This window comes from Rhyacophila brunnea, unplaced genomic scaffold (genome assembly GCF_057557595.1).
Source record: "Rhyacophila brunnea isolate RB1 unplaced genomic scaffold, BYU_Rbru_1.0 scaffold_9, whole genome shotgun sequence".
Lineage (NCBI taxonomy): Eukaryota > Metazoa > Arthropoda > Insecta > Trichoptera > Rhyacophilidae > Rhyacophila > Rhyacophila brunnea.
Genome location: NW_028233361.1, coordinates 1,765,155 through 1,837,243, shown reverse-complemented (window position 1 = coordinate 1,837,243; position 72,089 = coordinate 1,765,155). Strand labels below are relative to the sequence as shown.

At 32.7% G+C, this 72,089-nt stretch overlaps 1 pseudogene; it reads right to left on the bottom strand.

Moving 5' to 3' along the window:
* Positions 1–64,056: 64,056 nt before the first annotated feature.
* Positions 64,057–64,988, bottom strand: LOC147063161 (uncharacterized; annotated as a pseudogene).
* Positions 64,989–72,089: the final 7,101 nt, after the last annotated feature.

The window sequence follows — 72,089 nt, the reverse complement described above, 5'->3', positions numbered from 1 at the left end:
TACAATTTTCAAAAAGATTGGGAAGAGAAATATGTACTTATTTATTTTAAGAACAAATGTATTTGTTTTAAAAAAGTGCAACTTAGAACGACATTTTACAACGGTTCATAAAAATACTGAATATCTAATTAGCAGCAGTTTGTAGTAGATTAGTAGCAGTAATAAACAGTAGTAGTGTTATATTATTGTATTTTTTACCTATTGTGCTGATTTTTTCAAAAAAAGGTCATCGTCATATGTGTGGCTCGCCTAAAATTTTTAAATTCTTAATTTGCTCAAGATATACTAAAGGTTGGGCACCACTGACCTAGGCATTGCCATATTTTATAAACAGTCTAATGCCTTGTTCGGACTGTGCCAGTAATTTAGTAAAGTAGCGAGTGATTTGGTAAAAAACCGTGTCTGAACAGACAAATTTAGTCGAGTAGTTTAGTAAAATGGTCAGTCAATCCGATCCATAAGGCTAAGCCTGTTTTTCGAAATTTACTTTGCGGTTTATACTAGCATCGTAATTTGAATACAATCTTCAACCGACTTCTACTCATAGATCACACTTACACCAAGTTATAAATAGAGCGTCGAGAACAACCCAATTATTATTTATTTATTATTATTATTTACAAACCTTCACAAATTATCGACATTCTTATTTTCTTTACAGGATCCAGAGGAAATTCATGAAATGTCTACATATGAAGAAAGGGAAACTAGCGGAAACACAATTAGAAACGAAATTGATTATGAAGAGGAAACGGCAGGAGAATTTCCGTGTTCAACGATCATCATAATAGTCTTATCGGTTGTAGGACTTAGTATATTAATTTCAGTAACTGGAGGAATTTTATTGAGAAAATCCATCAAATAGGTATATTAAAATATTATAATATTACCTATTTATGTTTATATACATGTTTCATAATATTATTACAAATATTAATTTGAAGTGAGCATTTTGAATATGACAAAAGAAAAATGGAAATAATTTCATTGTGAAAATACTTTTTATTGAACACGTAATGATTTGTTAATAAAAGCACCAATAAGTATAACAAATAGTGTGCAAATTAAACTATTGCTGTAATAACTGTTTACACGTAAAACTGCAGACTGTCCCGCCAATCTCATTCTTCAAGCGAAAGCGAGTCGCGTTCTTGGCATTGTATGGTGCTATTTTACTAGTCGTGAAAACTGGTAAACGTCAAGTTGTTCTGAGAGGCCTAGTTTGTTTTATTCCGGTATGTTTGCCATTATCGTTCACCTGAGCAGGTGGAGATATCGCACAAATTGCAAGTGTCGTGTAAAAATTCAGAAACTGCTGAACCTTTGTGATCAATGCATGTAATCTTGCATGATAATATGTGTTTACACGTGCATTTTATTGCTTTGGCTGGGATAATACGTACTGTCAGCAGTTAACAAGCAACAATGCACGTGTAAACGGGGTATAACGTCGCAATATTAGCGCAAGTCTGTAAAGCACATTTCTTATTATTGTGCCAATGTGTACGGTTGGATCGATCAATCAATGTACGTGGGTAGAACCACCCACCACCACCGGAGCTTTTTCTATTATGTCCAAAAATACATGTTTAAAAACTAAATGATGGCAACTTGAATGATTGTTATTAATGATTTCGATGATCAAAACAGATTAAATTTTATATCACGTGACACGTCATAGTACCTAGTGTTTATGCGAATTGTTATTAAAATTTAAAGTGATGTGCACTTTGCAACAGTCCATTGAATTTAAACTCATAAATTTAATGTAATATTATGCTAGGTGTGATTCCCATCATTTCTAAAGTACAATGGATTGCAGTTTTGTAACTGGCACAAAAAATATTTACATAACAGATACGTACAGCCATAATACCCAAAATGTCATCGTGACCACACCGAAGCTAGATTTCATATTATCAATGCCAACAGATACAGAACAACAATCAAATATTTTGGAACGATCGATGTTTTTTTTTTAAATTGAAAATACATAACACTAAAACTATAATCTATTCAAAAATCTATAAGTATGAATAACAAAAATAACCATAACATATGATGTAATAATAAAAATCGTGTTCAAGTACTTAGGTTTATCTTTGAATTTAATAATATTTTTTTTTTATTTTGATGTTTCGTGAGATAAGTATATTAAAATAAAAATGTAACCTTTTTATAAACCTTATTATTAATATTGAATCAAGTTTCTGTAGATTTTTTCTAATAGTTATATATTTTCTCAGAAGTGTTTTCAAAATTTTGTATGTTTTTAAAATCATTTTCATATAACAAATTTAATCATAAAGGTTATGACGTGCGATGCGTAATATGAATATTCATTAAAACCTAGTTTTTAACGTTTAAGTTTTCCATACGTAAAATCCTAATTTGGGCTTTTAACTAGAATTTATAAATTTTATTGCAAATAAGCTTGTAAATCGTACTTAGATAATACAGTAATGAAATATTAGAAGCTCTGTTTTCTTTGGTTTTAGAAAAATACACACACTATAAACATTTCTCGCGGAAAATTTTATTGACAAGAGACTTCAACATGAAATATTGTATCGGAAATATATACATACAAACTACTACAATTTATATATATTTTGAAAAATTACAACTGGAAGGATTCACCCAACTCCACTCCGATGATCTTAGAACATAGCATTAAATTTTCGATCAGACCCATTCTAGGAGCGTGTCCGGAAATTTGTACGTATGCAGTTCACACGTATCATACTTCAACGTGAATTGTTATATCGGAAATATATGGCCGTATATTAAACACCGTCCAACCTCTTTGGGTCGTCAAGTACTGACATCAAATTCATGTCTAAATAAAACACGGTTCCTGTCGGTTAACACTTTACAAGAAGCCAACAACAGCAAACAAATTTTGAAAATAACCAATATACTGGATTATTTGTTATGTTAGGTTAGGTTAGGTTTTCATTCTAGAATTCATGAATTTTGCCAAAATCAGCTATGAAAATTGAATTATGTTTATATTGAATCTAATAAAATTTGAGAGCGTATAGTATGCGATCATCTCTTTTCGATAAGAAAGCTCACGGTGAACTGTGTCACGGTGAAATGTTTTACGTACAATTTATACGTAGGTAACCAATTATTCTCAATAAAATAAATGCAAAATTTCTCTACATAAAAATACATACCTACAATAAAATGAAATACCTAATATTTAATTATCAGTTTAATATACTAAGAAGAAAAAATATCTTTTTACTTTACAGTTGTCATGCTTACTTCATAGTTGAAGTGAGTATTTAAAAATGTCTTTGATATCTCCTAGGTAACTTATTTAACTACATATTATTTTAATGACAAACATATTCTTGAATATCTCTTTTACGAATGCACATAAATAATTGATAACGGTTATTTTTATTTAATTTGACGTTTATCTTCGAATTAAAAATATATTTTTACCAATACATAAGTACATAAACGTTTTTTCATATTGATGTTTTGAGCGCCTTTTTTTTAAAGAGGCACCTAGCGGAAAAATACGAAGCTTGATATTTGAGACATTTTTTTTGATAATTTACAATTTCAACTGCATTAATTATAAATAAATAATATGTATTTGAAAACATAAAAAAGACTTTATTTTTATTCTAAGTCAAAGATAAACCTACAATTTAAGAAAAATGTTATAAAATGTGAATTTTGTTTACTTCCCCATCTTATTATAACATTTGTTATATTATTATAACATAAGATTTGATGTAACTATCAACTGTCAACTATCGCGCAGTAGTACTGCGTTTTGTTTAATCCGATAGCTTCGATTATAATAATTAATGCATAATAATACCTCATAGAAAAATTAATTGGACTTAAATAACTCCGTCATATTATTTTTCCCTATTCAACTATAATACTTAGGTACCTACTATGTAATATAATATAATATAATATAAGGAATATTCATTTATATTAATAACTGCCATACGTTGTAGGTACAGAAATGCAAAACGACCACTTTACGTTGATAGAGACAGAGGAATCCAAATATCGGGTGTTGTCGTATCGCTAATAATGATGAATAGGTAATTGACAGTTTTGCCACATTACAAGTTATTCCAATTATTATAAGAGTATGTAAAGTAGAGTACCTAACCACTAACAGCAACTCTACTGACCATAGTGGAACAGCGGCGCACTCCGGATTTAATATTGGGGAGAGCCCAAGGAGGAGAATTTAAATTAGTCCCATAGGCTCTTTTTCTTCTTCACATATTATTTTTACATATTTTCACAATATACGGCGGTATATTTGTACAGTTTCTCCTAGTTTTTATTAAATTGGAGGCATGGTGGCGGTAGCCGTTGAGCGTGTCATCAGCGACTGGCTGATTGGAAGTGACTAACAGCGACCATGCTGGACATGTGCGCCTAGTATGCTAAAACATTACTCAAATAATATCGGCTGTGCTACACGCTTGGTCTAGAGAGCTACAATATTTATGCCGAATTCCACTGAAAAAAATGTTCTTTTGATTTACACCACCACCGACTGTAATGGGTGTAGTCGTTCTTTTCGCCGAATGTTTATCGTCGATTTTTGGTTTTTTAATGTTGAGGTTTCAAAATATAATTGAAAATGGACAAAAAAAGTATTATTGCATTTAACTTATACCTACACAAACCTACTCAACACAACACAGCATAATTTCTCGTTTATCGGTCTTTTATCTATTGCACTCAGTGTACCTATACCATGGCCCCCACATCCTGAAACGGGCCCTCAGGCTAGGATATTTCGCGGGCCTCCTACCTACCGCTAAGAATAAAGGCAGTGTGAAACACTACATTAAAGTTTTTATAATTGTGTCTTAGTTCAAATTAAGGGTACTTATACAGTGAATCATCGGTGATTTTTAATACACCCACTTTAATAATGGAGCTGTCGTCTGTCGAGCTGAGTATCGACACATTATAATCAGAAAATATATTGCACAATTATATAATTTAAAATGTTCATGGCGATGAAGTATAATAGCGCTGCAGGCGACTTTTATTACTATTAAAGCTAATTTATGATGTGTGTTTATCTCACTTATCTGGTCAACCCGACACACCGGTCCCCCCATAGCCCGGGCATCAATGCTAGAGACCTGTCAGCCCTCCCCAGCCATGACCTACACCACCACTCCGGAATTCGGGTGGACACCAGGAATTTTTTGACAGTTCCATTAGGGATTGGGAAAAAAAACCCGACATTAGTGTTTCGAAATTTTTGTGTTAGAAATCAAAATCTTAGAATTTTTTCTTAAAAGGGTGCTGGATAATTACAAATCATTTTTTTGACGTGTATTTATTTGTCTAAGCCAGGTATAGTTTATTGGCTTTCAATTTCAATGTTTAAAATCATTCTGATAATTTTCATGTTTTGGGGTGCCAAGGCCCCTTGCCACCCCCCCCCCCCCCTGGGTGCGCCACTGTAGTGGAATATCCATAACGAGTACCGTCTCTTCAATTGGTCACACTCAATCTCTATGTATGTCTCTTACCGTTATTCACAACCGATACTAATTATTAACGGTTTAGCATAATCAGAGATTAAATCGATCTTTCGGTTTTCGACTTACGCCCAATCAAACTGTGAGTACCTTCTACCTCACTTCAACACCAATTTGGAATAGATTGGGTACTTGTCAGGTTTGTTAAAACTTCCGAGTATCTTCTCTTCTGGCACAATATGTGCCTGAAAGTTCTCATTATACTTACAATATTTACGTAGGTTTAAGCAACGAAGACATCGGATCGGTCTATTTTGACCTATTATCTCCATTACATGTTTTAGCGATTATGTGATACTGATTTTAATTAACGCGTTTTATTTGTTTTTATTTAGGTACACTATTTAGTGTCCACCTCTATTTTATGGTCTTTTCAGAAAATGTTGTCTGGAGGTCTTTTTAATAACTAATTATCCATTTTAAATTAAAAGTCACAGTTGATGATACATAAGATAATGTTAGTCTATCTAACAACAAGTAAGTACGTGAGCAATGTAAATATAAATATGTCAGTAGGTATCTACTTAATAAAATAATTTTAATTTTATGCATGTAAAACTTAAATTAGAGGAATTCTATAAAATATAACTGTTAAATTATTTTAACATTGGCATTGATTATATTGGCCTCGCTCTGACATATGACAATACAGTACCTATTCATAGTTGAAATACGCCATTTCTATTGGCATTTCCCAGTGTTTAAGCTATAACATACGGCCGTAGCCATAAATTGACAAACTATATAATAACTGAAGTAGGGAGTAAGATCATATTAACGCGCGTGTTTGAACATGTACCTAACCGAAAAAAAACCTTTTTAAAAAATACTACCTTATTCTTAGTTCAATAATTATTATAAAACAATCATTATTCGTAAGATGTTTATCACACTTGAATAGCCAAAGACATAGCTTATCTAATCACTATCTTTAGAATTATCTTCAAATGTGTTAATCTTGCCCATTTTTTTAATAATAAAATGCCTGATTCTTGTCAAATTTGGGATCACAAAGATTATGAATATAATTTTTTATCGTAAATATTTCGCTATAATAATGTCAACATAAATTTTACTAGTGGTTTTATTTTTTTCGTTTAAAAATTAATAAATGTAAAAAATCTTAACACCACTGCACATGGATGTACTGAAATATGACTATATTCTAAAACATTAGATCGAGAGGTTTAAAAGAATACTATTGTATGCAATAAAAATACTTAATGCAGTCATTAAATGTTTAAAATAAATATAAAAGATAATAAGGCTTCAAAATTATATAAATAGATTATCTATAACGTTTAAGGAATGTCTAGGATCACGCTTTGAAAACACCATAAAAGCTCCACTTTGACCTACGCGGAGCACGTGGGCCCTTAGAAATCTAGCAACATGATATGATGTATATACTTTACTGATAAATTATATTTTATATTTTTTGACTCAAAGATAAACCTATTATGAAAATCGCGTTTATAAAACAATTTCCATGTAGGTACTTATTATTAGATAGGATTTTATGAATATTGTTATAAGATGTATCGTTCGTCGAAGTTCGTTCGAATGTGTGAAAGGGATTCTTTACTAAATTCTAGTTTTAATATATTTTACATTTAATTTATAAAACATTTATTATTGATGTGAGGGCCGGGCCAGTGGTGTTGTGATGACGAGAGATGAGAAGTCGTTGTCGTGATTACGGAAGAGTTAGAGTTTATTTAATTTGCGTAAGTCCATGGCTACAATTATTATTGTTATAACGATGTGAATCAACTGACAGCACAGGGCGATGTGATTCTGTTGAAAACTTATAATCGAATAATTCTCTTTCAATCAATCCTGATGTACTAATTATAATTTTATTAACTTATAATTGAAGACCTGAGAATGAAAACTGGACAAAGACGAAGACCAAAAAGTCTAAAAACGGTTTTTCGGTAATTTCATATTAAATAAAAACCTCTATCGATGAGTTTGAGATTGAGATATAAGATGTTGAGATATTGATCCCCAAATGAAAAAACATGAAAAATATGTTTGATACTATCATATTTTGTACATTTTTGCTTACAAGTAATAAAAAAACATTTATGACAATAAATAAGCCAAAAACGGAAATAGGATTCATTTATTAGTATTTAAAAATAAAACTGACATTGAAAGCAGGACAAAGACCAAACACAATTTAATTGATAAAATAATAATAAGTATCTGCAAATATTTAGTTATTTTGATTATAACATGTCCAAAACCGCGTTAACTATCATGTTACATTCACTTTTTAAATGATAAAATTACACAATATATTTTTTAAATCATCAGACAAACTATAATTAAAGTAGGGAGTAAAATTATGTTAACGCGCGTGTTTGAACATGTACCTAACCGAATTTTTTTTTATTTTTTTTTAAACGGTACATGTTCAAACACGCGCGTTAATATCATTTTACGCCCTACTTCAATTATAGTTTCTCAATTTATGGCTACGGCCGTATGTTGTAGCTTAACCACTGGGGAATGCCAAAAGAAATGGCGTATTTCAAAAAAACACTACCCTATTCTTAGGTCAATAATTATTATAAAGCAATCATTATTCGTAAGATGTTTATCACATTTGAATGGTCAAAGACATAGCTTATAATAAATATCTTTAGAATCATCTTCAAATGTGTTAATCTTGCCGATTTTTTGAATAATAAAATGCCTAATTCTTGTCAAATTTGGGATCACAGAGATTATCAATATATTTTTTTATCGTGAATATTTTACAAAAATTATCTCGTAATTAATTATACTAATGGTTTTATAAATGCGTTTAAAAATTAATAAATGTAAAAAATCTTAACACCACTGCACAGTTATGTACCGAAATATGACTATATTCTAAAACATTAGAGCGAGAGGTTTAAAAGAATACTATTTTATGTAACAAAAATACTTTATGCAGTCATCAAATGTTTAAAATAACTATAAAGGATAATAAGGCTTCAAAATTATATAAATAGATTATCTACAACGTTTAAGGAGTGTCCAGGATCATGGTTTGAAAATACAATAAAAACTCAATTTTGACCTACGACGAGCACGTGGGCCGTTAAATTCGAGTTTTGAGATAATCGCAAAAAACACCAGAGCACTGTTTTTTGTAATTAGAAGAAACGTATTGAATATTAATGAATGAGTCGATTTACACTGAGAAATATAGATCCCTAATTTTATTGGTTAGACAGAACTCACATTATTCATTGATTATTTATGAGTTCCCTGGTTATGAGTGACTACAGGCGACTCAAATAATATATATATATATAGAGAGAGAGAGAGAGAGAGAGAGAGAGAGAGAGAGAGACATAAATAGGCGTCGTATCATTATTTGTAAGAATTGTTATGATTTTATGTTGTATAAAATATGTAACTCGTAAATATCAAATCAAATAAAATTTATTTATTTTACATATAAAGAACATAACAAATCATAAATTCAAAGCGTTTTCGACATGACATAAAATAAGTGTTAATAATAAAAAAAAATACCGAGAAGTGTGAGTTAATAATACAATAGGTAATAAAATAAGAAATAAAATAAGAAAAGAAATAAAATAAAATAACAAAGTAAAAGTAGATGGAAGCACACAGAGTGAACTTTGATAGACCCTATCTTAAAAACTTATAAAACAACGTCCACCTTAATTCACCCTCACGTAAGTGGGATATATCAATATCTGAAGCAGTTTCATTAAATATGGTTATTGCCCTCCCAATTGGCATTACTAATGGCAGGTTAGTTCTGCACCGTGGGAGAACAAACAACGGATGCCCTCGATTCCTAAGGTAATTATCAGAGACACACAAGCCAATACCACCAAGAAAAAATATGTAGCTAAATAAAGATCCCTTCAAAATTTTTAGCTACAGTATGTAAACATCCCTAAGAGAAAATCAGTCGGATAGAGCCACGTATAATATCCATACAGCCGAAAGTAAAGAAATCTCAAAAATTTCTTTTGGACTCTCTCCACCATAAGGCCGTACTACAACTGATGCGCGGCCCAAACGATAGATTCACTCTCAAGTCTGCTTCTAACTAATGAGTTATAGAGAATTTTTAGTACCGTAACATCCGAAAAGACCCGGGAAGTACGCAAGACAAAGCCCAACATCTTTAGCGCCTTTTTACAAATGGTATCTATATGACCACTAAACGTCAGTTTACTGTCAAACGTAATTCCAAGATCTCTTACAGATGATATTCGCGAGAGAACTCTGCCATGCATCGAATACTGGAAAAACAATGCTCGTGAGGCTTTAGTAAACGATAAAACATTGCATTCATCAATATTGAAGTCCAGTTTGTTACGCCTGCCCCAATCTAATATATTATTTATATCAAGTTGGAGTTGACTACAATCGTCCAAGGTGACAACATCCATGAAGAGTTTCAAGTCATCAGCAAACAAAAAAAACATAGCATTTTGAATTACCAATGCTATGTCATTTATAAAAATCGTGAACCGTAATGGCCCCAAGTTTGAGCCCTGAGGCATACCAGAAAATTTTTCAAATGTCTGTGACTGATAAAAGCCGTACGATACGTATTGTTGACGATTCTTAAAATAACTCCCGAATAACCTGAGAAATCGATCAGACAATCCAATAAGTTGGAGTTTTTCCATTAGAATTTCGTGCTCGACTCTGTCAAATTCCTTCGAGATATCATTGTAAGAACAGTCAACCTGGCTGCCTCTATCTAGCACTGACGACTAGGGATTCCAATCCCGGGATCCCGAGTTATTTTCGATACCTATGAATCCCGGAATTGATAAACATAATTCCGGGATTTTGGGATTGATTTTTTTATCAATTTTTATGGAAAATAAAATAAAAGCGAAAATATTAACAGAAAAAATACTTTTAATAAAAAATAACTACATTAGAAATAAACTGAGTTTGAATGAAGTTTGATTTATACCCATGTGTAGGTTGCCGATTCATTTTATTTCTTCACATAAATTATTAAAAATGGAAAGATTGGAAAAAAACAATGCTTGGCACTTTTAAAAAAGTAATTCCACCATAATCTCATACGTGTTACAGCAGTTTTATATTTGGCTGATTAATTAGATTTATGAAGCGGAAAAGCCATAAGTACGCCATGATTATTTGCTTTTCTATTTTAAATCTCGCTAATCCATTCATTAAGTCTTTACTATCAGAAATAGCAATCTCCTATTAAATTCACATTATTATCTATATTACAATATTATTTACTCCGTTAAACTTGTGTATTTCCAAGATTGAACGTATGCAATATTAACAATAATTGTCTTAAATAGTATAAATTATACTAGATTTATTTTTGACCGATTTTATCAATGTTATTTGTAAATATAAAAATTTTGTATTAACAATGGAAAAAATGCCAATCCCGGGACCAGTCCCGGGATCCCGGGATTGTCAAATTGTAATCCCGAAATCCCGGGATCAGAATTTTGGCTCGGGATTGGATTCCCTACTGACGACACATAATCAGTAAATACCATCAGTTTTGTTTCCGTTGAACGGCCTGCTCTAAATCCATGCTGCTCATTTATTATATATGTAATACAACTGTTAGCAAATAAGATATGTAATTGTTCAATGTGAGATAGAGATATGTATAATTTTAAGGAGCAGCTCATAGAGGTATTAAATAAAAAGAGGGGCAAGCAACCGGCTTTCTCATACAACGGAATGAAGTAAGCGGGAAGTAAGGGGTAAGGCGGGCTAAATCCAGCTACCTACCAGTCACAACGTCAAAAAAATCTGGTATAGGTACCTACTTGTTCTTGACGAGGATTGAATCGACGCGCAATCATTCAACTCCCACAATCCACCCGCCGGATTTATAAATACGAATCGATCAGACAGCTGATTTGAAGCCGCCATTTTGAATCCGCCACCTTGTTTATTATTGGACAAATTTACTGTCACCTTGACAGTTTGCGTGTTCATAGTTTGACAATTTAGCTCATACAATCGATTCTCCAATGGATCCCCTTTTAAGAAGAGGAACGATAACAATAATTATTAACGAATATAACAATCTCATGTTGACTCAAGTCTTATAAGAAAGACTTTCGCTAATTTAATAATAATTTGAGTATTTTTTTATTATGGATTTTATAATTAATGTGTAACGAACTTTTTTTTCCTTAACATATTTTACTTATTCCGTTCCGAATTGTGGAATGAACATTGTGCTTGGATAATAATATTTATATTGTGAAATAGTTTTCTTTTTATTGGTTATTGTGACTTTTTTGAAGGTCCACCCTACACCCTCAGAATTCTCCCTCACCTGATCCAAAGGCTTAGGTGAGCTAGCCTGAGCAAAACCTCCTGGTATCAATACCTACTTCCGAAAAATAATGATAAAATAATGTACTAAAGTACTTACAATTTTTGACATTAGGTACCTACAACTTTTTTCTACAGATTTTTGACCAGAAACCTGGCCGCGGATCCTCAAATTCCCCGTAACCAGGTACGCCACCCTCCCTCTTTTCTAGTCCACTCTTAATTTGTCAAGAATTCAAAGGGTAGGTATTACTGACAACTTCGTAACAGAATGGCAACGTTTCCAAATAGAAAAAAAAAAAAAAATTATATTTAAGTTAACCACTTCTTTTTATACTTATTATTTAATAAGTAATAATATCGATTATGTATGATGAAAAAAATTATATCAAGAGTGATGTCATATTTTATTTTTGTAAACTCACAACAGAGGGGTAATTCAAATTTTTAATAAACTATTTTTTTATTCAACTATTAATATTCATATGATTTAAAAATATAATATTCTTTTATTGAATACACTTACTTAATTTATTTAATGTACATTGATTTTAATCAAAGCAGTCGCAATGAACCAAAGAGATTGAACATTGAACAAATAGTAAAACAAAACTGGCAGTTTCCATTTTCGTAAAATCTTAGTTTCGTAAGAGTCAATAAAATTATTTCTTGTTTATTTCTACAATATTATGTAGCTATGTAGTATGATCATCGCATAAGCAAAAACAACTCTGCGATGTCAAATCACCAATTATTAAGAAAAGCCACGGAGACGATTGAGGAAACAGCGACCTGGAAGATTTATATTTTGCATTAAGCCACTGTTTCCGTCTATCATAATATACAGTAAAGGAATGATGCCATGAAGATACTATCTTTTATAATTGTCCGAAAATAACTTTTTTTATAAAAAAATAATTCAGAAACAAAACAATATTTAACTTTGCCTCTCTTTTTTATTTGCGGAGCATTTTTATAATCATTGCCTATTTATGATTGATAGATATAGGTACCTACTTAATAAATTTCAACGAAAAATGTTGGGGAATGAAGTAGGTACTTAGAATGGGAATTTATAATATGGTACTTTTGAATCATTGTATTGAAAAAGTAAAATACGCTTCAGCCGTAGCCAATATGATATTTTCCTCGTGATTTTTAAGTCGTAGGTACGTATGAATTTACATAAATTTATTTATTTTATTTACGAGTTTTGTGAAGATTTACGTAAGCTTATTATTTTGATATTTTAAATCAAATTAAGTAGATACCTCATTGCAAAAAATAAAATAAATACAATACCAAAATAAATATATAATTTTATTACTTTAAGAAGACCAAAAGACTTTCCTACAATTAGGTTTGTATTTATCATTATTGGATCTACAACACTTGACGACTCTTTGTCCGTCTGTCCTGCAAGAACTCTCAACATCTTGAACAATTCAATAAAATTACATAGCTACCTTTGTTCAATAAAATAATGTTACATTTTTCAAATCGTGTGGATAATTCGTTGATTAAAGAAATGGTTTATTAAATTATTAGCAAGTACAAATACGTTATAACTAAAATTTAGAGAGATCTCGACGCCAGTTAGTAATTAAGGTAATATTAAATACATTGATTAAAAAATACAAAAGCCGACCGTTAAAAAATCAACGTAACTTAGAAAGCGCCTCAAAGTATTGTAAAAACTACTATATACATATCTAATTTCATGCATCTAATTGTAATTTGTTTTCCCACCACCACCCGTCATGTATATACAGCCTTGGAAATGCAGGGCCGCCTTCCATGACGCTATAAACGTGTCTGAAAGAAGTGATTTTATGTGCTCATTCCGTCCCAAAACGGAGCCACTCGGGACTGATGCTACAACCATACACCGTAGTGTTTAAAGAAGAAAGTTAAGAAAGGAAGAAGAGATGGTTTTGGACTGGCTCTGCTGTCCGCTGACGTTAAGCGCCTTATGTATCCGCATACTGAGTATCACGAGTTGAAATGGATGAGTCTACAGAGGATTCCCAATTTAGTATGTATATATTTGTGTGCAATTAGATAGGACGCATATAGCTTAATTGGTAAAGCACATATGCGTAGGACGCGGTTTCAAATCTCGCCGGGCGTCGTATTTTCATCTATTTTTTATAGTGGTTATATTATATTTTCTGTGGTATTTTCAAATTATCTATTACCGGTATTTACTTTTCAAATCTTATCCACTTTTAAAGTTCTTACAAGAAATTCTAGATCCGTCGTTCATGACGTATGGTAGGTACTTCCTTAGGTATTCAATATATCTACATATAAGATACCTACTATAATACGATGCAATAGTTATCTTATGAAGTCACGATAAGGTTAAATGCTTATATATAAGTACATACAAAACAAAGTAACCAAATAACTGGCTATTTTTTTTTACTGTAGGTTAGGTTATTATTATAAGAAAAATATTTATTGGGATTAAGGAATGTATTAGGAATCGTGAGTTTTTCCGCCGGATGTCGGATCTGCCAAATCTTTATTCTGGATGCAACAGGCCTGAGCATTAGTTTGAAACAACAAAAACAATAACCCATCCAAACCAAGCTGTCCCGCACCACATCCGCTATGCTTGGATGTAAAGCATCAGCAGTTTTTTTTATGTCTGGTAATGTCTCCGGAGCAGATACCATGCTATCAAGTGAGCTTTGACTGAGTTGGATAGCCACATTTTCTGACTATTTAAAACTGCTCTTAGATCTTATCGGAATGGTCTTGTATGTTATAGCCCATATAATTGACTCCGGCTGCTCAAAATACAAAATGCACATTACTGCAAATGTGTGAGAAATGTACCGCACTATTATTTCAAAAGTACACCAAATAGATAATTGTTAATAACTCGTAACTCGCGGCAGGAAGCATCTGAGGTTATTCTCCCTTTTAATAATATGGTAATGGTAATTTTATATGAATTTTCTATGACAGGACGCAGTTGCCAAATTTTTCTAATTCTGAGAGATTTCCTGTAAATCCCGATACATTTTAATACTGGACGAGTCCAGATTTTCACTTCAATCTGTCACCACGATAGTCTGCGTAAGATTTCCGTATCACGTCTGGGCTACCCCTCATCTCAATTAAGTGATACATAACCTAAAATTTTAGTAATGAAAACAATTCTAAATGCAATATCTTTGCTAATACAATCAGAATAATATCGCCAGTTAAAACGCTTATTGATAAAAATCCATTGAAACTTGATGTTTGTACATGGAGAGGAAAATTGTTTTAATAAACGAACATTATTGATTTAATTTAATATAGCGCAACTTTTTTATTGTACTTATTCCACTTTTATTAATTAATATATGCACCGGTTTTGTTCGCCTCAGAGGGACATTTTTAACTGAATTAAATTAATAATAAAATGCATTTTCACCATGAATTGATAGCTAACAGAATAAAAGAAATTATAAACAAAAAATAAAAACGATACAAGTACGAAATTAGTGCATTTACAATAAATTAAAAGGCACGAACTCCCAAAATCATTAACTTATTGGTGATTAACTTTAATATTTAAAGCAGAAGTTCGTTCATCATAATGCAGTAGACATAAAACTGTGATGAAGACAAACTGACATTGTTTCGCTTGCCAACAGAGCTTCGCCGTGCCGTAGGTTCGTCATTGCCGGCATAGACAATGTTGTCAAACGGTTCTCTACCGAACATAACGTGGTACATAATATGTGATAATTTATTACCCTCTTGGTAATAGGAAAAGAAATTGCAAATTATGATCCGTCAACAAAGCTGTGTTTTGCCTATTTGTTGTTTGTTGGAACTATTCTTATCATACCCTGCATTATTTTCTTCGTGGATACCTATGTTTGTTTATAGCGCCGCAAAATACAATGCTACCAAAGTACCAATAAGTATTTTTATCGAAGAAGACAAGTTATTCCAAATATTGTTGATTTGAGGGGTTGACTTCAAAAAATGTTAACCCGTTTTTGGCGCTACTTATATGTAGCTACATATTCGCAGCAATCTCTCCAGTCCGACTGCTTTGATGCAGACGATTTAAAACTATTTCTTTTGGAACACCCGGTACATGCTGTAACACAAAAATATGAATGAGTGAGAATCGTAAAATCTAGAAAATATTATAATCACCAAAGATGTTGCATAATTATAGAGGATTAAATCTTGTGCGGTTTGACTATCAAAATAATATAATGAAAGTTACTATGAAATAAGCAACAGATGTGTCTGAGGTTTCAGTAAGTTGCTCCATCAATATTTTTTATACATTCAATCTGGGGCGGCTCTACCTTAAGGGTTCGTAGGGACCATCCCCACATCGTTATAAGTCAAAAATACACGTCCGATATTTTTATCATTGTCATAATATACGAGTACCTACCTAATTGCATGATTAAACACATGCTTACAAATCTCGTTCTACAAAGTATGTGAATGCATTAGCGTTAGTCTACACATACTAGGGAAAGAATCAATTAATAACCCCTAGGTTCAAAACTGATAATGATAAGTCTAAAATAGTTATTATTATTAATTAAATTACTAGTTTTTTAGATGTGACTAAGTAACGACTCAGATAATCATATATTTTTTTAGAATTATTAATAACCATGTCCTTGATTTTTCGTACAAGGTGGTTATTAGTAATTTTGAACTATCACAAATACCCAGGCTTTGAGAAAAACACATAAATATTGTGTGTCCTGACCGGGAATCGAACCCAGAAACTCTCAGGTGGAAGGCAAGCGGCTTACGCATTGCACCTCATTAATGGCATCATATTATTTTAAGTAGCTTGCTACATAGTGTATATTATGATATAGTAGGTAGGTATATATATTTAATAATTAATGGCTAAACCCCACCATCCAGAAAGTCGTCGAGCCGCCACTGCATTCAATGACCAAATTTATCAGCAATTTTCCAAAATTCATATCTATAAAATAAAATAAAATATTTGTGCAACGTATTATTATTAAATATATTAACATAGCGTTGTTTTATATTACTATTATGTTTTAATAATAATAGTAATTGGCGTTTTTTATGTATGAGCGCAGCACTGTTGGTAGAATCGTGAGGTGAAATTATTGTAGCACTAGACGAGGAATTATTTTTTTACTTAAACTCCAAATCTCTAGAGAAGAATGTTTTCTTCGACGTCCTTGATAGAAAATCACATTCGAAATAATCTCTATTTTTTTTACTTACAGTCTGTCCATTAAAGATAAATCGCTACAATCATACTTTTTATTGATAATGTATTTAAAATAAAAACCATCAATACAATGTAGGTAATACATTGCATTTTTAAAATTCGCTGGCAGAAGCGTTACGTTCAACCTCAATATGATTATAATTGCTTTATCATATTCATTGATATTATATATCATATTATAAAACATTATATTATTATATATTATAAGAATGTGCTAACAAATCGGTATTTGAACACGTGAGTTCGGCCCAGTGACATCCTATAGCTCCTAAGCAGGTCATGCATTGCTTAGGAGCAGCACATTATAAAGACTGGCAAATAAAGACACGAATGTGATCATTAAAACGTTCGATATCACTGACGGTTTTCCATAAAACATGCGATGCGGTTGCTTTGTTAGAAAGTAATACATCATGGTTTTAAAAACTCATAAGAGGGCTTCCAAACTTATCAGTATCTCAGACCTCTACGTATCTAAGACCACCGCTGTTTGAGAGTAGGTTTACTGGAATATTCCTCAGTAGGTGATAATATGTTTATATAAATTTTTTCGTTGCATTTTTTTAATGTCGTCACAAAGGCCAGTTTTGTTGCATTTAGAAAATTTGCGGTGTCATATTGCTTGAAGATCTCTTCACTTATATTATTTAGCAATTTTGTATTCGCGTTTGACTTATTAAAACTTCCCATTAAACGCAGATCGTCCTAAATAAGGCCTATAAATTACGCTAAATACGGGAATACCGACTATTTTTTATGCAACCTATTAAAATGTTGAAAGAGAAAGATGACAGCCTCTTGCATGGTGTCAGATGGCAGATAAAAAAACTTTCATCTAGGTCAGTGTTTCCCAACCTTATTTCTACCAAGCCTCACTTCAACGTTTCTAAAATTCTTTATTAATGCTGAAAAAAATGAATTGCTTTAAATGAAAAATGTACCTACGTGTGCCTACCTTGTGCTATGCTCCATCTTCAAATAATTTGCAAGATGACCTTTTTGCCCCCCAAAATATTCACATTGGCCCCCGGTGGGGCATACACCACATTGGGAATCACTGATCTAGGTCCTATGAGACCACTTTCACTATCATTTATGCAATACTACACATTTAACAGTGGCCAAATCGTGGACTGAAAATGTTTTAAAAAAAAAGATTTTTTTACTTTTTAACATGTTATTATAATTGGAAGAATAATTATTTCACTTATTATAATGGTCCGCTAAATCTATACTAGTTATATATTCGTATATTTATAGAACTCAATTCCTTGCACTTATGTAACATCGTTGTATTCGCGCAAGACAGATGAAAGACGAAAAGTAGGCTTAGGTAGATACCAGTGGCGAAGACTCCATACTAGGCGATTATTTAAAGCCTACCTTCTTAACAAAAATACTTTTTAATTTTATATTGATATATTAAATAATATAAACACATAATAATACATTCAATATACCCAAACGACATCTATCGTATAGTTTTCATAATAATTTTATGATCTTTTCCCCTATTTCAATAAGCACCATTTATTGCATGTCCCGAAAGTTTTTAAAACATAATCGACATCTCGTTTCGCTTCACATATTGTATGGATTATGTTCGCGTGAATCGAAAGTTTTTTTTTATATGAAGTTTGTTTCTCATAATTTCAAGACGTCTGCGGCGGCCCATACAAATCGGTAAGCTATTTAAGGCTATACCACAGTTGAGGCATGGTCTAAAAAGATCGTGGCTAGGCGATGCGCGGATTGCGGGTCGCGGGTGCAAATGATGAAATTGAAATATAATTTGTCATATAAATCCAACATGCGTCCATTTAATGTTCTATTAGTAACAATAATAATATATTCATTGACATGTTTTCTTTTTCATGTAAATGGGGTAACGTTTTTAGTAATATTTACACGATTTAAGAATTAATACCCCCGTCGCCATCACGAAACGAATTGACGTGTTCCCAACTCGACGTTTGCTCTCCGAATGCCAGCGAGTCCAAAATTTCGTCGCGCCTATAGTTGAAAATGATTTGCCGTTTCACTGATGTATCGTCTTAAGGAGCGCTTACATATTACGTAAGTGCACATTTTTTCCAAATAATTAATAAGATAATTTAAAAAAATATTTTCTATGGGATTCAATCACTTATAAATATTGATTGTTTTAAAAATCTAAAATAATTTGTCTAGTGATTTTTATTTATCAGTTAGTTAAGTTCATTCATGGACTAAGATAATTTATTCGGTCAGTTATGTTAGTTGAAATCTGATATTGTACATAAGTCTGTGTTTTAAATATAGAAGTATTTTAAAATGTCTAGTTTTACGGGTTAAATTATAAATTGATATCTTGCGTTTATAAATATTTAGGAAAATACATAAGTTATTCAAATAAATTGCTTAATTTCATACCATCAGTGAGCTTTCGAAATTTCATCTATTTTTGTGTACCTACCTATTCATCAGAAGGCATGTCGGATTATTTTATTATTTACCGTAAATATATCAAACAAGCGTGCTTTCTCCACAACCTACCTCGTTCCAAAAGTCACCCTTCGTTACTGGTAGATACATAATAAACAAACGTCTCTAAAATAAAGGCAATTTAAAAAAGCGATCCTCATCAATGGTACTCAAATTAAGCGGATCAATAGGTACGTACGTAATACATAGGTATATCTGGCAACAAAATAATATGTCAATCGACACTGGCATGATGTGAGTATGAAGTAGTTGCTCGCAGAACCAAGTTAGCATGTAGCTTATTTAAGCGCTTGAATAGGTTACTATTTACTAATTATATATTTACTAAAGGTTACTTTTATAAACCAGCCAATATGTGCAACCAGCGCTCATGTATTTATATGAAACATGGATAATGAATGTAACAAAAATCCAAAAATTACAAGTCGCGCAACAAAAAGAGGCAAATAATAACAGAGACGTGGCAAGGGTATTAAGCTCAGCTTAATAATGCCGCCCCCCAAATAAAAAAATGTAGAGAAGTCAAATAAGTATTGAAACAATTATATTATTAAGATTAAATTTAATTATATTTTTAAGAAATTTTATCACTACGTTCGTGCAATCAATACCTACGACTGGATTCGAAACCTTTTTGCAACCAATGTCGAAAATTCTATAGAAGCGCTTTCGCTATAAATTCGATAGGAATTAGTTGAATTGAGAAACGACGGGGCGCTAAAACTGAACTTCGCCGATGTTTCATTGGCTATTTTCTGGATTTCGGTTAATAAAAAATATCCTCGGATTTCCGACAAGGCTATCGCAGTTCAGCTCCCATTTTCTAAGATATAGGTATCTAAGTGAGCAAAGTTTTTCAACTCAAGTTATAATTAAAAATAATAAGCAGCCTTACTTGAAAAGTCTTGACTGAGAACTTCAGATTGCTCTTTCAAATATCAAGTCAAAATATATAAAACTTGTACGTTCATTGAAACAAGCTCAGTTATCACATTGATGAGTTATTTTATTGATAATACAAATACATGAAAATAAGTACAGTTAGTCCTTCGTCGTGTGTTATGTTGTTTGTATATGTAATTATTTTTTATCAAATAAAAAAACACAAACCAATGTAATTTCGGTGCATGGCTCCCACAAGGGGGGAGCTGACAGGACTCTAGCCAGGGGGGCCAGGCTCAGGGGGGGGGCGACTTGGCAGGTCAACCAGATAGATAGAAGTGAGATAAAAACAAATTACAAATTTTCTCTAATAGAAAATAAAAGTTGCCTGCGGTGCTATTTTACTATGCTGGTATTAATATTTTAAAACATGCGATTATAGGATACAATAATTTATCATTATTATGTCAATACTCGACTGTTAACCCGACAACATGAAGGTGCCCCTTGAAAAGGGGTCTATATGCAAAAACTAAATTTTACAGGAGAAAGGAAAACAAAATAAACAACAAATGAATGTCAATGATTAAAAATATAACCATAGGTACATCACTGAAATTCTTGTTATTTATTTATTTAAGTAAGTGTGTTTTCAATCTCCTATAAAATTTTGGTTATTTCATATAGAGCCCTTTTCGGGGGGCACCTTCAATCAACCATAATTCAAGTGGATGTATTAATAAAAACAAAACATCGCTAAATATATAATCAATATCAATACCATTAATTTTACCTCGACCATTATATAAAAACTCTATTTTAGAGTATCACACTGTCTTTAACCTTAGCCTTAAGGGGGCCTGCCAAAGATCCTGGCCTGGGGTACCCCTTCAGGACGTGGGTTCCATGATTTGGTGTATAAATTGTTTTACGCGTGGTGTGCCGCGGAATTCTGGGAAGACCTTTGGTGTGCCGTGGGTGAGAAAGGGTTGCGAACCACTGTATAGAGGCCCCAATGCTGATGAAAATATTTCAATGGGCCATAAATAATGTCGCCGGGCGATTAGACATCTGCTGCTGGGTACCAACTACGATCAGTATTTATTTTAGCTAGTGTTTTTAACTTTTTTTAAAACTTTAAAATAAATAGTGTTTACAAAAGTACGTGCTCTATAACAAAATTTGCTTGTATAAATAACGACGTACCTAATTCACGTGATCTAAATGCTATACGTCGTTTTCGAGACTCGAACAATGCTTTATTTGTAGTGTGTCTCATATTTTGGTGATTTTACAGGAGCCAAAAGAAGCTGATTATTTTATCAAATGATGGGGGGAAAAGTATGTACTAATCCAATGCAATATGTTATATTATTATAAATTGCAATATTATATATTTTATCAATCATTTCACAAAAATATGCGTAGTTTGATATAAATAGGTAGAGCAATCTTGCCGAGATATTATTCTATACAGCGTTGTTTTCGTGACGTGAAAAAACTTTTGAAAAATACAATTTCGCTTACAGAATTCTACTTATAAAGGATGAGAATGATGAAATTAATATTCAATTTCAAACACCAACAGATAGCTTTTATAGTTTGACTTTTACTTTCTAGTAGAGTCCATTATGAATAATTTATTGATGAAGTGTTATAGTTTTGAAGAAAGATTATAAATAATTTCATTTGTGTTGAATAACAATGTAATAATAGGTTGATGGATTTAATGAATTTTGCATCTGTTTAAGTGTTTTGATCTACTTTATAACGTTCTTTAGATATAACGTAACTGGGCATTCTATGCTTATCGGGCATATCGATGGATTATATTGTATGTCTAGTTTTTGTCTAAATTGAGTTAACATACACAAAATGTTCGTTTGCATCATGTATTTATGCTGTAAAAATATTGTACGTCCAAATAGGATATTTTAGAAGATATTGTATCATTCAAATACACAATATGTCCATTTCTCATGCATCTCAAATTTTAAACTTCGATTTTCTCAAAATATACTAAACTGGAGATACAATATCTGTGCACTAAACCATCGATATAATCTAAACTGCTTGACCAATAATGTAATCAGGTACATTATTCACATAATCCTGAGATGAGACCTGTTTTGGTGTATTTTTTTTTCTTCTTCTTCTTTCACCCTGTCACTCCCCATCATGGGAGCATAGGGCTAGCACAAGTTTGCGCCAATTCCCTCGGTCCATAGCCAACTTTCACTCCTCCCGCCATGCCACATCTGCAATGCGTAGATCACTTTTGTAGCACCGCTGCAGGGTGTAAGAGGGCCGGCCACGATGGAACCCACAAGGGTACAAAGTGTCGTTCACTCTCGGCTCATCAGGAACACATGTCCCAGCTACGTAAAGCGTCTCTTCGTGTTTGGTTAATTATTTTGGTGTATTTATAAATACAACCAAAACGTTGACATATCGAATACCTCATGAAATACCTAACAGACGGTTGCCAAAGACTATATTGATGTAGGTAGATGGAGAAATTGCCTCTACCCTGCTTTCTGAAGTAGGGTTTGGTAACGTTATCAAGTATGCCGCATGGTATAACGGGAATGGGACAACTAGGCACCGGGATAATTAGGCGCCGCACTGTCGAATTAAATAAATAGACGGTCGTTACGATTTGACACAGAAAGTAGACGAGGAATTAAATCAGTTTCTATGTACTAGATACTTGGTAGTTTTACTTCATTTTGCTCTTAACGTAATGTGTTTTTTATAACGGGTTGAGAATGATTGACATGCCTGAAGCTTTATATAAAAATAGAAGAACTCTCTTATCGTTGGAACTAAAAGACATTGTGTGCATATTTAAATTTTTACCAAGTATTAAGTATATATTTTTAAAGTACATACAATTCACGAACGTCTATTTATTTTAAATTTTTTCGATTGCGTGCGCCCAGTTGTACCGGTAGCGAATCGTCCTAGACCCGGTATAACAGGGTACGGATCCTGAGTGTAGAAACATATGGAAAAAAATTAAACACGTGCTAAATAATATGTTATTTTCAATATTTACATCTGTCTCATAAAATATATTGTCATGTAAACATAACGCGCGTTCAATATTTGAGAATATTTGAGAGTCGGCGCTTTGTGTTCCTTGATTGTATGGGCTAAACATATCATTGGTTAAACTAAAGTTATAAAGTGAACTCTGTTTCAAAACTGCCACCACACACGGTGGTGGGGTAAGCCAGATCCCATTAAGTTTGTGTTCCCTGGGCTTGACTAATCGAAATAGAATTAAGACCATTAAAAAGATCACAATATAATCATCACCATTTATGGCACTTAATATCACTTGACCCCGCAGGCTCCATAAAAAATCGCTGAGCCAGAGGTTTCATAAATTTAAGACACCGTAGCCCCTCCGAACTCAGCCTAGCTCGCCGGCTACTCCGGGATAAATCCTAAATACGCATGGACGACTGCAATGACCCAAACACAGAAAGATTTCGCACGAATATGTAGGTACTTCTGCATGCTTAAATTTCATAATGAGAAAGGGGTGCTGGCATGCGTTTTAGCCGAAAAGGTGTTAATAAAAATGTGCATGTGTGCGTGAAGATCACTCAAGGTAGAAGTAAAATGTCATAAAATTAGATACTTATTCAAAAGGTTTCTTTAGTTTTGAAGTTTTACGTAATATTTCGCAATTCTCATCTCAGAAACAAAAATCATGTTAATTAAAAAGAAAATATGGATGATTCTATATAAAATTATTCATATATAAGTATTTTAAAATATGAACATTTCAAACTATCTAATTTAAATTTGATAATTGAACGAAGGCAACCCAGCTTATTAATTTATTTGTTGTTTCGCCCTGACCATAAAAATAGTGAAACATAATGTTTCATTCGATTTATTAATTTGAATTTAGTTACCATTACCTACCTACTCGAATATGGCTAGAAATAAAATGAATTATCTTACGTAGTTGTGTATAGGTGCTAGGGCCAGGGTTCGCGAACCTTTTTAGGTACGCGTGCCAAAACTTCTCAAATATTATTTTTCGACTGTTTGACGTGCCAAGCAGTTTTTATGAGGAAATATGAAAAAGAAATTAATTCCATTTAAAAGGTTTGAAAAATAAAATTGAGTTCTTCTTCTTACGTGTTTCTAGCCTGCCTATATATTTTATTCTTTGAATATTTTTCTCATATTCAAAGATATCGTGGAAGCATTTTAACCACGCTTCCTTCATTTTATATTCTTTTTTACTTCTTCCATTTTTAGCGATTATGTTCGAGGCAAAATAACAAATAGCTGTTTATATTATATGAATGACTGCCAATAAATTTCATCAAGTTTATTGATTGAATATTTTTATTTGTAATTTCTTGATAGGTCAAGCATTGTAAATCGATCAAAATCAGAGGTTGACGACGCGGCTTCTTCCGCCGCCTGATGAGGTCAGTGCCATAGTGTGACGCACGAAACCTAAGGACCGACCTGTACAATTATATATTTACATTAATGTACAAACAACGTAATACCTATTCTTGATTTTTTTAGTATTTGCCTGGTATTTTTTATACAATTCGATCGGTCATTCATGCATTTCCTCGTTTCCGTTTGCGCATCGATTGGTAAAATAAATAGATATTATTCTTTAATAAAAATATGCATGGCTATGTCATTATGTTAATATTATGTAGATACCTACTTATATATTTATTTGTAAAACTCTGTTGTATTTTTTAGGTATTTTTTCTCTTCAAAATAAAACATTCGCGTGCCATGCAAAATCATCTCGCGTGCCATAGGTTCGCCCTCCTTGTAACTAGGGGATCCAATCCCGAGCCCAAATTTTGATCCCGGGATATCGGGATTACAATTTGACGATCCCAGGACGGGTCCCGGAATTGGCATTTATTTCAATAGTTACGAGTATAATTTATAATATTTAAGTATTTAATGTGACAATCTTGGAAATATTTCGGTTTAATGGAGTAAATAATATTGTATGAATTTTCATCTTGTGTATTGAAAACAAATGTGCGTCCAGTCCTTTGATTCTTCCCCGCCAGTTTTTAACATCACACTACATTTCTTACACTTAGCTGTAGCTCCATCCATTGATGTTAAAAAATAGTATTTCCATATTGAATTTATATCACCATTTTTCTTGTGAATATGAAATTTAAATTCTTTATCCATTCTTAATGGGCAAAAATATTTTAGTGAAATATCTGTGGGTGTCCTGTTGAAATGCGATCTTAGAACTTATTGAAATAAAAAAGTTTCAGATTATATAGTATCTGAAAGGAGTGATTTTTGAAGTTATACTTCTTTTGGGGCGTTTGGTAAAGAGAGTGAAATTGAGAGCTGCGCGCGCACACCGTTACGAAAGTGCGCGACAGTATGAAGTTAGCTGCGAATCAGTCAGCTGTATACAAACGCAAGTTTGATAGTAAAATTGTTCCGTTACATAGGCAACGAATTTATTATTGTCGGCCATTTGCAATTCCTTATGTAAACAAACGATTAAACGTCAGAGTGCCAGTTGTTACTTTTAATATTTTTTTTTTTTTAATAAAAACAACGAGAAATAATCATATAATTTAGTAATAAATGTAAAGTGTATAGAAATAAACCAACGGCGCTCCAATAAGCGGCCTTTTTCCTTAAGTGTGTAATTTAACAAGATAATTTAGAGCTCGTCAAATAATCTAGGTTATCGCAAGTTTTGTTTTGTTACGCCAAAGAAGTATAACTATCGCGGGTACGTAAGTACACACACCGATTTTTTTTTGTTGATTCGTCACAATTTCAAATTTCTGATTGTTATTATTTTAAAACGAGAGATAATAAATAGCAATAAACGACATTCGGTGGACAGTATTAATATTATAATAAATTACGTTTTTGTTGACGACACCTGCATTAACTTCCCCAGCTGTTACGATCGAGTTTAGATTTTAATGTATTTGACATCCTATAAAACATTATTCGTCACCTTAAATGAGGTCTACTTTTCTATTTAAAAGAGCGTTGGAGCGGAGCCTTTTTTGAGTTGCTCCGCTCCGGGACCCAATACTCCGGCTCCGGGTAAAAAGATTTAATAAGTATTATATTATGTATACAAATGTTGAAAAATAAAAAAAAATAAGTAGTTTTAAAATAATCATTTTCGTTATTAAATAATTCTATTAAACAAAATGACCGACAGCAAATCGTCTCTCATTATTGCCTCTTCTGTCAAAAAAGTGAGGTTATTTATCACTCAGCAGTGTTGCCATATTTCAAATAATTCCAGTGATGTAGACAGAAAATCGTCTCTCATTATTGCTTATTCTGTCAAAAAAGTGAGGTTATTTATCACTCGGCAGTGTTGCCATATTTAAAATAATTCCAGTGATGCAACGTGTCAAAATATACCATTTTTATTGGATGAAAAGAAATTAAGAGGAAAATTTAATAATAAAAAAAACATCCGGAGCAGTGGAGCACTACAAATTTTCGGTGCTCCGGCTCCGCTCCTGCTCCGGGTAAAATCCCATACTCCAGTGCTTCATGTTCCTGATCCGAGCTCCGCTCCAACGCTCTGCTATTTAAGGTTTTTGGTCGACTACATTCATTTAAATAAACGGATTTATTATTTTTCTGATGTTGTAACGATTGCGTATAGCAGCAAAAAATGTACTATCCATGAGCATCTGGCGATTCCCCTTGTGACATGTGCAGGTACATACAATTCAATAACATAATGATTTTGTACACATACCTACCAATTATTATCGATTGTGATTGATAAAAAAAATCAATTCCGAAATTACACTTTATATGGGTAACAGGCGCCTATCCGCCTGAGCCGACCACGTATGTACCTACATACTAGAAAAATGAAACTGGAAATATTATGCTCGCGTTAATACAAAGTTCATTAACAACTTATCGGTCGAGTTTTGAATTGGATCCTCCCTGGTAGAAAGACGAGAAACGTTAGCAAGGGCTATTCCTGTGATACCTTCTCTGAAACGTCATTTACGACGATTTACTTAGGATTCCATTTCCGATTTTTCTTAAAACAAAATCTCCAATGACCATAGGTTTTTGCGAAAAGATTGATGTAAAATGGCATGCTTTCGATGCTGAGTTCTCTTTTCAATTAAATTTTAAAGGAAATTATCTCTTCGACTCCCTCTAAAAACCAATTTTAGTAAAGTGTGAAGTATTTTTTAATCTTAAATTCAGTTAAAATTTTGTGTTATTTTGATCTATTTTATAAGGAATTATACAACCGAGTTCTTGTAATAGCAGCTAGCTTTTTTCAGCAGTAAAGAAGTGTGTCCGGAAATTTGTACGTATGCAGTTGGTCATATCACTCTTCACCGTGAGATGCTGTATCGGATATATATGACAGTATACTATTGAGATATATTAATTAAATAAATAAAAACACTTCATACGATGTATATTTATGTAGAATTCTGGTTGGTGATCGTATCAAGTCGTATTGAAATATGTGATACTAATGACAGCGTCATTTACAGGTATTTTTGATATAATTTTATATAAAATTAATGTTTTTATTGAATCGAAATAAAATTTAATAATCTTTACTTTCTGCGATGTTCCATGAACAACGCGTTATTATTTATCTTAATGTAGGTACAGGGATTCTTGGAGGCGCCTCGTGGTGTCCATATGCTCCAATTTAGGGGCGGACATGGTCGAAGATAGAACGAAGATAGATAGGACGAAGAGAAATGGTAGATTACATGCCTTTTTCTGACTTTCAAAATGATTCTTGATTTAAAAACAATTTATTGTCTTCGTTACTATATCAAGTACCTCCCTAAGTATAATAATATTATGGTCCCTCACAAAATGGAAGTTATATTAAAAAGTCTTTCACAAGAAATAATTGTTTGTCATTGATTGACTATAATTTTCGGTTCATGCTTCGTCGAACAAATAATAAGAATGTAAGTGTATTTTTTTTACTGAATCTACTGAATTCTGAATCAATCTAAATATCCGAAAAAAAACTATCCTTAAAAAATGATAAATAGGCGAAAAATGTATTCAAACTGACAATTTTAATTGTTAGAAGTAGGTCTAGGTATAATTTATTCTAATATTTAAAATATGCGTGTATTGCAATTTAAAATAATCATATTTAACCTGGATCAATCCATTGCTGAATAACGGTCATTCCAAGCTGATTCCTATGAATTGGGCATTTACGCTGCTATATTGGACATTTAGCGTTGACCGGCTAGCGAAATAGCTAGCAGCAGTCAGCTGGCTCCACTAGTGAAATTAGGTAGGTACCTAAGATTACAAAAGTCATAATGGAAATCGATACTTTCGTAGCTGAAATCAGATAACAAAGGGGTGTGTAATTAAAATCGTTTTTAGGAGATCGATTGGTATTAATCTATTTGGCTCATCGATTCTTTAACGATTTAGGTAATTGATTTTCTTTAAAAGATAATATAATTGAATTGAAATAATTTCCTAGATACTATCATTATCATCTGTTAGGTTTGATCCACTGCTGGATGATGACATCTCATAGCTGTTTCTGCCAGTAGCGGAACTAGAAATTATGCCTCTTCCGTAAAAATCAGTACCTCCTTATTAAAAATTATGTAACTACGGAGAAGAAAAGTATACAAACCACATCATTTGGGAATCCCATGTTACGTGTACCAAAATAGAATATGTATTCAAGTTGATTCAACCAACTATGATCCATTGAATCGTCCATAATTAACAGGGAAAGACAAGTATATTCAGTATGAATAATTTTTATTTGTCTAGATTTACATAATATACATACATACACCTATGTATACTTAATAAATTATTATTTATTACAAAAATCAATTATCTATTTTGCTTAAAGCTTAAAGCAGGTTCTACCGCGTTATTGGAACTTACTAATGGTCTTTTCAAAATTTTGTTTCATGATTCTTTCAAAGTTGACACATCTAAAAAATTACAACTATCTGCTGCCATATAATATCAACAATCTTTTAAATTTATTTTCTTGTAGAAGCTGATAACTGTTTCTTCATTATTTTCCTCTGCTAGCAATAACCGTTGAAGCATATGTTTTCTATATAAACGTTTGAATGTTTCTATTACACCCTGATCCATCGGTTGTATTACCAACGTGACTCTTTCGTCTTTCTATGAACCACATAAAAACACACTCTTCAACTTCTTATCTCCTAATTTTTTCATAACTTCCCGCTCTGAGCTTCCACCTGCTGACATTAAACAATTAGTAAACTTCATAATAGTTTCACTTTGTTTTTTTTATATCCGAGATAGTCGACGTTCCGACACCATATTTATTAGATAGATAACATCCCGAGTCACCGCGTTTCAAAGCATCGATTACATCCGATTTGTCTTTTTAATGAAAATAATCCGGATAATCAAAGTCTGGATAATCGAGGTGCTAATGTACCTATAAGCTTTTAATTTATACTTTATTATTATTTTAAACATTTATCGCACATTCCAGGTCGCAATATTCATAGCGGGCCCGAGGATTCTTAGCACCCTCTGACCATTTAAACATTTAAGGCCTGCTGTGGACTGTGAGCCATGCAATTTGATTTTCCAGCCACGATTATTACTAGTTATGGTAGTTTCCTGTTGCTTTCTACATCGCAGTGTCAAAGCCAAGAAAGTCGTTGCGATCATGCGTTCAATTATCTAAATGTAAGCTATGTACTTATAATTGCTGCTGCCCAATACCAGGGATATTTATTGACATCCCAATCTAGATCCGCTGTTTTCTGCGATGCCAGGGTCATCTCTAGGAGGATATGGCGCTGGCATGATCGGTTTGAGATCTATATTACGCATCCACTTGCCTTATAGGACAGAGAGCAATGACGTCCCATGGGGGTAAGCAGATTCAGAGTCGCTTGGGGGCGGCAGTTACGCAAAATGCGACAAATCGAGGAGAATCATTTCGTATATATAGAATTAGCTTATACTTCTTATCTTCTATTTCAAAAAAATCAGCTCACTGGTTCGAAACAAAATGTACAAACTGCATAATGGTACAAACGTAAAGTGTCAGAAATATCAACTAAATAGGACCTCAGACTCTGGTGATTTGAGTAAACGTCTAACTTATAATATGATTTATTCATTCGCTTTTTATATATAAATTTAATTTTGAATGTTTTAGTGGTATAATAATATGTTGTTTGTGATGTGTCCATACAACACATTTTTTAGATATTGCTGTCATGAAAAGATGATAAAAAATGGGACGGTTTTTTTGGCGCTGCCTAGGGGCGGCATTTTGTCTCGGGACGTCACTGACAGAGAGGACCAGTGTCTGGTTTACTCAGAACAAACTAGGTACTACCTCTGCAGTCCCACTTAACCCTGACCGTAACCAGAGGTCTCAATCGAATGTAAAAGGACCGAGAAGTTCCGCGTTGTATCAAAACCGGGTAACTACAATACCTCGTGCACATTATAAGAGGACATGTACAGAATTCTCCAAGTTGTCATTCAAGGAATGGTCAGTAGTAAGCGTAGCAGAGGACGACGCCGCATTTCGTGGCTTGAGAACCTACGTGATTGGTACGACTGCAGTTCCACTGAACTGTTCCAGGTACCAGATGACAAACTATGATCGCCTTGATGGTGGCCGACCTCCGCTAGGGGATGGCACAATTAGAAGAAGAATTGTTTTTTATTAATTCTCGTGATTCTCTCTCATATGGGAACTCTAAACTTTAAGTCACGTAGGTAAATTCAGTCAAAGTCAAAGCACACTTGAGAGTACGGGGTAATATCACTTTTGGGTAACTGCTCCTGAGACATTTCCATGCATATATTGCTAATAGTAAATCTTATTTTTGTATCGTACGGTGCCTCAAAATCAGTTAGTGCATCGGACCTCTACATCTACATCACTAAACGCGCCACTGTTCGTTATATAATTAATATTTAATATTATACATCTTATAGCAAATATAATTAACACTTAGATTTTATTTTGTTTCTCAATTTTATTGCAGTTATCCTTGTTGTGAAAGTGTGCAGTTATCCTTGTTGTATCCTAGTTGTGAAAAGCACACAAGGATATCACGTTAACAAATCATCATGTGTCTTTAAAAATGTAGTTTTTTCAATATTCAAATCAACATTTAGGCACTTCTCGATCGAATTTTCATAAACAAAAATCAAAATTTCGTTAAAAATGGAGAAATCTGAAATTCAGCATATGTCGATACTTTAAATCGATTGTTGAGTAATTTATTTCTGCCGCAATGCAAACTTCTAGGGTTTGGTCATTTTTAAAAATGCAACCTTTTAACCTAATAATTTTTGATTTTTGAAAATTTTTGGTGCGTATTATGAATTATATAATAATATTATGTTATGTAAAAAAATCACTGACGTATATTTTTTGGCCATGTATCCGCGAATATGGGGCTACACAATGTGGAGGATTGTAGTAACAGATTTTTGTATTTACGAGAAACGGATCTTAGCCATTTGCTCAACGAAAGTATTAGGTCTATACCTACTCTCTAACTCCGAACACACATATGTGTTTGCCAGATCCAGGATTCGAATATGGGATTCACAATATTATTAGCCCACGTGATAGCCGCTCGGCAATTGTGGGCGTCATTTTAGTCTAACAATTATATAAAGCGAATTTCTGCAAAATTAATATTAAAAGTAGCCACCTGTATATAATGTATATGGTCAATAATTACTGTGAAAATAAGTCTTTTTTTAAACATGAAAGTACATAAAAATAAAATTATGAACACGAATGATGATAATATTTGGATCACCGTATTACAAAATAATTTATTTTTCCATATATACACGATTACACAGTATGTAAATGTACCTAATGTAATTAATGAATGTATTACATTTTCATGAAAATCTACGTTATTAAAAATTATAATTATTTTAACATTTAGTCCATCGGATCATGTCATTTGTATGTGTAAATCACCAAGATGGTGCGCATTACCAATTTGGCATTAATTCCATTATCTTCAGTACTAATATCAAGTGGAGTGCTACACCAGTGCTACGGCGTAGACGTATGCGGATACATATTGCGCCAAATAAATTGCCAGAATGAACATACATCCCTAATGATAATGCATATTTGAGGAGATGCACAAACTTATTGAAATTAATACTCACTGCGGTATTGAAAAAAATACTTTTTATCGGTCGTTACATCATACACGTCCGTTACACATCACCATCCCATTCCTATCCCGGGATCCCGAGATCCCGAACTATTTTCGATACCTATGAATCCCGGGATTGGTAAAAATTATCCCGAAACTTTCAGGATAGTTTTTTTTATCAATTTTTATGGAAAATAAAATAAAAACGAAAATATAACAGAAAAATACTTTTAATAACATAACTACATTAGAAATAAACTGAGTTTGGTAAAGAGTAAGAGTAAGATTGGGAAAAATAATGCTTCGCACAATATTAACAATAAATGTCTTAAATAGTATGATAAATTATACTAGATTTATTTTCGACCGATTTTATCAACGTTATTTGTATATATAAAAATGTAATATTAACTATTGAAAAAAGTGCCAATCCCAGGACCAGTCCCGGGATCGTCATATTGTAATCCCGAAATCCCGGGATAAAGATTTTGGCTCGGGATTGGATTCCCTAATCATGACATATAATAAATTGTGATGATCCTGAAATGCAGTCATCTTCTGGTTCTGAGTGACTAAGACTTTCTACTTCTCACAGTTCTCTGCTTCCTTCAGGGCAAAAAGGTACTGGCTTCAGTGCGCTCTTTCAGTTGATTAGTTCATCGTGCCGTACCGAAGAAATGACTTATGGTGTATCAATTAAATTAACTGCAAATTATTTCGCATTGCGGTTTCATTGGTATCGTATTATATGGGCTGTACATATATGTCAAAAACTCAAAAAACATTTCTTCTTATCGTGCCATCCCCTAAAGGCCACCGGCATGGCGACCTTAGCCGCCCTGCCCGAAACAGTTCAGTGGAGCTGTACTTGCACCAATCACGGAAGTTCTTATGCCACGAAATTCGGCGTCGTCCTCTCCTACGCTTACCGTTGGATGACAAGTTGGGAAATGCTGTTCTTTTGTCTTCTCATAATGTGGCCGAGGTATTGAAGTTTTCTCGTTTTGATACTACGCAGAACTTCTCGGCACTTTCCCATTCGATTGAGAACTTCAACATTTGTCACCCGGTTAGTCCAAGGAATTTTGAGGACTAAGAAGTCTCGTTTCTCATAAATTGCTATGTATGGTAAAATAAAATGGTACCATTCTTGAGGATTGTAATTTAAATGTGCCTCTGTTTAATGAGCCTTTTCCAAGTAGGTTATTTATTTACAAATAATTACAAAATAAAAAGAAATTTTTATATGCCACGTTTTTAAATTTCCTGTTGAATCATATAATCTTGACAATTCTATGTATTATTAAATACTTTTTTGTACTTGATAGAAATACTGAATAAATATAGAATACTGAAATGTCATTTTGACATTTCATATTGATTTCAATAGTAACGCACAAATATATTAATAATTTAGTTGCTAGGACCCCCTTAGCAACCAAAAGTGTTTTATTTTTAACGATTTCTTTCCGAAACATACAAAACAGAATTAACTGAAAATGAATTCAATTCTGCTTGAAGATGGCCAAAAGTATTAAAAGAATGCATTGTCGTTGTGTTCTGATATATTCTAAAAGTTTCAAATGTCTAGCTAGTCGGGAAGTTACTTAAAAATCTTCAATCATCCAATAAAAAACTTGGACAAACAAGAAAAAATTTGCACTGGACACACAAGAAAAATTCTGTACCGGACAAACAAGAATACGAGCTAATAAAAAAGTGGTAATAAACCCCGCCTATATAAATACTTGACTTATATAAAAATAATTAAATTTGAATAGTACTAGTAAGTATTTATCTCACTATAATTTTGAGTAATCCAGACACTTACTGCGTTTGAAATTTTGCAATAAGTATTACCTACCTCAATTTTATTTAAATGCGGGACCTAGCCATTTGAATACGTTCTCAGTTATCGTGGATATTAGTAAAATATTTGCAAGAGAGGTCGCTGATCGCTGGCTAGAGTTCTTGCCCAGTACACACATGAAAGACGATAAGTTCGATTCCCATTTGCTGCAGGATGTAATTCTAAGATTTTTCCTGATAGGTATGCATTTCTGATACTTTTCCATTATATTTATATAACAGTGACACTATCACATTCAGTGATTAAATGTGTTAAAATCAGAATCTTCTGTAAGAGTACATTATTATTATTATACTTGCTATTACTATACTTATTAATATTATTTCCTTATGATTACCATAAGGAATGAATCAATATGCCTTTAAGTATAATAATAATAATAATAAAAAGAATTTTCCAACTAGTTTTTTTTCTAGGTATGCTATCAATGCAATCCTTGTCCACCTGAAGAGTGATTGCTCTTTTAAAGCATTTTTTAGTTTTTCATGGGTTCATTTAAAATCCGTCGATACTAGCAAATATTAATTTTCATGTTCCCTCCAATATCACTCGTAACTCAGGTCTTCATGATACCCCGTCGCGACGGATGTGATATTTCATGACGCTGTAGGTATATAGTGCGATTAACCTGTTTGATGTCACCATAATAGTTGGTCTATTTTTTTTATATTCGTGCATGTGCTTAATATGTTAAATGTGTAATCGTTTTATCATTTTACTTTATATTGACCATATTGGTTGTCATTTGTAATTAAATCATTCTATATATTTTGTATTTATTATGCATTGGCCAATCTCTGTAATGCAATAATACTCTTTTTTCTAAAAATATACACACTGAATTTTACCATTTTAAAAACTAGGACACACGGGGATGTATTGTAATCATTCTACAGAGGTATCTTGGGCAATTTTCAAGTGTATTGGTACATAATATCGTTTGCTACAACGTTAGCAAATAATATCAATACACCAGCTGCGAATCATTTTTGTCGTAGCCATAGCGCCAATGTAGAATGATTTCAATATGTATAATGTAAATAGTTTTATCATAATATCTTTTTCCAAACTGGGACAAAATAAAATTAAAAAAACACTAAATTAAAATTGGAAATACTTATTATTGGCCTGAATCAGGCATTGATCATTGAGCATTCATTTTTGTTGATGTCTTGAACGTTTTTAAAAAACGGCTTCTTATTCTTGTTTAAAAAAATAAGGACAGGACAGATATACTTACATATTATTTTGATTTTATACGTTTTCCTGACCGTCAAGGCTGCTGAAAAACACCCCTAAGTGAAACATGAAAATAATTTTTTTATATCTATTCGTTTTTGTTGTTTTTTTATCTCAAGAATTAAATTATAATCATACAAATAATATAATATTATAATTGATATCTGGGAATCCGATGACAGCCACAGGATCCCCATTCTAGAAATTATGAAGTTGGTTATTGCGATATGATTATAATTTAATTCTTGAGTTACGATAAATAAACGTAAACGAATAGGTATATAAAATGTTTATTAAATAATATAATATTATAATTGAGATCTGGGACAGCCACAGTTTTATAAGCACTTACGTACTTCTGTTGATTCAACCATTCTACTTCTACCTTCAGACAAAAGATTGTTGATAATTGAGAACACCACTTTGATATTATGAGCGGTGAAAGATATGCGTAGATACTTCAGATCTCGGCATAAATTTGGTATTGAAATATGTTTTTACACAAAATAACATAAACCAGAATAAAATGATTTCAATATTCTAAAAAATCAAAATCAGCGAATGAACATCTGATATACAACAAAGTGAATAAAGGTACCTCAAATTGTTGTAATCAAACGTTTATTTAAACTAACGCGTTTTTGAAAATGATATAGGTACTTATCTCGGATTATGTTATTTTTTTAAAGATTTTTTTGACCATGTTTGATCATTTGAAGATTGTAATATAAGCTTTCATAGAGTGGAGGTGTGTATTGACAGATATATGTTTTCACGAGAAATGGATATTAGCTAGGTACTTGCTCAACCTGTTAGATCTATACCTACTATGAGTGTATAGTTTGAAATTGATTATTTTTAGTTACAATTAACGGATTTTTTTGAAAAAAAATTAAACATATTTTATTAACCTAAAGATATTTGACGTCTTGAATTTATATTTTGAATTTTAATTATCAGCCAAAGTTAATATAGGTACCTACTGCTCGACGAAGGCCTTTCTAATCTGATTCCATTTTTCTCAGTTATATACATTGCTACATCTATAGAAACTGGTGATTTAATATACTTACGTATTTATATAGTCGTTATCGTGATTATTCTGAATTCATCATCTGTTAGATCTAGATGTAGGCTTCTCCAAGCTAATATTCTTATATTGGTTCTATCTATGAATTGCGTTGCTATGTTGAGTGATCGGCGTTTACCGGCTAACGAGAGGCCGTTACCATCTGGTTCCGCAAGTATAATTTTATTGTTGTGCATTATTATAAAAATACAAGTTATTAATTTCCTAGATATTTTGGAAATATTACAAAAATACTCACCTATATGCTATATAGGAACCTACTAGAACCAGATGATAATTTTCTTGGCTTATTTTAGTAAATCACCAATTTTCAACAATTTTTTCATATTTTTTTATTTCTAGCATTTTTAAAAATGTATGTAAAAACACATTGGTAGGTATATTATTATCATTATATTTGATAGACTTCTGACTCGAACTCTGGCTTGAATCAGTCTTTGAAGTCCAATGCGTAAAATACTATTTTATAGATTTTATATACTGTCATTGAGGTGCATTACCTGTTATATTATACCTATTGTTAAAAAGGATACAATATAAAATACAGATAATATGTAGGTATGTACCTAGTAATTTTCATAATGTATGTCCTGAAATGTCCTCTCATGTAGGAAAGAGTACCACTTTTACTCTGCTTTGTTTAGTTCCCTTACTCACCTAGACACCATGCGGTTTGAGCGCTTCAAACTCAAGCTGTTTGGTTTCCCATCTGAAGTAAATAAAATATCAATAATACAGAATAATAATGAAATACAATTAATACAAAAGTATAGGTGAGTGTTGTAAATTTCCACGTGGACCTCTGAGGTTTTATGTGTTTTTTTTTCATAAAAATAAGTGTGTTAGATTTTCTATTATATGGCCTATCCAGCTCAGACGGTCAAATTATTTATTCCACGAGACGGAGCGATAATTTTACCGATTTCACGAACAGGAACGGCGCTCCGGTGCGTTCCGGTCCATTTCGAGCCCTAGTAGGTACAATAATTTACAAAAAAAATACTTTCGTATAAATAGGTATATGGCATTTTAACTGTGACCAATAGATGTCACTACTCACTACCTACTTCATTGGTTGGTTTATGCAAAAACTTGAACGTAATAATTAATAATTATTATTGTTTACAAAAAACATTAAAATTGAAGTAGATCCATAAAATTGCTTGAATAAAAGACGACTCACATAATATAAAATCGATTATTTTCTTCGAGTTTACTGAAGAAGACCTTAATTTATTATTATCGAACATTAATCTTCGGAGATTAAAGGGATACAAATGTGCTAGCAATACAGTCTCACGGTTTTCTATATGTAGTTATAACATTTTTTTTATAATACAGCACGTAGTGTAGTCAGTGTACCTATACTACCTATACTTGACGTACTATTTGTTTATACCAGGGGTGGCCACACTTTTGTTTTCTAGGATCGACTAGTTGATAAAATTATTTATGGCGATCGACTGATATCACTTGTAATTATATCATGCGAGAACAATAAAAGCCCATTTTTTATAATTCAAATATGTATTTCGAAAACAGATATTTTATACATATAAAAAATAACGGTACAAAAAATCGAATTGACTAATATGATTAAGTAATAATAATATTATGATGTCTCTCACTTCTAAAAAACATAAGTAGGTACACATTAACTGTAATTTCGACATAGTTACACAATTTACCTGTATATCGAATATTAGAAATTGTGTAGTAGCCAAGAAAAATGCAACCCTTCGCTAGGAAGGAAATATACTTAAAATAAATTCTATAAATGAATAATCATTTAATTACATCAATAATCATATCACATCAAATTGCATCTTACAGCCATATATTCTAAAATCTAAATATGCCTTGAGGAAAATAGCGCCGCAGGCGACTTTTTTTATTATTCGAGAAAATTTGTGGTTTGTGTTTTTCTCGCTTAACTGGTCGACCCGCTATGCCGCCCTCCCTCAGGCTAGAGCCCTGTCTGACCCCCCTTGTGGGAGCCATGCCTGCTGGTGAATAATGCAATGATAACTGATAAAAGTAGGTATTGCTTCCTCATTTTTACATAAAGTAATAAACCCAACATGATTACCAACCATAGTAGAAGCTCCATCAGTCGTTACCGATACTAGTTTATGAATATAGGAAATCGAGTACGATTAATATACGACTTAAATGCATTAAGTATATCAGCTTATCTTGTGGATCGTTCCTTCATTGGTAAAACCGTTAATAATTATTCTGAAGCAGAAGTGTCTTTAAAAACCAATCGAATAAAAACGCATAGTAGTTAGTTGTGCAATATCTGTGTAATCTACCGACTCGTCAATTTGTAAGGATAGGAATTTATATTTATTTTATTAATGTTTTCCTGTAGAATTTCTTCCAAGCTTAAGCTCATCACTTGTGTTCTTCGCATGACTGTATTTATTGATAATGATATCTGAGGGAAGGAGAGGAACTAGCGGATTTTAATAGCTGAAATATCGAGTAATTTTGACTCGTTTGAACAAGAAATAGTACAATTATATTATTATGTCCGCGATCGACCAAAAATACCTTCGCGATCGACGCACTGGCCATCCCTGGTTTATACAGTATTTTTTATCATCCTTTCATGATTTCTGTATCTAAGAAATGTGTTGTATGGGTATATTACTAACAAAATATATACTTACCACTAAAACATACAAAATTTTATTTATAAATATTTTTTCCGCAATTGTGGGGATTTTTTTTGACGTTGGTAATACAGTGGCTTTCTTCTTCACAAAACTTGGCAACATTGGTAATGATATTTTTTAGCATGAGATCGCAAATGTTTAAGAATAATTTAATCGATAATCAATGTAATGACGGCGCGATCTTCGATACAGACTAAAATCGTGGACTAGGAGCTGTAGGTGGGATGCTCTGTAAGAAGGGGGTGCATCTTTAGTTTCGACGGCCAACACAACATCAGTGCTCATTGGTTAATACTTTGGACGCGGAAGACGCACACGGTGCGTAATGACCAGGCGGCCGATCGATGTAATTAACGTGCATTTTAAAGGGGGCAATAAAAATCTCATTATCTATTCAGCAGCGAAAGCGTTAATAAGTCAGACTGTAACTATTCGCAAATCTACTCGTGTCATTACCAAGGACGTCGAAAGGCAACGGAAGCAAACTAGATATCGCGAACACGATAAAAAATTAGAGTCCTGTTAAATCTTCTATGTTAGTTAATTAATACATTTTGTTTCCAACCAGTGAGCTGAATTTTTAATGGAAAGATATTTTCGTTATTACTAAGTTTATGTACTTACTTAGATATTTCTATACATATCAAATGAATTCCTCGATTTGCCGCCCTTCGATTAATTGCGGCCCTCAAACGACGCTCAATCTGCCTACCCCCACGGGACGTCACTGGAAATAATAGAGAGCGGTATCTCAATTCAATAAATAATTATGTAGCTGCACGAAGTTTAAAAGAGAGAAGCATTGAATAGAAATGTAATTTTCAATGCAAAAACGGTGACAAAATTTTATTGAATGACATTAAAATGATTTCTATAAGTACATAAATTAATGAAGAGAGAAAAAATGAATTTTTAATTAAGAAGAGTTATGTTATGAGGAATCTTGTCCGATTCAAACAAAGTGAGACAGGGTTAATACAATTTTAATTCTCACTCCTGTATATAGTATATTCCTTTGCTCCAGGTATAATAATTGCAAAAAAGCAAGATTTCTTGTCTTTGTGTCTCTGTGTCGTTGTACACAACGAATGTGAATTAATATCATTTTTATGAAAGCTTACCAGTATCCATTAACAATCCTACTGATTATTTTATCGTTCTTTTTTACTTCTCTGTGTTTTATATTATTTTTATTGATTTTTTTATTTCTCTAATAAAACAATTTTTGTACCTACTTATCAAATTGTGTATGAAAAAGGTTTTTTTCTATTAAAACTATGAAACCGTATCTGCAAGTTTGTTGGAAGTTTGTGCATTAATTTTCAAACCATGTAGCCTCAACTGCAAAAATCCACAATATAATTTAAAAAAATATTTAACCGCAGTAAGAAAAAATACACAAAATTTATTCTAACAAGGTAGGTACAATTTTCAGTAGTCCCACTGCAATTAATATAATCATACTTAATTTTATAATATTCAATCTCAAATTACTCAACATCAGAATGTCATTTGCAGTTACAGCAGTCACATGATAATATATTTTTTTAAAGTTAAGTAGGTACCTATATCAATTAGTTCTATGTAAGTAATGACCCACGATGGCCGAGTGGCTTAAATGCCGGCCTATAGAGTCGAGGGTCCCAGGTTCGAATCCTGGGTCTGGCTAGTACACATATTGTTTTTCAATTTGTGTATGAGTCAGAGTATGGACCTAATAGGTTGAGCAAGTGGCTGACATCCATTTCTCGTAAAAACAAAAAATCTGTCAATACAAACCTCCACTCTGTGGAGGCCCATATGATCCTATTAGGATCGGACATGGTCGAAAGAAAGAAGAAGTAATTAAATCTTTGAATCAATAATAGTGCTGTCCATTATGTGATTGGAAAAATAAATATCCATTTTTTTATTGTTTGACAAGAGATTAACTGATATTTACATGTATAGTGAACTTAAAATTAAACAAATTAAAAATACAAGACGATCACAACATGACATTTATAAACAAATAAATAGTATTAGCGCCTCACGCCTGTTTTTAACTGATATATCCATCAAAGATTAAGCTAAATATGACAATAAATACAATTATTATTAAATCTTGACTTCATTAATTATAATTAGAAACCAAATTACAAAATTACATCAATCTATTCCATCTACGTAGGTATGCCTACTATTTGAAAAATAATATTTCATACTACCTACTATAATATGACACCCACGGTGGTCGCGCGACTTAAGCGTTGGACTATAAAGCCGTGGGTCCCAGGTTCGAATACTGGGTCTGGCAAGTACACATATACACATATTGTTTTTCAATTCGTGTGTGTCAGGGTATGGACCTAATATGTTGAGCAAGTGGCTGACATCCATTTCTCATAAAAACAAAATCTTTCAATACACACCTCCACCCTGTGGAGGCCCATATGATCCTTTCAGGATCGGACATGGTCGGAAAAAAGCTATAGTATAGAACAAACAACAAAACATAATATTATAATTAAAAATGAAAATAAGTACAATATGTATTTACTTAATTTACTTTTATAATATGTATAAAATTAACTTTTTCACTAAAACTAGTATTTTTATTTCAAACTCATTTATAATATTGGAAAAATCTAAGTCGGAACCAATTCCATTATCAATACTAATCATAATTAAATAAGAAAATCTTTCCATATCATATTAGGTATTCTGCACCGCTATAACTGTCTGACTTGCGAGTGAATCCAGTGCTCGAAGTGGAAAATTGTACGAACCGGTGTAATTGTATGTATATTATTCAAAAATAAATAAATAATATATACAAGTAAATACATTTAGCTGCTTTATAATATATAAGTATATTATAATATTAATTTTTCCACGGGACGGAGTGATAATCTCGGGAATTTCACGAACCAAAAACCTACTTACTGGCAGATAAGAATAATTTCCAAACAAGATCGTCGGTGTCAAAGGTCGTACAGACTATATTTGGAAAAAAGACTTTGGTGCATGACTGTATACCATGGCTCCCCACAAGGGGGGGCTGACAGGGGTCCAGGTTTGGGGGGGGGGGGTGGCGGGGCAGGTCGATCAGAAAGTGAAATGAACACATCACAAATTTGTTCTATAAATTTAAAAAAATCGCATGCGATGCTATTTTACTTCGAGAATACTAAAATTTAAAATTATTTTTTTTTACAATACACTATATTTTTGACTACGAGTATCATGTATTCAAAGCTACAAAAAGACAACAATAGACTAGATACCCTTAATTTTACCTCACACATGTTACTGAAGAGCATCACACTGCCTTTCACATTCAGGATGTGGGGGCCATGGGGGAATGGGACGACTGGACTCCGGACAATTGGACGCCGCACTGTCGTAGACACGTATACAGAACGTAGACGAGGTATTTTAATCAGTTTCTATCTACTACTTAGTAGTTTTAATTCATTTTACACTTAACATAATGTAATCTTTATTGCGGAGTGAAAATTATCATGCCTTGGCTTTATATAAAACAAAAAACTCTTTTTTCGTTGGGACTTAAACATATGGACGATTAAATCATTGTTTACGTCTGCATGTTTACATTCTCACCAACTATTAAATCATAATATAATCCTAATATTTTTTAAAGTACCTATAAGTACCTAACGTCTATTTATTTTTGAACTCCGTGGTGTCCAGTTGTCCCGGTGCCAAATCGACCTAGACCCCGCCATGGTGTATACAATTATAATATTATATAAAAAAAATTGCAAAAATTAATGCCAGCATTCGGTAGAAATCATCTCTCGATTGAAGGCTGCATTCGCAAGTCGAATCTTTACGTCGAAGTTTGCAAAAAGGCCGTCATTTATACCTATATAATATCCAGCTAAAGCCAACATTCACACCAATTGGGTCTTGGAAGAGCAGGCAACAGATGATGATTTTTCTAAGAAAATTATATTTTTCAGTGATGGGGCATATTTTCACCGCAATGGGTACGTCAATGAACAAAACTACTATATTTGGGGCGAGGAAAACCTACGTATGATTCAAGAGAGACCGTAAATCAGGAGTAGCGAACCTATGGCACACGTGCCACCGTGCACGCGAACAAAAATCAATAAAACATTTCAAAAAAGTTTTATAAATAGATATTATACTTACCTACATATAAAAAAATAATGACGACCTAGCCATGCGCTTTTCCTTCGATTTTTAATATTATTTTTACCAATCGACGCGCAGATCGCATTGTACAAAAAAGCAGGTAAAAAACGAGCCGACTGAGAGAAATTGTGCAACCTGCGACCGGAGGCGAAAAGATTTAGTCCTAAAAAAACGGCAGACAGTCAAAAAATATTTTTTGGGAAATTCTGGCGTGCGTATGTAAAAAAGGTTTCCCAACCCTGCCATTGATGTTGCAAAAGTTACTGTTTGGTGCGGTTTTTGGGTTGAAGGCGTCATCGGGCTGTAAATGAATGAATCTTCGAAAATAATGAAAGAGCAGCTTTTACGGTCAACATCCGGTCAGCGTCCGCTATTATAAACAATTACCTAATGACAACTGATAATTTTTGGCCGGAATTGTAAGAATTCGATTTGTAATTGATTATTTGGTTCTAACAGGCTATAAAGTTCGTGAAACACTGGGTTAATTGCGTGAAAAGTTTGATAGCCGTTAAATTTCAAGTCATATCGACTTTAAGTTAATTTAGTTTAATTTTCGTCAAGATCCACGACTGTATATACATGACGGGTGGAGATGGGATAACTCAAATCATGCCCATCAAGATCGTATTGACGATTTGACACCGTTTTATTTCTTTTAGTGGGGTTACGCGATAGGAAGCGTTTTTGCTAATCCGCAAACTCAGGACAATCAATATCATTTTGTAACTTTATGGCCGAGATAAAGCCTGGAATGCGTGAAAAAATCACAACAACTGGCGTATGCTGTAAGATGGCCTGTGTGTGATTCCATGTGTAATTTAAAATACCAAATTTATCTATTTAAATAAGCAAAAAGTTAACGATATGACGTGAAATATAAAATAAACCGGATTTCGCCTGGTGAATACACACTGGCAAATAATACACATAATTCTAATTTAGGTATATAATACACGAAAACAATAAAGTAGGCAAAAACTTTATTAGGTATGTACCTACCTATTGAGTCAATGATCAAGTTCAGGAGTGACGAACCTTTTCCTGTCGGAAGACCGCATTCATTTAAGTATGTTAAATCAAATAGGGCCGCATTTAAGAAACACGTAAAAATGCATGTACAGTCATCCTTCAATTTACGCCGTAGTTCGTCCGAAATTTCTTTTTGAAGGAGTGTTGAAGAAGTTAGCTTTTTACGAAAAATGCCTGGACTTTTTTCCTCATCTCATAATATATTATAGACTTAGTTTTATCTTGCAAGGAAATATTCAAGTCATTTTGATTTAACATGATATCACACAAAAATGCAACATTCATATGGAAATATTCTTTCAATAATTCACATCGCAGATTCTGTCATAAAATTCAACTACATACCTATCTGTTCTCGCAGAGACAAAATTTTGGACAACATCTGTCCCTGCGATAGCCGACGCACTTTAGAATGATACAGCAAATCCACACTGAGCATCTCATCGTTCGACTTCAGCATGTTAAGAAACTGCCGATGCCGTGTGGCATTTGCGCGAATATAAAAATAAAGGGATTTTGTAAAATTTGGATTCAGTCAAAAGATAGCCCTTGAGACCCTAAAGGCCGCAGGTTTGCTATCCCTTATTAATATATTAAAACAATATTAATATATTAGGCGGTATTATTAGATTTTTATTTTACGAGAAATATAAGCTAGCCACTTTCTCAATCTATTAGGTCTACAACAGGCTTTAAAATATATATAATCTGGATCCCTTCTGGATCCAAACACTGAAAAACAACATGTGATTTTTTGCGAAACCCGGGGATACAACCCGGGAATCACGATTTTTAGGGAGACATGTAACCACTTGGTCATCTTCGACGTATAAACCACCAGTAGATGTATGACGATACAACACTGTATAAAGAGACTCATGCTGGGCAAAACATACACAGATCAAAAATAAATAGATGGATACATAGTAAGTTAGATACACAGGTCATCGCTGGGCATTCACATCTTCCATTGGTCTTCAATAAATATTTAAATAGGTACGTAAATGCGCACATGAGCCAGCTGGATCAATGATGTTAATATGATTTATGAAGTACGTGGCAACGAAATAATAAAGGCTAAGAATAATGGATATGACAAGAGAGGTCATCATCTAGCAGTGGATGGAGAATGGCTAAGATGTTTATGAATAAACAACATAACGTGTTTTATTTTTTACTAATAATCATCTAATAAAAGTTATTATGATTTCCTGAATATTATTGACAACTAAAAACGTATTACATAAAAATGTAAAATTATTATTATAAAACGAATGACAAACTACTAAAAGGATTCTAGGGAACACATTTATACGTTTCTAGAAATTATCTGCAGACAAAATAAACAAACTAATCGCCTTAGTTATCGAATAACACATTTAATTCTACTATGTACATACATAGGTACCTAATTAAAATTATTTTTACATAACCAAATTATTAGACAAATGATTTACTAATGTGGTAAAATCTTCAATTCTCTTTGTTTAAAATACAATGGGGTGCTTATATTTATATTATTATAAACAAGGAACAAGAGATATAAATTAATAATATCAGTATTATGTAATTATTATCTGGTTACTGTGTCGTATTTACCAGGAGTATAACAAAGAATATTAGCGCCCCGGGCAGAAACAAAAATTTGTTCCCCGTTTACATACGAGTTATTAATAAGGATTAGATTAATACCAAATTAACAACATAAATATTTTAATCAATAAGTTCCTGGCGGAATTTTTTCTAAATAAAAATGGGTATTTAATAACCATTTGATTTGAGCTAAACTAAATTAATGAATAGTAGGATTTTGTTAGTTAGGTACCTACCTATACAAATTTTTAAGAGCAATTTCATTGAAAAACAAAGTGCAGATGTAAAAGTTTTAAAATGACGCCACTCTTGAAGACAGTCGGTCGCTTACTCTACGTAGTATTGGCTACAAAGTGTGTGATATATGTGATAATATGTGTGATTTTGGGAAGTTTTCATGGTGTGTAATGTGTGTTACCGTTTCCATGGTAACAAACATCGCTTGATTTATATATATACGAATCGAATAACAGCTTTATTAGTCAGTATTCGGCGAATGTTGAACGGTTGCGGTTATGTAAAGTAAAGTAAAGTAAAAAAAAAAATGTGCAACACGTGTATTCAGATACTAATAATAATAACGGATATTATTTGCAATAGGTAGATAATCAACATGTTGTAAGTAGCTGTTTTATATTATTAAATTTAATGTAAGTACTTCATAACATTAATGTTTTACGAATATCTCACAGACACACTAGGTAGATGTTACCTTTGGCGCAGACATTTTTATTATGTGAACTAATAGAGTTTCCAATTTTTACAGAATAATAAAAAATAAAAATAATAAATAATTACTAGAAAAAAATCAAACCCAAATATTTCCAACCAAAAACTGTGGAAAATTAAGAATTCGCAGTGCAAGCCTGTATCTATCGACTATGTTGAGAATATGTATAACTATTAAAATTTTCTGTTTTTCTCATTTAAGTATAATCATTTTATTATCAAATGATATATATTATTTTAATTCCATATTAAATTGTTCGTAGATATATTATTGTTACTTGGCTGGCGAATTTAAAGCATCTACATTAATAAAACAAATTTTGTTTAACACCTACTGACGCGGGCTGTTGGTCGTTTACTTTTTCTAGACATATTTATAAATATTACGCTAATTATCGTATTGTTAAGTCGCCCAATTAGACTACTGTAAATGTAAATAATAGGTTACTATCTGAAAACAATTCGGTCTTTTTGTATTTATTACCACAACAGACCGTGAAGTTCAATTATAGTGGAAAAACTCCCAGGCTCTTGAGGAAATCAAATATTAGACATCACCGAAAATCGAGCCCGGGGTGAAAGATCAGCGCCTTGTGCACTGGACTACGATGGCCATGATAATCAATGGGTTACTGATATCAAGCATTCTAGATATGAAGAAAAATTACAACTTATTATAATATGAAATATAACTTTAATACGTCATACATATATATATATTTTATGTTAAGTACCTGTATAAATTTAACTATGAAGCATCATAAATTCAGACAATATCAATATGTACCAAGTACATAGTAGCAGATGCGTTATGTTTAAAGTGCCACCAAAATGGGGGATGCGTTATCTGATGGGTGTGGAAAAATACTGGTTTGAGGACATTCCATGTCTGTAATTATGCGTTTTATACTTTTGACCGTCATTAAGTCATACCCTAAATCTGGCTTCAAAGTCTTAGTCTATGACTACTGGCTTCGCACTACTATCGTTTTGTTAATCTGTTCCGTGGTTACCACTAAAATATTGCATGCTAGTGCAGTGCAACTTCCCCTGTGGCATGCGAGTGTTTGCGCGCTCTTTCGTAAAAAAATGTCAGTGCAATTTTCAGCATAATATGAGGCTAATACTTTCAGAGTAAGTTGACTCTAAATAAAAGTAAAAGTATTTTTTTATTTTTGATATTTATCATGATTCAGATTTTCTACGTACCTACTTCTACACCATGAACCGGTTCAAGTGCCCTTGATGTCCTTTTGATTTAAAAACAGTATTAAATTCAGATGTTAGTTTTGAGGTTGGTAATTTCGCCAGGGTGGGAATAATATTGATAATTTTTTGCTGTATTAATTGAGGATTTAAACCTAATGAGAAATTTCTCGCTATATATTTATAAATTAATCTTGCTATTTCCAGGCTCAAAATACTAGCGACTATACTAAATACGTAAAAAAAAAAAGTTGATTCTTCCATAAGGCAAGCAAGAAAATGTTACCGTCAAAATCGTAATCATATCTTTTTTAATTGAAATTATTTTGATTTATTAATTATTTATCTTCTTAAAAATATTTCAAACTACGTAATTAGTTACCAAAATGATGGGCAGTAGGTAATGAAAAAATATTTTAATGTGATATTTATCGTTTTTTAAAATTACAATTTTCATCTTAATAATATGTAGATATTACCTAAATTGTACTAAAGGTAGTTTATGTAGATTTCTATAAAAAGTACAATATTTAATTTAATGATTAATTAAAAAAATCATGAGACAATTTTGCATGCCAGTCATTTACACATTAAATTAGTTTTTAAATATTTTTTTTTCGATTTATTGACCAACTAAAATTTGTATCTTGAATTCAACATAATAATAATATATTCAATTATGTACATGCCTACTCATAATAATTATGCAATTATAAATCTGCAAGTATACAAACGTCATGATTATTTAATTTTGACAATAAATTTATCCATAATTTCAAATAAATACTAGGTATGGCTTTTACTTTAACATTGAAATGGCAATCACGCGCTCTTCTACCCGCATTCTAGTCACTGACAAGTTCTGTCGACCTTGAACCTCAGAGAGATTGAGTAGCGCGTTAGTGATTTTATCTTTAGCTATAAATATACCTGGCTTTTTAATTTGTTCTCCAATGCCTTATTGGCCTCATTAATAATAGTGTGAATCAATTTCTTGATCCGGATGAAGCATAGTATGGACTATCACCATACCATGTTCAGGTAATTGAATAGTTATTTTCTAAAACTCTTTCTTTAAGCACTAAGGTGCATGGTTGCTACATCAGTCCCGTGCAGCATCGCTTCGGGACAAGGAAGTGTGGCACTAAAATCTTTTCATTCTGACACGTTTATAGCGTAATGGAAGGCGGCCGTGCACATATACATGGCTGGTGGAGATGGGGAAACTCAAATCAGTACCTATATTGTGTGAACTCCTGGATAGTCAAGGATAAGATATACCTATGATAGCTATTTACTCGTCTAACAACAATCAAAAATAATAAACATCATTATTTGTTTTAATGCGTTCTTCTTCTTCCACGGCGCTACATCCCGGGGTGGGATTTGGCCTCCTCCACAATCGCTCTCCACTCAATCCGGTCTCTCGCCACACTTCTCCAGTTACCGGGTCTTCCTATATGAAGCCAGTCCACTTATACGGCGTCAGCCCATCTCCTTCTTGGACAGCCTCTGGGTCACTTCCGTTGGGGTAGCCACTTCGTCATGATACTAGGCGCTCTAACTTCAGGCATTCTCTCCACATGTCCCGCCCATCAAAGTCTTTAGGACTTACAGTATCTTATGATTGTTTCAGGGCTCAAAATAGACCGGAACGCACCGGAGCGCCGTTCCTGTTCGTGACATTCTAAAAGATACCGTTCCGGCTCGTTGATTCTTTGAAAATTGCGTTCCGTTTCGTGTTATTGAGATAATATTGCATGTAGGTATGTAGTTTTTAAAGTTGTAAGAACTGATTCGTGGGAAAAAAATAGTCCTACAAGGTCTATAATATAATATAGGCTGTTCGGACTTCAGATAAGTTTAAAAAAGGGGTTAAAGGGCTACAGGTCCAGGACCTTAAATTAGTAGGTCTCCGGAACCTGAAAAATAATTTGAAATCACAAAAGAACCTTGCAGCGAAGGAATACACAAATGTACGAGCTTCTAGAATTATGAAGGTAAGAGCCCAATTCTAAGAAAATTGACGAAAAATAAGTGATTTCGCAAAAATGAGTAGTGTACCCATTTAAAAAAAACTACACTTTAATGTTGTATAGGGGGAAGGGGTAATGTGTATTAGCGCAGAGAACCCCTTCAAGTAGAAATAAAACCCGGATTATTAGGCATATCGCCCTTAGATATCCGAAAAATATTTAACATAATTTGATATATTTGAATGATTATTCAGCGCTCCGGTTCGTAAGATTTTCTATTTCGAGCACTGGATTGTTTGCTGTTCAATCAGCTCTTCCAACTCGTGGTTCATTTTTATTCTGTAGTTCCCATTTTCCAACGTTTTTCGGAGTATTTTGCGCTCGAAGGCAGCTAATTTATTTTCCTCGTTTTGAGTTAAGCACCAAGTCTCACAGCCATAAGTGACCACTGGCCTTATAAATTTAAAACTTGTTTTTATTGCTTTTCTTTGAGGTTTAAAAGGCGAGTCAAGGATTGCGACATAAAATATCTAGGTCCTGACTATAACTTAATGATATATAAAAAATAATATATATAACTATAAAATTTGAGTTTTTATTATTCTAGAATGATATAATTACAAGCGATATCAGTCGATCGCCATAAATAATTTTATCAACTAGTCGATCCTAGACAGCGCTCGTAATGGAATATTTTACGAACCGGAGCGTTCAATAATTTTACGAAAATATTACATAGTTATCTAATTGCATGTGTATTTTATAAAAATAAGTGTGTTAGTTTAAAAAATATCTATAGAAAATCTAGCTGAGCGGTCAAATTAATATATCCACGAGACGGAGCGATAATTTTGGGGATTTTACGAACCGGAACGGCGCTCCGGTGCGCTGCGATCCATTTCGAGCCCTGATCCTAGAAAAAAGTGTGGCCACCCCTGGTATAGACTATAGATCTTTACATGAGTTATTCAAATGACCGTTTTTCACGAATTTTCGAAAAAGAAACCAACATAAGTAGGTACTCACTTCATTTTATATTTAAAATTTTCAATGTTAAAATATTGTAAATATAATAGGTAGTAATTACAATAAATTTAAAAAAGATTTGTTTGGCTTTTAAAAATATGTACTTACGTACCTACTTAAGTAAGTATTTCCCATCACTAGTTAAATTTTTTTCCATACAAAAAATATTGGGGGTAAGTACAACTACAGAAAGTTGCACTTACCCTAGTATGTAAAATTATGGAGGGAAGTGCATCTTGTCTTATAAATCAGAATATCTTTAAATATTAATTTAACAAATATATATGTTACGCCGAATGTGCGAAATTGACTATTACATGAAATGGGTAAAATTTTGGCTAATTCGTGTAATAGTCAAGCCCGTTGCCTTATTCATGAATTAGGTAAATTATCTGCCGAGTACGTCAATTGACCAGGGTATGGAATTCTTAAACTGTCAACATGACAGTGGAAAAAGTAAATTTAATACGGATGGTTTTATTAGTTATAATTGGACATAATATAATATTATTATTATTAGGTTAGGTTAGGTTAGGTTAGGTTTTGTAATTCTGAATTCATTGATACCCAAGCACAAATATTATTATAGTTCTAGATTATTTTTTTTGCGCATAGTAAATGGATATGGACGTCATTGTAGTTATTGATTGGTATATTTTTATATTATAATCAATGACATTTGACACAATCGGTTAGTTTGATTAGTTGCAAAAAACACCACCGGAGCGCGACCATCTATTTTGACCATAGATAATACGTAAATTTCGACCAATGCATGAGCATTGGACACATTTAGTTTAGTTGCAAAAAATACCACTGTTGCTCTACTATCTAATTTGTCCAATGCATGAACTAGGCAGAAAAAATACTGCCGAATTCACGCACTCGGCAGATATTTTGTATAATTCATGAATAAGGCAACGGGCTTGCATTTTTCATTATTTAGGCAAAATTTTGCTCATTTATTGTAATAGTCGATTTCGCACATTGGGCGTAACATATACACAACAAACTATTATTCAAATGAAAGGTACTTCCAAATTGCAGTTTCCCAGCAAAAGTCGTAGTAAAGTTATAGATAAATTACGACAACTCTCATGACTTGAACTTTGAGATAACCCAATTGAAAAAAATATTAAGTCATAAAAGTACCTATGTTTGTGGTGCGGCTGCCATCTATGTGTCATATTGTAAATTTACTTGATAGTAAAAAAATCTTCATAGATAGAATCTCTCTAATATAATACGAATGGAAGGTAGAAGGCGTAGATGCACTTACCCCGTATATGCACATACCACGATTCACCATTAAATATTAATATTAAAATTTAAAATATAAATTAAAATAAAAGCTAAAAATAAAAGAAAAAAATATTTGTCGGACGATGGATTCGAACCAACGCGAATTTGAATCTTAGACCGTGAAAAATTATAATAAAATGTTCCCAAGCGGTCACCCATCCAGGTATCCAGGTCGTAGACGCATCAAGAGCATACATAAGTGAAACGTGAAGGGCAAATAATTTTCAACACTATGTGGAACGAAATTTCGGCTGCGTTCAGGCGCGTTGCCATTCGGAGAGGGATAGTCGACTTGTTCGCACGTCAATTTCTTTTGTGATGGAGTCGGATGAATATATTCTTAAATCGTGTAAAGATGACATAAAAACATTCCGCATGTAAGCACTTGAAAAAGAAAACATGTCAATGAATATACTATTATTATTACGAATATAATAATAAACATAACATAAAAAGGATGCATGTTGAATTTTTATGACAAATTATATTTCGTTCGGTTCGCGTCATTTGCAACAGCGACCCGCAATCCGCGCATCGCCTAGTCACGATCTTTTTAGACCATGACGTATAGCCTTATTGGATGACAAGCTTTGAGAGCGTTCTGCTAGGCTAGAGTAAGGCCATCCTCCCACGGCGCAACTGAAGTCCGACGGTACTGAAACTAAAATTCCAGCCAGTATCTAGCTAATGTATTTCAATGGCGGCTCGCTGACGGCGAGACTGGAATCTCTCAGCTTCAAAACGGTCGCGAAGAGACGCGACATGCTAGTCGCGCGGTCTCTGAAGTTTCCAGTCACCGTAAAACAGTGGTACCAACATCATTAGATTTCGGTGAAAAATCATATTTTCTTACCAAAATTGATTAAATATGAATCGGAAAATTAAAATAACCTTATGTAAACGCTGCAGCGCGCGTGTTGTCAGTTTTTGTACAACACAGCTGATAGTCCAGTTTGACAGTTTGAGGTTATGTGATTATTATTTCAACTGGGTCTCAGTAGCGCCGTGTGCGAAGCATCACATTGGTCAGTTTATGAGTTCGTTCACAAACCAGTTTCATCAGATTTCAGTTGCGCCGTGGGAGGATGGCCTAAGCGTAACGACGATGTGAAAAATTTTGATAAAATAGTCTTAGTAACATTTTCTGCGTTACAGTTTAATTTCTTCACACAATTTTAATATCGTGAAAAGCAGTAAAATATATTATACATGTTAAAACTGACACCCAATTATATTTTCTGACCCCTAGGGTTTGAAATGCTTGCAACATGGTGGGCGGAGACCATCCGCACTAAAAACACTGGCGGAAATAGGATGTCTTTTAGCCAAAAACTAGTGACTGCCGGTCGGTATATTAGAATTTAAACATACAGGGGTAATGCAGTTGCTATCTTGGGTACCTATATAATTTATAGGCCACATGCGGGTTGGGGAGGTGTTCTACCTGTTGAGTTTCATAACGTCTAAACATTATTATATTATTTACAATAATAATTACATTGGTTATGTATAAAATGTGTAGGTACAATAAAACATATTATTCTATATTAAAAATAAATTTAATTCATCTTTTTTCACGAAAGTGATATAGTGGTATCTAGTCCCTGTGGGATAGTCGATCGTTAAAACTGCTGAACAGTAGTAGTAGCTGACTAGATAATGATTTTTTAATTACCACCTTTAAAATGCACGTTAATTACATCGATCGGCCGCCTGGTCATTACGCGCCAGGTGCGTCTTCAGCGTCCAAAGTATTAATCAATCGTCAATATCGTTTTAATTTTGTTTGCAGGATGAAAAAATCGCAGAAGAGGATTTAAGTGTACCAGATAACCGGAATGCTGAAGAAATGCCTGTAGATGATATGAGGATCGACATAGAAGATCCGGAAGTTGTCGAATATGAAGCACGGGCTGCCAAGAGGATGATGTATTGTTGCTTAGTATACTGGATCACAACAGACGTATTGGAAGTTGTGGTCGGATACCTACTGATATTATATTATTTATAAATGCGTAACGAAAACGTAATACACCAAAATATCGAGATGAAAACATAACCGAACCATAAACAAAACATATCTACATTTCACATAACTGCGAATCTTCAACAACTTCAACTATGGATAAAGTAAGTAATATCGCGCATGAACTACGAACAAAAGTGTTATCTGGGAATAGTGGGTGTCAATAAAGCTATTACTTTAAGTGCTTTGTCTCAATTAAAAAATATATTTACGAAAATATAGATCTCTTGCTAGAGAACTCAATCAAAAGCTTTAGAAATATCAGCTGTGTTATAATATAATATAATAATATGGGGTCTACTCTTCTATTTTTTCTTTTGTATTTTCTATTTCTATTTTTCTAATTTAAATATGAGTAGTATTGAAAATGGAATTGGTTTCCAATATTATTATAAATGAGTTTGCAATAAAAAAAGCTAGTTTTAGTTAAGAAGTTAATTTTATATAAAGGTAAATTAGGTAGGTGCGTATTGTACCTATTTTATTTTTAATTATAAGTACGAAGCGTTAATAATTTAATTGTATTATAGTATGGGATATTATATTTCAAATAGTGCTTGGCTAGAGTGGACGCGCGGCAAGTAGCGTTGGCAGCCGTGGGTAATATGTCTGCAGAAGCCCACGGGTCTGGTCTGCCTGAGCATATCCATGTGGAATAGTTTAATGTAATTTTGTAATTAAGTTTCTAATTAATGAAGTCAAGATATATCTAATATGAAATGTACTTATTTATTGTTATATTTGTTTTATTATTATTATTTATTATTATTTGTTTATAAATTTTATATAGTGAACATCTTGTATTTTTAATTTGTAAAGTTCACTATATGTAAAGTCAGTCTCTAGTCAAGCAATTTGCCTACACAATTTCAGATACATGAGCTATCACCCAATAAAACACACAATAAATACTATGTATATAAATAAATGAATCAATATAATGATTATAGTTTAAGTTAGTGTACACATTTCAAATCTTTGTTTGTTGTTATATCTGTACCTAACGTGATATAAAAAAAACCATAAATCCACTTCAGTTTTAAAAGTGGTCACAAAGATGTTTGCGAATTCTCCATGAACCCCTGAGACCGCTCGCGAAATCCCGGTGAGGTATCATTGCCCTAAGTGAATAATAATCTAACAAATAATTCAGTAGGTATATCTGGCAATTTAAAAAAAATGTTTTGCACTGTGACAGAAGGCTGGGGATCTTGGAGTAGGTAATCCATTTCTCATTTGATGGTGATTTATTAATCAGTACTGTTAAGTCATTGGATGTGACGTCATTCTTCAGTCATGGGGTCACTTTGACGAAAATCAACCACTATTAACCTAGTGCCACGCTTATTGCGTCTATAGACCATCCAGTGTAGACGAGAATTGCCAATGGATCCCGCCTGGCTTACACTATATAGACATGAACTAAAATCTTATATAAGTATATATATTGTATTTAGGTAGCTGTTCTATAGTAATTTGGTGTAACATTTTATTAAAAAATATTATAAGTAAATTAGTGCAAAAATTAAATGTCAGCCGACAGTAATAGAAATGTTAATAAACTTTTAATTACTTTGTTATTACTTGAACTGAGAATTCCAGTATAATGGTGTTGAAACAAAGCTATTTTTATTAAAATCTGTTTTCTGTTTCCTGTTTGTATCTGTTTGTATGTCTGCTTGTATCTGTTTCCATTCTCGGACATGTGTGATAAAGCGCATTCTCTTTTCGTTCTACAACAACGGCGTAGCCCTCCTTTCTTATTTAATTATGTGTTATATTAAATAAATAATAATTAATTAAATAAATACTGTGTTTTCTGTGTCAACTGTGTAGTGTTTTCAAATTATGTATGTCCAATAAAAGAATATTACATTCTTAAATCTCTTTGTGTTATTCGTTGAATAAAAAAAGAAATAGGTACCTAGTTTATCACATTTTACTCAAAAAGAATACTTTAATGTAAACGCAGTAGATTTGTATGATTAAATTGATATTTTTTTGACATAATACATATATATTAAACCGGTATAATGCATTAATAGTTGACTTACCCAGCAATCTGTAGCTCCGCCGTATAAACTCTATTTCTGTTTCTGGCATCCTGAGCACATGGTCGAGTCAAGTTCAACGTCGACTCTTCACTCATTTCTTTTTAATGTTAATACTGATAAGTACTCGTACCTAAATTAGTAGGTATTGAAAATAAAATAAAATTTAATCTGACTAGATATTATTTCTGATGTTATAAACTAGTAAGAAAAATGCGAGAAACTTTCATTTTACATAAAAGTAAATTATTTTATTTTAGTGTTTTCAATTGAATAATCTATTATGAAAGAATAAATTACTTACTTAATATTTAATTGGTTCATTTACGTTGATCATTGAAAGTTATGTTAGCATTAAAAACAGACATCTGACGTCTGAAAAATTTGATAGCTGACATTTAAATTCCTAGATATTTATTTTAATTCATAGGTATTTAATTTAATCTCTTTCAAATATTAAAATCATTCTGATACTTAGATTAGACTTAAGGGGGGGGGGATCCTTGTGCCAACAGAGAACCTAGCGGAAAAATACGAAGCTTGCAATTTGAGATTTTTTTTTGATAATTTACAATAATTTCAACTGTATATACAACTGTTATAAAAATCGATGTTTTTTTAAATAAATATAAAAAATATTAAAACGATGAATTAGTACATTTTTTATCTTGAAATTAAAAAAAAATCTAAAATCTTTTTAATGTTTTCAGATACATATTAATTAATTAATACAGTTGAAATTGTAAATTATTAAAAAAAATCTCAAATTGCAAGTTTCGTATTTTTCCACTAGGTTCTCTGCTGGCGTGCCTCTCCCCCTTAAAGAATTCAATTATATACAATAAATAAATAAAATTGATGGTTTCGATTTATTTATTGTCTTATTTTATCATAATATGCATTGGTTTTTAATGTCATATAAGTCATTAGGTAATATTATAAATTTATATCTATTCGAATATGTTTTATCTAAGCAAAGTCAGTTGTAATCATGTTCACTGCTGTTGTCATAATATTATGAATATTTTGATGAAAATAAAGTATTTATTTCAACGGTGTTTTTTTATATTTACTTACTTATTTTATGTTATATTATGGGTGGTGGAAAATACGGGCAAGCACCCGGACGACAGCCAACATTCGCGTGGCCCTGCCTTTGGGCTGATCAACTTGCAGAATGTCCCTGTGCGAAATGCTGGTAAAATTCCGAAAAATACGGTGTTGGCGCAGGAATACTGATAAGAGCTGTTACAAATATAATATTATGTAGCTCACGAACGCTGGACCTGCTCTTGCTTTTTCGGTAATTCATTCTCGGCAGGATTCGCCTCCATACTCCACAGTCCATAAGTATTCCTAATGGAAGATACAAATTAATTAGTAGATATAGAGTATAAACCGACAACTATGGCGAGACCTTGGCGTTAGTGTCGGGTGGCGAGTATTATCGGTGTATTACTACGTAACCACCACACCTCTAGCTATAATTGTTAGCCTCTGGGTACATTCATATAATAAAAATTATTGAAATTAAACCGATCCGGCAAGACAAGCCGGTATCGTGTTTGATATATTATAATGTAGATTTTAAAAATAAAAATTATGGTTTTCTCTTTTGAGTGTTTTGATAATATCCATGCACAGGATATAGTTTTTTTCACTTTTGTTTCTTTGTTTCACTATAAATCACAATCAATAATGATGAAATGCATAGCTTATAGACTACATTGCCTACAAATGTAATAGAGTTTCATTGTGATAATATATCCAAAGACTCCAAAGTTACAAAACTTCTGCAAAATAATACTATGGTATCATAATCATTAATCATCACGAGTGTGTCATCACTCATCGCATAGCCTGCAGTGGAGGAATGGTGAAGCAAGGTGCAGGCCTGATGGTATCATGATGATTTCATGGAGGGAAGGGAAATGTACAGTTTGGGATGTCACTGGTGGATACATTTGCGACATCTCAATCTCTAATAATCAGTTGAATCGTCAGGTTCAGCGACTCTTTTAGCTGAGTCTGACAAAGCCAAGTAATATCACTGTCTTTCACCAAATTATATCGTCTGTCCCCTGGGTTTCGAGACATTTAGACCCAGGGTACCTCTACTTGGAAGACTGTGGCTGAGCTTGGTCGTCGCTCGATTGATAAGATATGTGAGTAATGTTCAACTGAGTATCTGAAACAGCGAATATGCATATAAATTCAAAGAGCTAATGCAGTTACTGTTTTGGGTACTCTTGAGATGTCCAGGGGACTGGAGGAGATATTTTGTGTACTAGGGTTAACCTATACAAATATTTATAAATAGTTTTATAAGTATTAGTTTATATATTATAATGTAGGTAGTTATATCATATAATTATTGTGCACCTTATCTCGTTTTTTTTGTTTTATCGATATTATTATTATTATTCTTCACCTGTTTATTCAAAATTAAAAGTTTAGGTACTTTTTATTTATTAAATTATTGTGATACGGTGAAATCGAACGCTGGGTTTGTTTTAGGGTTACAAGGCGACAGAAATACAAGGGTGATAGTTTTATAAAGTATAACACAGGTTATATGATGTAGTGGTATATCAAATCCTTATTACATAACTCTTAGTCAATATAATACAATTTAAATCTATTCGCCAGTATTAATACACACCGGCTATACAGAGCTCAGCCTGCGGGTACTAGGGTCAAATATGCCCAGTATGACAACTACTGGATGAAACCTTAGAGTCTCGGCTACCCAAAACCACTTTCCAACCCTCAAATAGGTCCTTTATAAGAGAGGGTGAAGCCTTCTGGTGTTCTATGAGAGCAGTTTGCATAGACCAGTTACCTTGTTCCAGTAATTCATAGATGGCGGTAGTAATTACGGCCAGATTTCTATTAATTTATAGATGAGGATTTTTAAATTCAAGGAGGATTATTTATAGATTCATTATAGATTATTTACTACTATTTATAGATTCAATATTTCCGATGCATCTGTACGTTGTCTCATTAATAAAAGTCAATCATTCAATAGTGTAACTAGTGACTAGGGATACCAATCCCGGGATCCCGAACTATTTTTGATACCTATAAATCCCGGGATTGGTAAACATAATGATTTTTTTATCAATTTTTATGGAAAATTAAATAAAAACGAAAATATACAGAAAAAATACTTTTAATAACAAATAACTACCTTAGAAATAAACTGATTTTGAATGAAGTTTGATTTATTACCCATGTGTAAGTTGCCAATTCATTTTATTTTGTTCACATAAATTAATAAAAATGAGAAAGAGCGGAAAAAACAAAGCATCGCACTTTTAACAAAGTGATTCCACCATGATCTCATACGTTTTACGGCAGTTTCATATTTGGCTGACTTATTAGATTTATGAAGCGGAAAGGCCATACACCATGATTTTATTTACTATTTTAAATCTCGCTAACCCATTCATTAAATCTTTACTATCAGAAACAGCAATTTCATGTATTATGTAAACACTAAACACAATATTGACTTTACGAAATTTTATAAATGAAAATCGTTTAGATTTGTAAATATTTTAACATAAATTAAAAATTCCACATAATATGTACGATGCAGGTAACATCCGTAAAGTGAATTTGAGAAATAGAGTAAATAAATCAAGAAACATTTAGTTAGACGTTTCAGCTATTTACACCTAAAGCTGTCTTCTTTTTATAGAAAATAAACCATTGCGCACTACCAGAAAATTCTATTCTGGAGATTACTTTGGGCATATTATTCAAAATAATGTTTTAATTAAGTACTTAAATCTTCAATTTTTTTCAAAACAATATGTTATTTTTTATTTTAACTGAAACTGTATTTGTATTTGTTATCTTTTCATAAATAAATAAAACTGTTTTCACATTATTATTTATATTATAATATTATTTACTCCATTAAACCTATGTATTTCCAAGATTAAACGTACAAAATATTGACAATAAATATCTTAAATATTATAAATTATACTATATATATATTTGACCGATTATATCAATGTTATTTGTATATATAAAAAAATATATTAACTATGGAAAAAAATGCCAATCCGGGATTGTCAAATTGTAATCCCGAAATCCCGGGATTGAAATTTTGGCTCGGGATTGGATTCCCTACTAGTGACCAACGTGGACGTCATACTCCTGGGATGAAAAGATCAGATTTTTCAAGATAACAGATAAGATTCCACATTGTGTCATTCCCATCGGTACTATCTCATTACTGCAAAAAAGTCAAGCTTAAAGCATCAATTACATTGAGCTTCTTTACGAGCTGTTTATTGGCGAATTGACAATCTGCCTGTAAAGTCGTAATCATCGAACAAGCTAATAAGCAGGTTGTAAATACTCTACCGAGAAAAGTTGAAAGCCGGTCAACTTTACACGCTACACGCCGGCGTGTGGGCCTACTGCGTCTGCGCAGTAGTGAGCAGTAGCAACCTCCCGGTAAAAAAACGAACTACGTTCAATCAAAATAGTCGCTGGCTTGTGGCTTCTCAGCGAATGGAAATTTTTGTGTGTAATCATCAAATGGCAGTAGCTGAATCGCCCGCTTTTAAATTCGCCAACAAACAGCTCGTAAGAAGCTCAATGTAATTGACGCTTAAGAAATACCTCCTACAATCTACCTGCATGATTTCAATTTGCAAACTTATTCTTAGGATATCATCCTGAAATGATGTTTTTAATAAAGATTTCAATTTTTCTTTTCATACTCCAAGAAAATATGATACGTGCTTTAAATTTGAACATAATATGAACATACGAAGAACAAAAAACTTTTTTCAAGGAGACGAGACCATGATTTAACTTTACTTCGTAAGAAATCTGCATGAAATTATAAAAATCTTATCAAAGAGAAGGCAATGAGTGTCATCTCTTTGAGTTTGTTATGAAAGCGGTACACTATTGCCCTTCCACAGTCTCAAATGTGGTTTTCTATAAACATAGGTTAGCTGTTTACAATTTTACTGTATACAATGTCAGTTTAAGAAGAGCTTGTAATTATATGTGGCACGAGAGGCTGGCCAAACGAGGGTCTATCTATAGAAATAGCCTCCTGCATGTTCAAGCATTTAAAAATGATAGCCGATAGTCATTCTGGTAAATTGTTTTCCGACACATGCTGGGGGGAAAATCGAAATATTAACACGGTGACTGACTATGTTGCACGATGCCGTTCAGGTATTAGACATATCGCAGATCGATCAATGTTTTTTGTTTGTTTTCAATTGTTTCAATTTCAATGTTTTCCACTCTGTGTCACTCGGTGCACGCACACATTAAAAGAGAAATAAAAGGAATCAATATTTAAGATCCTGCAGGATGGTATGCAGTAATATAATTAGCATCTAAACAGAGGAAATATGATGTCGAAAACATGAATCGGGATGATTTTGTAAACTACACTGAAATGCAGAAAGAATATGATATAAAAAACAAAATTGTGGATAATAGATAGAAAGCAAATTAATTGGCTAAAGATTGTCCACTTTCAGTATAAAGAAACTGAACCACATAATGTTTATTTTATATATAATTACAGTGATGATATTTTTCAATCATTTCGCATAGTACGAAAAGGTACATCTAGGTCGTAGACGTAGATATTACAATTATTTAAATTAAATCCAACTTACACTGCAAAATTTAAAAAAAACTTAAGGATTTGCTAAAGTTATGTAATTCTGGTATAATAAAAGAACGATATCACATATTCTATCTATACATATCCAAAGAGAAGAAACTATAAGAATTGAGAGTGACATTGAATATGAAGATGAAAATATTTAGTTTAGTCTTTATTGCCTTTTTCCCTTACTCTATTTTAACCCATCTTAGTTCATTCATTTAAATAAATAATTTTTTTTTACTTTATACGAGTTTCGAAATAAATAAAGTTATTCATTAAATTTTTACTTTTGAACCTATTACACTATAATTGGTAAGTGTCAAAAAAAACAAGATAACTATACAATTTTATTGGAATAAATGATACTTTGATACCGCCTAAACCATGGCATCCTCAGAGGATCCAAGGCCATGAGGCCTGAATCATCATTGGGCTGATTCATGCAAATATGAACAGATCGACTGCGAGGCAAATTTCTAGCCCGTAAGCTTAGATGTATGGAAATTTATAGTCACCCTTTTGCAAGTTCTATAAAATTTAATAGAATCAGTCTAGCCCTTAATATAAATAAAATCCTGCATTTTTTATACGTACATTAATTCTATAAGCAAGCCAAGTAAAACCTAGCGTCATTATAAATTCTATACTTAGTCAATTTTAAAAATACTTAGAAGCAAGCTGTAATTTTAAAGCCAATCAATAGCAAACGATTTTGTAGTTACCGATTTAACTTAAAACAATTGTCAGCACAATATTAAATTTTAGATGCCAAAAATAGTAATTATTAATACCTATCATTTTTTAATATTATTACCTACATTTTATCCAATTTTGACCAATAGGTATTAAATTCGTACACTTACCTATATAAATATTGAAAACAAAGTTCCCAGCCATACAATGTATAGCAGTTTCGTTCTACATCGGCATTGTTGTACGCTAAAAACGATTTGCAGTTGTGTTGGTGTTCTTTGGTAGTATTGACACAGGGTGTGCATGAAGAATTACGGTAAATAAGCATATTTTTATGACTTATTGTTTTAATAAAATATAGAATAAAAATGGCTACATTAGAACATAGGTACCTATATATTATTTACTTATACCGATAGTTACAATTCAATGAAAACATCGTGTTTTATTATTTATTTAGTTGGGATTACAATGTTTTGGAATTTATAAATTAGCCTTAACGATATCATTACCATTATTTAACAAATTAGTTATAAATTTATAGAGAACTAAGCAATTAAAGACAATTATAATACCGTAAAGACATAATTTTGTTGGCAATGTCATTTAATTACACATACAATCATTAGAACTTCGGAGAACAATTACAAATGGCATTTTTAACTATAAGTATAATGCTGTTAAAGTAAAATATATAATAGGAAGAACACATCATTCAATCGTGTATTATTATTTATTTAGTTAGGATTGGGAATATACAATGTTTTGGAATTTACGAATTAGCCTTAACGATATCACTATCGTTATTTTACAGATTAGTTATAAATTTATAGAGAACTAAACAATTAAAGACAATTATAATACCGCAAAGACATACTTTTGTTGGCAATTTCATTTAATTATACATACAATCATTAGGACTTCGGAGAACAATTACAAATGGCATTTTCAACTATAAGTACACAATATGATACGCTGTTAAAGTAATATAAATAGTAGGAAGAACATAATTTATTGAAGGTATTCGTTGATGTCACTGCCTGTGTCGTCGTCATCAGAGGTATCTGCGGTGTGGATTATAATCTCACTGGTCAATTCATCCGTTCTTATGTCGTATTCCAAAAAACTACGTTCTTTTTTTTCCACATGACCACAGATATTCCGCCACTGCTCTATGGGAAATTTATTGCAGGCTTCTGCCACCAATCTATCTACAGATGCCATTGTCATTTCAATATTGTTCTTTCCTACATAACCTTTAACAACAGACCATATGTTCTCTATGGGATTTAACTCTGGGTGATAAGGAGGTAATCTCAGTACAGAATGCCCGTGCTGATTTAAAATAGCATCTATTTTGTATTTTACATGCCGAGATTTATTCATTAGTACCAAGTTGTAAAGCTCCGGTTTGATCATCGTCGATGAAAAAGGTATATTATTATCCTGTAGCCACTGAATTATTTCACCCTTCTTTTTATTTGATGTTGGTGCTGGGTTCAACAGTTTATTGTGATATGATGCATTATCTATAACAACAACAGATTCAGGTGGTAGGTTAGGATTTAACATTTCTTTTAACCATTTTTCATAATTACTGTAGTTCATCTCGTCATGATAATCGCCACTTTTTAAATTGGATTTAAATTTTAATAAAGCATTTGGCACAAATCCATTTTCACCGCCAGCATGGATTATTATTAAGCGAGTACCTTTTGAAATCGGCTTCTTAAAACTAGAACTCGATCCGTCAGAATAAGAATATGATGTGGTATGTGTGGAATGTATGTAAGTTTCATCCGTAAATATAATAGATTTCCCCTGAACACGATATTCTTTATTTTTTCTTAAATATTCAATTCTTTTGAAAAATATGACACTTTTTCCATGAGCAGCTTCCGATTGTCTTCTGTTTTTCTCCATCTAAATCCTATATCTTTCATAACTTTCCTTAATGACGTAATTCCACCCTTAAAATTAATATCTTCTTTCAACACGCCATGAATGTTTTTCAGTGTTGCAACAGTTTTGTGATTTTTATGAAAGTCATGAATACACCGTCGAATTACAGATTTATCAAAGTCATCAATATTATTTTTTTTATTTTTAACTACCCTTTTTTTAGGACTCGAAAAGGTCCCTGTTTTTTGTTTTTCTTATTGTTCTTATTTTGTTTACAGATCGAGGTTGTAAATCAATGACTATTTATTTATTTGAATATTTATATTCTTAGATTTAGTATATAGTTATAATTATAAAATAGTCTAAATATAGTTATTATTAAGGTAGACACTTAATGACACTATTTTAATTTGAGAGGTAAACGTCTTAATTCGGCTTAAAAGTTTGTACGCATATTTATTTTAGTGTTCTTATGGAACAGCTGATCATAAAGTTAAGCACAGGTTTTGCGGTCACTGTGTGAGTGAGGTCATCGACGTATGACGTCAAGTTAGCGCGGAGTGAATCTCGTCGAGGATTACTCGCGGACATATTGTACTGAAACTGTTAACGAAGAGTGCTTAGCAGACCAGAGAGGTCTTGCACGTGCTTCGGAGAATATCACTGGGACGGAACTGTTTATCACGAGGAAAGACTCATAGAAGTTTACTCGCGGATACTTGAATTGACAAAACCTTTTGCGAAGATCTGAGGAGATCTGAAGCGGGTTACGGAGAACGTCGTAGAAGCAGGAACCGGACGGAACTGATTTGTTCAGAGAAATTATCCTCTTTTATAGAGGTCCAGAGGGACATCGGGAGAAGGTTTTGCCAGAGAGGGAAAACCCTCCCGTCCCTATCTACCAAGAAGAAAAATAGTGGTTAAACGCACCGGTTATTATTTACCGATACGAAGGGTAGGTGATTAGGTGGAGGCTGATGGCTTGTAGGCATAGGGTGAATTTCATATGCCTATTTCCACCCTTTCTCACAGTGGACACTAGAATACTAGATGAAGAGCTAAGAGCACTTAGATGACGCACGATTGATACCCAATCACGAATCAAATCGCGAAAATACCTTTTAATAAAATTCATCCGTTATCATTTTATAGTTCTAGATTTTTTTTGGGCATAGTAAATTGATATGAACGTCATTGTAGTTATTGATTAGTATATTTTTATATAACCAATGACGTTTGACACATTTGGTTAGTTTGATAAGTTGCAAAAAACACCACCGGAGCGCGAGCATCTATTTTGACCAATGCATGATCATTTGACACATTTGGTTTAGTTGCAAAAAACACCACCATAGCGCTACCATCCAATTTGCCCAATGCATGAACTAGATAGAAAATTTATTGCCGAATTCATTCACTAGGCAGATATTTTGCCTAATTCATGAATAAGACAACGGGCTTGCATTTTTCATGATTTAGGCAAATTTTGCCCATTTAATGTAATAGTCAATTTCGCACATTCGGCGTAACACTTACACTGATAACTTCAAATGGCTGAAACAAGTTACCTGATCTCAACAATCGGCGGCTTTACAAACATGCCACCCAATCCCTTAATAACCCGTCAAGATTTTTATTCCAGGTGAAGTCCCACGACTGATGACAGACACTGATATATGGGCCTTAGAAGAAAAAGTAAGCAAATTCGGAATGAAAGTTGTTGTAAATAATCGGTTAGTAAATAAGATTTTAACCTTGTATATTAAATGTCGTAAATGTTTTGTATACATAATAACCTGTGGTACCTATAATATGTAAACAGTATTAAAGATGCAGTGTGTAGGTTGTACCGGATGAATGAAATGTAGAATAAAATATTAATTATACAAAGATAATGATAGATAGTTAATATTAAGACTATGTAGATATATAGAGTATCCATTGAAAATGTTTAGTTAATAAGATGTAAAAATGTACAGCGAAATCATCGAAGAATGTTATAAATTAAATTCATTAGGTAGTCTCATTTGTAATATTAAAATAATAAATTCATTCATATAAATAGTAAATATAATAATAAAATAATAGTCTTGCCGCGCACCACACAATTGTAAACTCGCCGCACGCCAGCGAGACTGATTGCATGTGTGTGATTACAGTCGGTCACACCGATACGAAGCAATCGTGAAAAACCTTTTTTCTCAATGCAAAAGTATTCAAAAACATTTCTCGCTGGAGCGATACTTTTTTTCGCGAGCAGATCGACACGGCGTATTTTCATAATTCTTAAATCGCCGTAGAATCGTTAATATTAAACTTTTACGACAATTTCCTTCGCTGGTTAAGCTTAGAACAATTATACCAACCACCTAAGCTAAAAATAACAAGGGAATTCGCATGTTTAAAAATCTGCATATAAAATGCATAGGTACCTCCCTCATAGTATCATTATTATAGCTCTAATGAAACAAAACTTGAATTGACTTGTGGTATTCTTGTATTATGGGGCACATATGCCAGCGCTCGGAATGGAGCAGAACGCCCTGGAGCGCCGTTCCAGTTCGTGAATTCCTTGAGAATACCGTTCCGTCTCGTGGAATCCTAAGGGTAGCAAGACGTCTCGTAAAATTCTCGAGCCTCATCAGATTCATATGGCGTTCCGGTTCAAAATATTTTGAAAAAAATAATAAAATAATTATCTTTCTATTAAATAATGATTTTACTGGTTGAAATCCCTGATTATTGTTCCTACATAATATGTCGATACAAAAAATGGGTGCCACAATTAGCCAAGCTAAAATTTTGTTCTCAGAAATGCATCGAGCTAGGTATATTTTTTCCCAACAATGCAATTCTAGATAACCCATGTGTCTAATAATAAAAAATAAAAGTTTTTATTGAAGAAAGCACCTTAGACTTAGATTTATTGCTATTTGATTTTGAAAGTGTCTCAAATATCTAGCAATTTGTTAAGTTTCATTGAAGCTTCATCTCTATTTTGACTAGTGTTATGGGTAGTTGCACATCACTGTCATAGTTAACCGGACGTTACAATAGTAAAATAATCACACCTATTTAAATAGCGACTTGATGTTATTATAACAAAATAATAATGCTTAATCAAAAAATAAACACCGGGTTTTAATACTCATGCTTGCGTATACACATACGGAACATGCTCGGAAAGCTTTGGAATTCAAGAGCTTTTATTCTGTGGTTTAGCTGTTTCGATATTAAGCTCGCCTCATCAAAACATGTTACATTAATAATAGTATGTAGGTTAGGAATACTTGAAAATCAGAATCAATTTTATAGTGTCTTGTATTTTATATAAATTGCTTTCTTTTCTGTATATGAAAGTATTACTTACATCAGCGGTTTCCAACCTTTATGCTACTACGCCTCCCCGAAGAAAAAAAAATTTCCCGCGCCTCCCTTACCTTTTATTGTTTTAATATATTAAATAATATAGAAACGTTTTAAATAATAAAAACTTTATTATATAAAAAAAACTGAAAACTACAATTAACAGAATAATAACAAGGTTTAACTATAACATACACATACGTGTAGATTTATTTTTTATAAAAAAATATTAATATATCTTCTAATATATTATTTTCCCCAACATATCGAACATATGCAATTAAATGGGCATCTTTAGCTATATCAGTCGCCTCATCTACTTGTATGGCGAATTTCGAAGTACGCAGCCGAGAAACTAATTGATCGCAAATATCTTCAGATATATCATTGATTCTTCTTCCGACTGTATTATCAGCAAGCAGAATTTGTCGCAACTGTTTTGCATATGATTTGCCGAACATTATTCGAACCATATCAATAGCTGCTGGTAAAATTAGAGTTTCTCCTATTGTATGTGGTTTCTTACATTTTGCGATTCGGTAAGAGACATGGTACGAAGCCAATAATAATGCATTTGGTGTTACAGAAAATATTTTTTTGAACGTTTGCTTTTGATTATTAAGCTCATCTAATTTTCTTTGAAAAAATTCTATGGGCTTATCAACATATTCAGAATGTAGAGTTTCATGGTGCCGTTTTAATTTGACTGGTCTCATACTATCTGAAGCCAAAACTTTCAAACACAACAAACACATTGGTTTTTCCAAGCCATCTATACTAACACTAGTGAATCCTAATGATACATAGGATGAACTGTATTGTCTTTTCTTGGGAACTTTACTTCCTTGTTCTATTTCGGTTTTATTCCCACTAGTATCAGCATCTTTTCTCTTACAACCACTCAAAAATGTATCCATTCCACTAAAAAATATTTTATTATTATATTATATTAAAGAAATCACGTCAAAAACAATTTAAAAAAACAGTATCACACCCTGCTTACACGCTTTAGTTGACACTTTAGCTACGAGTGACATTTAAATTTGAGGTTATTGTTTTCATGCAACCAGCGGTCGTTTTGTGCATTACCGAAACAGAGCGTTTGCAAAAGCGCCATTTTTAAATTTCTCCGCTCCAAATATTTTTTAATAGGATTTAAATATATGTATTATGAAATAAACATTCATGCACTGAATTTTCACTGTTACGTTAAGATATAAAGTTTTATTTATTTGTAGATATTATGGTATAAAAATTAATTTATTAAAAAATTTTGGCGCCTCCCCTGGCAATAGATCGCGCCTCCCAGGTTGGAAACCGCTGACTTACATCATAACTAACCCCGTTGTGCATACATCATTCATCTAATTAATATACTTCTAGGCGGACATGCTCAGCGTAGGTCGAAATCGAGCTTTTATTGCATTTTCAAAGCATGATCCTGGACATTCCTTCAACGTTGTAGATAATATATTTATATTATTTTGAAGCCTTATTATCCTTTATATTTATTTTAAACATTTGATGACTGCATAAAGTATTTTTATTACATAAAATAGTATTCTTTTAAACTTCTCGCTCTAATGTTTTAGAATATAGTCATATTTCAGTACATGCATGTGCAGTGGTGCTAAGATTTTTACATTTATTAATTTTTAACGCATTTATAAAACCATTAGTATAATTTATGTCTTCATTATTATAGTGAAATATTTACGATAAAAAAATATATTGATAATCTCTGTGATCCCAAATTTGACAAGAATTAGGCATTTTATTATTCAAAAAATGGGCAAGCTTAACACATTTGAAGATAATTCTAAAGTTACTAATAATTATAAGCTATGTCTTTGACCATTCAAGTGTGATAAACATCCTACGAATAATGATTGCTTTATAATAATTATTGACCTAAGAATAAGATAGGGTTTTTTTTTAAATACGCCATTTCTTTTGGCATTCTCCAGTAGTTAGGCTACAACATACGGCCGTAGCCATAAATTGACAAACTAAAACTGAAATATAGGGTATGAACATGTTAACGCGCGTGTTTGAACATGTACCGTTTAAAAAAAATCGGTTAGGTACATGTTCAAACACGCGCGTTAACATCATTTTTCTTATCTAATCGTTCTTATTTACATCCTTTTCCACCGCCTGCCCCTACCTATACTCCGGTGGCGAAGGGTGGAGGTAGGCTTTTAATATCCGACATAAATAGTGCACGCTTAATTTTTTCACTAAAAGTCCCCCCCTACAGCACGGGCCCCAGGCTAGAGCCCTGTCAGCCCTCCCCAGCCATGACCTACACCACTCTGGAATTCGGGTGGACACCGAGAATTACTTGACAGTTCGATAGGGAAAACCCGACATAAGTGTTTCGAAATTTTTGTGTTAGAAATTAAAATCAAGATTTTTTTCTAAAAGGGTACTGGAGAATTTCAAATCATTTTTTTGCCGTGTTTTTATTTGTCTAAACCCAAGGTATAGTTTATTGGCTTTCAATTTCAACGTTTCAAATCATTCTGATAATTTTTATGTTTGGGGGTGCTAAGGCCCCTTGCCTCCCCACCTTGGATGCGCCACTGTTGAAAACAATATATTGTGTTTGCCTGGTCCAGGATTCGAATCTGGGATTCACAATATTATTAGTCTACGAGAGTGATAGCCGCTCGGCAATTGTGGGCGTCATTTTAATCTAATAAATATAAAGCGAATAATTTCTCCAAAGTTAATATTAAAAAGTACCTGTACTTATGTATGTATATGGTCAATTATTATGAATATAAGTCTTTTTTTTACATGAAAGTATATTATAAAAAATTAAATAATGAACACGAATATGATATTTGGATCATCGTATTACAAAATGTTTTATTTTTCCATACATACACTACACAGTATGTAAATGTAATGTAATTAATGAATGTATTTATTAGGTACATTTTCATAAAAATCTATGTTATCTAAAATTATAATTATTTTAACATTAAGTCCATCAGATCATTTCATTTGTATGTGTAAATCACCAAAATGGTGCACATTACCAATCTCGCATTAATTCCATCGTTTTAAGTACTAAATAAAGTGCTACACCAGTGCTACGGCGTAGATGTATGTGCATACATGATGCGCCAAATAAATTGCCAGAATGTTCATACATCACTAATGAAAATGCATACTTGAGGAGATGCACAAACGTATTGAAATTATTAACCACTTACTGCGATATTGGAAAAATATTTTTTATCGGTCGTTACATCATGACAGAGAATTGTGACCACCCTGACATGTAGTCATCTTCTGAGCGACTAAAATTTTCTACTTCTCACGGCTCTCTGCTTCCTTCAGGGCAAAAAGGTACTGGCTCCAGCACGGTATTTAGTTCATCGTGCCGATACTCTTCCTATGATTCGCCTTCCCTAGAGACTACCCAAAACCACCAGACTCTCCAGATTATCTGATCCGTGCAAAACAATATTTAGAGAAAACTGCAGAATGAATCCCAGACACACTCTGTTGAGAGTCGTTTCTTAATCTAGATTCTCTAAATCTATTCTGTTCAGGAAATACATAGCATCAGTGCTCGAAATGGAAAATTTCACGAACAGGAACGCTCTATAATTTTCCGAATAAAAATATGCTTGATTTTTTTCGTTACATACGTACGTACTTTGGATGTATAAATGCAACAATAAACTTTTAACTTCTTACGTGGATGTATATTGAGCAAGTGGGCAAGGATTGTCAGCGCCGCACGCAAAAGAACCTCGTCT